Here is a 72,089-nt window from a genome sequence, read left to right on the forward strand (position 1 = left end):
AGTGAGGGCTCTCGGAAAGAAGTTTCAGAGCTGAAAAGGAAACTGGCATGGAAGTCAGATCTGTGTGTAATCAATGTTGATTAAAGCCCTGTTGGTGGACGAGCAGCTTCTGCCTCAGGGCGTTGTCTCTCAAAAATCACGTTTTCAGAACAAGACAGAATTGAGTAAATTAGGTTTAGAGGTATTTTGACACAGCAAGTGATTTGTTTTTCATTTCCTTAATGTTGGTTTTAGCCCTTTAAATAGTTGTATATGATAATCTGATGCCCTGAACTATCGCAGGCCATCTTATCCTCAAAGTCCCCTCTGAGCTTCGCCGGCAGCATCACCTCAGCGTTTCATCTGGATGAGTGTATTTTACGTCTCACCGCGCTCCTTGATCAATCCAGACGGACTTAAAGGCTTTGCCGCTACCTGTGATTGTGTTTGTCCTTGTCTGTGCAAAGGTCGCCGACTCACAGAAGGCCGCGCAGCGCTCTCAACGTGTTTGAAGTCATCTCCTGCTGATGCCGGGGAGCAAATCCATTCACACGTTTATGATTCTGAATCTGAGTAAAAACGGCCTTCAGATATTATGAGACATAACTGGTGAATCTTTTATTCACAATCGGCGAGCTGCAGTGCTTTCTGATTTCTCTGACCTTTGTCGGTCTCTTGTTCAATTTGTTCACACCAGCTGGAGGAAATTCTGACACTCTGTGTTCACACCGAGCCACTCTGAATCTCTCTGGCAAGGAAGAGAGACGAGGAGAGAGGAGTTGAGGCAACAGGCATTTAACAAAATGAGACATTTGTGCTTCGGAGCAGCTGTTTTAAAACGACGCCGATTAAATATGACGTGTGGCACAGCTGCATCATCTGTCCAGTGTTTTCTTATCGCCCATCGCTTTATAATATGATTCCTGTCTGATGAGCATAACAGTGTTCATGACAACGTAAATGTTTACTTTAAATTCAATTCACTACTCCATATAATCTGTCATGCCTCTTTTCTGTATCATGGGTGCCAAAAAAGACACACCGTGTATCCACGCTCATAGCTCAACCAGGCCTCCTCTCTCCTCGTCATTTTAGGAATTGGGACGTCCTTCATGGCACGCTGAGGTCGATTTCTGGGTAACTGACAGGAAGAGACGAGGAGGCACAAAATAGGGTAATGAAAAGAGTGGTTAGAGTGGTCAGTTATGTAGGTCTAAACACAAAGCTGTATCTGTTAAAGGTCCTCTTTTTTTGTGTGTTTCAATGCACTGTTTTCATAGGAAAGTTATTTCCAACCTGAAATATGTCACTTTTGGCACATTGTTGCCCTCTGGTGGTGATAAGGAAGATTGATTCCCATCCTGTTTGATTGAGCCACTCTACAGTCAGCATTGTGGAGGGGAATGTTGTACTTTTGACTTCATTACCATTATTTGCAGCTCTGGTTACTAGTTACTTTAAAAAATTAAGTTTGTTGCATACAAAATATACAAAGAGCTTGTAATAATTTTTTTTTTATGAATTCAAATACCCAACAGCTTATACCAGTACAGCTGAAACAATAAGTTGATAGCCAGTTGACACAACACTTTTTGTCATTTTTCATTGCAACATTTCATTGTTCCAGCTCCACCAATAGGAGGATTTGCAGTCTTTTCTCTATATTATTTTAATAATTGTAATTATCATAATGTTCAGTCATTTGATGTTTGTTCGATTGGTAGGACAAAAAAAAGCACTGTAAAGGTATCAATTGGGTTATGATAACTTTTTATTGGCATTTCTCACTCATTAGGAAATTTTATTATTTTATTAATAGATTATATGATAGTAAAAATGTCTGCATTGAACACTGTTTTAATACCGCATTTTCCTGATTAAACTTACATACTTTTGATTAAGTAACTATTCCAATGCAGGACTTTTCAAGGTAACAAAGTATTTCCATATTGTGGTATTAGTATATTTATTTAGATAAAGGATCTGGATACTCATTTTCTTCCTCCTCCACTGGAACTCAGTTATTTAGTCTGATTATCAGGATAAATCTTCTGGACTTTTACATTTAAATGTTTTCAAATTCAGACATGGTGTGAAACATGCACTCCCAGATTTGTGGGTTGGGGTTGGACAAACTTTATTGGATAAAAGCTTTGCAACAAACTGATCAATACTTCTTAATAGCAGAGTGTGGAGAATTGCTCCTTTATAGGGATGGATGGTTTGGTAACAGATTAAAGCCTGTGACTGAGAAAATAAAAGGAATAGCTAGAAGTTGTACTTCTGAAGTAGCTCTTTCACTTAAATCAAACCAGAAAATGACTCATGTTCACTTGATCTGTTGGTGTCTTAATCGTGAATACTGAGCAGCACTGTAAGCTGCTTTGGATGAGACTGTCTGCAAATCTAAAGTGAAATACTTAATATATGAATTTATATTCAACAATTTCAGATAGCAGAAGCTCTGTTTCATAAAGTTACATTTTTAACATTTTTATTTATAGAAATTGTCAAGTGTTTCTTGATAAAAAACTTTGTTATTTAGGGAGAGGGGGATGGTTTTATAAATGGAGTTGCTCAATATGTGGATAGGAATAATAAGTAGTATAGAAGTAGTAACAGTGAAATATGCTTGGATTAAGTATTGCTAAACTATACTCGATAAACTTTTAGGCTATTTAATATAAGTAGCCTTAAACTGTACCATAAAGCACTTGAAAGTATAAAAATGCATAACATGTCACAAGTAAAAGTGTCATAAAGTCTCAAAGTCAAAGCTCGGAAAGTATAAAATCTTCCAACCAGGTGAAAAAGCACCTCAGAACTGTGCTGACAGGAGGTGCAGCTCTTGAATAAAGACACTTTGGGACTATCCAGCTCGTGTTATCTTCAACTGCAGCAGAGGTCGTGCATGCATATGTGCTCATCGCCTCTAAATTTCTATCCCTCAGCAAGTTTTAATCCCAAACAATCACTTTACCAACTGGTTTTGCTGAGTAACATGCAATGTGTTTTAGAAGACAGATAAAAAAAATATGGGGCAGTGAAGTGATTTGACGCTCTTGGGCCACATGTGCAATATCTACATGGTGTCTACAGTGTGACCGGTATCCATCTCAGTCAACCATATCGGTGGCTTTATATTCCTCAAGTGACGATGGGAAGGCAGCTGCTCCTTATGACCCACCTGTTCACACACTGTGTCGACAGAACAGTCGGGTTTTAGTTAATTTACGAGGCTGCTAACACAGATTAGTCACCAACGTAAAACAAATGGCAAGATTTTTTTGTGTATTTTCATGAGGCGTTAGCTGCTATTCAAATGTATTGCTATTAAAAACAAGATGCAAAAATGCAGCACATTACTGAAAACATTATGCCAGATTTAAATACCTTTTTTTGATTTACTAGCACGCCACATTCATTTGGGATGTGAATCGGGAATGGAAAGCCTTGAAGTAATAGCAACAGTTGACTGAATAAATCTTGAGTTCAATTTTCAATTTATGAAAAATCATAGACTGTGCAAAACAGATATTGTAATATAATAATAATAATAATAATATAAGTGTAAAAATACTACATTCAGCATGAAGCATTGAAGTAGCATTGTGAGGTTGTAGGCAGTCAAGTTAAATACATACTAATACATCACATTCTATAAAGTTTATTTTGTTAAATAAAAGTTTAAAAGTCCCTGCACATCCATTGTCCATTCACACAGGTGTTTTCACTTGTGTTTCCTAATTATTACTATTATTTGGTGAAATAGCTCCACCCAATTTACAGCTAACTAGAGCTAATCAGGGTGATTAATTGAAAACACCTGTGGGCCTTGCAGGGCCTTTTAATTTGTGAAGTAGCTAACTACTAGTTAACATTGTTTGGCAGTAATTATTTTTCCAGTTAAGGAATAATTAGGTTAATTTATTTCTTATGTGTACTAAGCTGGCGTGTTACCTATTAGTGATCCTATATATTAAGGTATCTGCTGGTTTTGTTAAGAGTTATGAGAGTGTGAGCCCCGCTGCTGCTTCACTGTGAGGATGGGACTGATGCATGAAGCCACGGCGGCTAACGTTAAGCTAACTTGCTAATGGTCAGTAACCATAGTAACCTACAAAGTGTCAGCGGACTGCTCCTTAAAATACTATCTTCTATAACTATAGTCTGTCTGTCTTTTCATGCTCTGGACAATTAAGATTTTTTGGGCTATTTTGCTACCATAACAAAACATGTTACATACATACCAAGGTGTTTATTTTAAAACTTTGTCTGTTTCTCCTAAATTCACCAACATTTTGCATTAATTATGCCTCATTTGCATATTTAAGCTTAACATTTCGGAAAAATTATAATACAGAAAAACAATCAACTTATTTTCAATGGGATATCTAATAGTTAAAATGTTTTACCATATTCAATATACCATATGCAAAATGTATGGATTTTTAATATACATAATTTATCAAGGGCGTTTTCTTAAAATGAGTTTTTCCTCTGAGCCAGAGATCTCCACTTCAGTAGCACTTACACACACACACACACACACACACACACACACACACACACACACACACACACACACACACACACACACACACACAACTTTCCAGTTTAATTCCTATCTGTATTCTGAAGGTGATTCCAGGGAGGTTTGTTTATATATAATTCAAATCCTGATTTATTATATAACGTTTTATGTCTAAAAAACAAGGCTGTTAACAGTATCTATGGAGTGATAAAAACATCTCAAATTGCTCTGTAAAACCCTTGACTCTAATATGTCAACAAAATGAAACAAGTCTTTTGAATCTGGCTTCATCCAATGTTCAGATTGCTCTTCTGGAAGCCAATTAACACATTTTTAATAAGGCAATGCCTCATTTGCATATTTAAAAGTACAATTTCAGAAAAATTATGCAAAAAATAACTGTCTTACTGTAAGTAATTAACTGGGATGTTTCATGGTGTCATCTATTAGTTAAGATTTTAACCCTATTAACGTGAGGTGTCTTAATTTGGCTGTTGAGTGAAGATGCAATGTTGTTAATGTTTTTTCCAATAAGTTATTATTTACAGCTGTTAGATAAATGGAGTGGAGTAAAACAGTGAGCCAGTATCCTCTGAAATGCAGCAGCCTACTCTAATTTGAGAATGAACATATTTCCACTTCATTTGACTTAAAACTTATACAAGTTACTAGTTGCTTTAAAACTGAGATTTTAAATATTATCGTGAAAATCTTTTGCACTTTAAAAGTTTGAACTTCAAAACAGTATATAACTTACCTGCAGTAGGCCGTGTCCTATATGTATGGTGGCACTCGTGAATATAAAATAGTTAAAATTTGAGCTACAACTCAACCAGCTACACATGTAAAGCGCTGTACAGTACTTAAGTAAATACTGAGTTACTGTTCATCTTTGGAAAGCCAAACACACAAAAGCATGCAGAGTGGGAGTGCAGCTATAATCAAAAAATAATTTAAATATAATATTAGGGGCCGACACAAAAGGAAAAGCTTTTGTGAGGCTTGTAAATACTCTTAACTTAATTAACATAAATTAAGGGATCCTTGGACAACAGTGGAAGAGAATACTTCATTTAGAAGTTGTCTGATGTTTAAATCAGTTTGACACTGAAAGTCTAGTCCGCACAGACAAGCTGGTTCTTTGATGTGCAATTCTTTGTCATTTTTAAAGGCAGCACTTCTTACATATTTGACTTCACACCAGTGTTTTTAGGCCATTGAGATTCTCCTAAATCCCCCACTCTTCTGTTTACCACTGATTACTGTTTGTGGCAGCAAAATGACTAAAGTGATCCAATTCCCAGCTGTCCAATTTACCCATATCTCTTTGCTATTTCTTGTTGTTAGGGTAAAACATTTCTCTTACATGAGGAGAGTTTGTAATGGCGGTTGCAGAATGTAGGACATATTTATAAAAGGACGGAGGGTTGTGATGGTGAAGACTTCTGTTGGGTCGGGAGGCTGAACATCCACTGCAGAGGATTTTACTTGAGCTCCAGATTTTCTGGCTTATAAAAACAGTATTTATTTTACGGTTAGATAACGTGATGTATCTTGCAGAAACATTTTTTGTAGCTCTGTGTCTCCCAGACACCGAGGATTTCGGTATGTTGTTCTCTGTGGTTCACTGTCTGCTCTCATTTTGTTTGTCATTATGTTTTTCCCTGCAGCTCTGTGTAGTCCTGCGCTTTTTGAGAGTGTGCCGGGCACAGCTGAGTGACAGTAGTGATAACATGCAGAGAATGTTAAGCTTCCTCTTAGTCACACACACACACACACACACACACACACACACACACACACACACACACACACACACACACACACACACACACACACACACACACACACACACACACACACACAGCAAGGAAGTCAAATCCTAAACCTGCATCTTTGATGTACCCACTGGCACTAATGGGATTTGTCATCTTTTCTGACAGAATAACGGCAGTCCTTGTTGCATGTATCCCCACATGCACACACACACACACACACACACACACACACACACACACACACACACACACACACACACACACACACACACACACACACACACACACACACACACACACACACACACACACACACACAGTGGAGGTAAAGGTATGCTCCCTGGCTGCAGCCTGGGCGAATGTAACTTGTTTGATGACTTCCTATCAGTGATTCAGCACATTTCAATTATGAATTTCCCTCGTGGCTGCAGAGCAAACAATAGCCCATCCGCCTGTTTTCATGCACATTTTCAATTTGCACATACATTTTGTTTTCGCCTGGCTGAGGTGGAAAAGTTGGTGCACGGATAAAAGCACAATGCAACACAGTGCAAAGGAAACAGATTTTGCAAATATATGATGATGTACAAGGTCCACTCAAGCTTCTGCTCCAATGAAGAGAATAAAAACAAGATTAAAACAGTCTCTGCATCGCTCCAAACAGATCTGGTGTGACCTTCCTCACATAAGTACATCAAACAAACAGGAATGTCAAGTTTTCTTCATTGTCTGTTTGTTCTAATACCCATACTGACATATTATATAGTATGCAAGAAAAAGATTAGGAATGTCAAACACCAGGATGTTGTACTATATTCTGTTGCATTTTGCAACCACACACACCAGCATGCTTTTCTGGCCATTCTGACCCACAATGCTTCTGTGCAGCAGATATACGAGCAAGAGGGTCAAAGTTCAAGGTGCGATGCTTTGAGGAACAAGTTGTACGAAGCTTGATTTTCACTGTTTGATGTTAGACTGAAGCTCGTTTAATTACGTCATCTTGTTGCGTCCTATTCTTCTTCAGTCGTATAATGTTTTTCGGACTGGAGAATTGGCGCCACCTACTGCCTGCTTCGATGAACCAATACCTTATTATCGTATAAAGGTAGTGGATGGAAAGAAGCATTCATTTTCTTATGCAGATTTTCTTGAAATTCGATACATATTTGGATCAGGGATCAGGACAAAGACAGGCCGGCCTTGAGTCACATGGATAGATGGTGATGTAGATAGAAAGGTACCGGTGTGTGCACACCGTGTGTTATCGATTTAAGAGGTATATTAATGTTTCCCTCAGACCTCCTCAGGCTCGTGTCAGTGTTGATGATATCGGTGATTGTTGAGCCAACAGGAAATTAAACCATGGAGGTAACAACTCATAGCCTCAACAGCACTTCAAGGTTGAGACAACTCAAAAGGCTTTAGGCCTTTTAGAAAATAACATTTCCACACCAATGAGGTTTTTTATTGTGTGTGACATATTTCTTTGGAAACTATACTGTCAGGAGACCCCGTCGTTTAATAGGTTTTCATTTCTCCTCACCTTGGCTGTTGCCTACTGGATATTAGCAAGGATGATTTTATACCTCCATCCTTCAAAGGGTCTTTTCAGCTGTGTGAATGATTTGACTGTGAAAGGCCATGAAGGGCAATAGCCTGTTTGGCCTCTTCATTGCCTGTGCATGCACACTGATGGAGCTTTAGAAAAGAGCCTCAGCGGTTTGAATTAGAAATGAGTACAGAATTGAAGCTCGACACGCAAAAAAGACTAAAAGACTAAAGCATCCAGAGTGAGCAGAGACTTGTCAGGGGTGTGTGTGTGTGTGTGTGTGTGTGTGTGTGTGTGTGTGTGTGTGTCTGTGCGCTTTCAAAAACGGGCTCTTAAAAAAGAGAGAGAGAGAGAGAGAGGCAGCGATGGAGAGGGGCGTCAGAGTGTCTTTGTACCATTAGCAGCAGGAACAGAACCTGGCAACTAGATGTGCCACTTGGCTCCAGCCTCCTTACATAACATAAAAAAAACAGGAGGAGAGTATCGCCAGGGGCATGTGAGCGGACTGATGAACTGCCGGGCATGGAGCACTCCTCTGATACCTGGAGGCACCAAAAGCAGAGGCCACTTGACACTGGGAGATGTGAACAATGTGGTGACAGAGAGTGAGTGAGTGGGAGTTCAATAGAAACACCTTTTTTTTTTGGTCTGTTTTCTCATCTCTGTGAAGCGTTCTCGAGGGCCAAGAGTATCCTTTTGTGTGGCTTTGATAGTAGCTGTGAATAATCTCAAACAGTTAATTTATCGCAGTGCCCTGCTGTGATGCCCTATACTGGACCTTCAGTGATTGCATAACTTTTGATTTATAGGGGTGGACTTCCCATCTTTTTCCACTCAGTAATCTCCCTACACTCCTACCCCCCCCCCTCGCTTCCTGACATTTGTAGCAATGTTTTTGTGTGCATTGCAGTGCTCAGCTTAACTGTACTGGCCACCCATCCTAATCTGCTCTCCTGGCCTGAGCGCTAACAAGCTTAAAGCAAAAAAACAGAGCAGTGGTGAGCAAGAAAAAATCAGCCTGTCACAGATATTTCCACCCTGCAGTTACCCGTCTGTGCTGTAACATGTGCGTGTTATGCAAATGAGAAGGAGCATGTACGCCATTGTGTGTTTCTGAATACTTTTCCTATTGCACAAGACGTGCTGCATATAAATATAGCCAAACGTACATATCAAACGGCCAAAGGGAGAACATGATCTCTCCGCTCTCTTTAAAGTAATTTAAAAAATCCAATTTCTGAAATGTACACTAGCTGATAACATTTTATATTCACTCCGGCAAAGCCAGATCATGGAAAATATCTCCTTTTGTGTTCATCTAATTGGTTTTCATTGTATCCTCCATGGTTCGCCCCATGTATCATGTGCAGTGATTTGGATTCTTCTCGTCTGAGCTGTTAAAAGCGGCTGGAGACCACAGCAAAGAGAAACATAACCCCAGAGCTTTCTAATCCACCCACTATCCCCTGCTCTGCCTCGATCTGCATACGATGTGGGAGGAGGCTATTGTGTGAACTCACTGATCTGATGCCACATTAAATATGGGCAACGCACACACACACACCTCGCACAATGTAGCTACTTATCATTTAATAAAGGTACCAGAAGTGTGATCAAGGCCCCAGATGAAGTCAAGTAGGGAGATATTTCGACTGTAATACATGTTTTTGCAAAACATTATGTTTTTACGGCCTGCAGTTCATTGTTCTCTGGGTAGATCTCGGTTAAATGTTTCCTAACTAACAGGAAACAAAAAGGCTTTTCTTGTTATTGTTCATGTGGAGCAAATAGGGCCAGAGGCTGAAGATAGTACTCTGGGGATATGTGTGTACTGTTAATTTGGGGACAATATTTCTGCTAGCTTTTATTTTGATGCAGCATCGTGTTCTCAATAAGCTTAAATAGATGTGATAGCAAACTCGGGGGAGTCTTTATGAGCAATTGTTGCCTCCAGCTGCGTGCATACCCTGCGCTAATGTCTGATCTTTATATGTGCATTTCACTATCACGCTCGACCTCACTGATTCGAGTGTGAGCCACTGAAACGCTGAGAGGAAAGGCCAGAGTTGTGACCAAAAAAATTCTGCTTTCCTCTCCAACTTTCCAGATTTCCCCCCTCACTAAGCACTCTGGATGATTTCTAACTTACTGCTCAATATCACTACGACCAAGCTCCCATAATCCCCTCCGACACGTTCCACAGGCTGCATATTATTTCTGTCTTGGCTAAGAGGTTGCAGAGAGTGACATCACATCTGCAGCTGATTCTCTGAGAGAGGAAAAACAGATTCAAAAGCAGTGAAAGGATGCTTAATACTCCACATTTAGCTCGTGAGTTTCCACCATGATGCATGTAGAATTTTATTCAGCGGATCCATATATTTGTCTTGGCTTATCCTTCCTCCTGCTGGCATTAAGCAGTTTAAAGTCTCTCACTCGTTGGGTGTTTCTGTAGTAAAGGTGGAAATGAGCTGCAGCAGAGCGGGGCTCAGTTAATCCTGCCCTCTGTGCCTTCCAGCCACACACTCTTTATTTACTCCTGACAGCTTCAAATTGAAACTGTGATCACATTTTCCACACTGTTCCTCAGCCATGCTCACTTTTAGAGTCCACAAGCCTGAACCCCCCCCCTCCCCACTCTTGTTTCTCTCCCTCCTGATGTCTCTTTTCCTCCCCATCTCGCTGCAGCAGTCCAGGCTTGCTTGTTTCCTTCAGGGATTCATCAATAGCTGACCCTGACATCGTTTTTTGGGTTTTCTGTGAGTCCTGCAGCCTTTCTCTCTGTATTGGACAGTCCATTTGTTAAGACTGAAGAAAAAAAAAAGACAGATTGGATTTGAGATTGGATTAGGAGAACAGAGAAGAGAAAGAGGTGGATTAATCAAGGCCAGTGTGTTTCTCTGGGTGACAGCTACAGACAGTTCTGTCATTACCGTCTGATCAAACGGGAGCAAAGGCTCCTGTCTGGCGAGTAAATATAGGCTGTTAATCTGAACTCTCTCTCTTCTTGTTTGTACTTCAGCGTTTGTAAATGTATCTGAGGTTTGCCTGCAGGAAGAATCACATGCAGATTATTAAGAGTCATTGTAAAAGAGTTGGCTAAAACCTGAACATACACTCTCTCAGTTCAACCTTTTTAGATTTAATTCAGTTAGTTCTACTGGCAGGGTTGCACGTAATTCAACTTGTAGACTCCAGTGTTGACAATAAGAGTGGATAATACATTTAATCTATAGACTGGAACAGATGGCTCTGTCTGAACACACAACCACACACACAGACACACACCTTAAAGGGCACCGACATCTAAATCCCAAAATGAGCTAAAAAGCAATCAATATCTCCCTCCTGTTTACTCACTGCACTCCATCTTAAACACATACATTCAAGCAGTTTCTGCCTATAAAGGGAGGACAGAGATCCCACCTAAAGCCTGCAGACACAGCGTACATACACACACAGGGTGGCCGTGGCAGCCAGGCACTTTGTTTGAGTCTTGGCTCTGTGCCCAGACTTGCTCTACCATGATGTTGTGGGCAGCAGATCGAGCGCTTGGCTGGACTTCACATTGCTCATCAGCCACCACAGTGCCACACAGGCCAGCAAACAAAGAGGAACATGGGATGTCCTCAAATGGATTGCCGGACTCCTCGTCTGCATGCGTGTGGTTGCATTTAGTTACCCCCAAAAATAGAAAAAGAAATGTTTTTCAAAAGAATAGATTGAGAAATGTATCAGTGTTTTATCAGTTTGCTTTGAAAGATATCTAATTGGCATTATTTTGGCTGATCTTGCGATTACCGTCTAATTTGCAATATTAGAGGGAATTATCTTTATTTAAAAATGTTTAATTATCATTATCATTGAAAACATATTTAGGTGATTGTGGTGGGATTTTTGCAGGGATCTGTTTCAAACAACCTTGTTTTTTTTAAGTCTGCAGAATATGATGTGTAGGCCAGGATATCTCTGCAGCACAACAATATTTAATTTAAAATGGTTTTTTGACACACATTTCTCCGTTTAACCAATGATGCATTTTAAAAATAGCAGTATGCCACATATGCAATTTAGATTAATTGTGCAGACCTAATCCGTATCATCAATATCTCTTGACAGGTTGGATGGTAGCAGAGTCTGTTTTGGGGATATAAATGGCGAGTGTAACTATATAGCCTACCAGTTATACACCAACATTACCTTTCCCAATTCCAGTAGACGAGTAGCTTTTCTGTTTAAGTTTAATCCCGTGTGTCACGTTAGATGTAACAAAAACATGTCAGAAAACAAGGTTAGTTAAGATAAGATAAGATAAGATAATCCTTTATTAGTCCCGCAGCGGGGAAATTTGCAGGCTTACAGCAGCATAGGGTAAAGTGCACACAAGAGACATAGTAAAAGAAGACAAGATAAAAATAAAAGTATTATAAATAAGCAATAAAAAACAGTAGAAAATCAACAATAACTGAAATATTATATTTACAGACAGAAAAAACTATTATAGCTATAATTGCACCGTGTATTGTATTGCACGTGTCATGTGTCATGTGGTCTGCTGGGAGCAGAGTTGGTTGTGCAACCTGACAGCAGCTGGAATGAAGGACCTGCGGTACCTCTCCTTCACACACCGGGGGTGAAGCAGCCGGTGGCTGAAGCAGCTGCACAGAGCTGCCAGGGTGTCCTGCATGGGGTGGGAGGTGTAAAATGTTAAACATTTTTAACAGTGAAAATGTTACTGTGGCTACCTCTTTTTTTATGTGTGTCACTCATCAGTCTCTCTCTGGAGAACTACAGATTGTTGGAATAGTGGAAAGACTAACAAAGACGGTTTTGATGAGTTTTATTTTGTTACTGTGATTGAATGAATGTGTGTTATACAACGATGAGCAAGTTAAAATCAATGTTTCTGTCAATGGAGTCTGGCAGCTTTTGGGAGCACATATAATGGCTGTTTCTTTTCACATCTGTCTCTTAAGTTAAAGGTTTATTTAGGCCAAACTGGAGATTGCTGGAGCAGTGGAAAGACTAACCAAGACTGGTTGGTTGTTTTTCTTTAGAATTTGAATGAAGTGGGTTTCATGACGATTAGCGAATCCATTGGCGAGCATAGAAATTTGTATGTTTTGTACGTTGACAAATCAAAAATAACTGTCCAAGTCCCTGTTGAGCTGGAGCCAATACATACCCATGACTACTGAATGTGTGAATGCCGATTATAACCTTTCCCCCTAAAGACCAGAGCCAGATGTTAGAGAGTGTTAGTGTGGTTGTCCAGTGAAAAATGGGCCTTAGAGAGTGTGTTTAACTGTAGAGGTGGCTTGTAAATCTCGGTAAAAGGCCTTTACGTCTTATCAGTGAGAGCAGATGGTGGCAATAGTGCTGTGATGAATATGCGTTGGCAGAGGCCAAGCATCTCAATTTCACTTAATTTAAAAAAAACAAAAAAAACAAGCCATGTCATTAATCTAAAAGGTTGTTTTCTTTTGCAAACTCCAAAATTTTAAATTCAATTACTGTTGGCAGCACGAAACACAGACTGCACTGCTAAAGTCCCATGAAGCAGAATGTCAGGCTTGTTGCTTTAATAATGACACAGGCTTGTGTTGCCACGGGCAAAATAACCATTGTGTCATACTGACAATGCAAACGTGCATTTTAAATAAATAAAGAAGCAATTAAAGGCAACTCCACCGGACTATTCCTCATTTAAAACTAATAAGCGTTTTGTTGGGAATAAACAACATGCCATCCTCTCTCTATACAAACGTGCTTTTTGGCTCCAACAGCTCCAAACCTCTGAGATTAAAAATTAATGCTCCACCCTTTTTTTAATTTGACGTGATCCAAGAGTTCATGAGCCATTTTTAAAACTCATGAATGCAACAGCATTGAGAGAGGGAGAAAGAGAGAGAGAGAAAGATGATGATGACCTGGAGCTGCCAGTCAAGGCACTGGACAAATAGTTTTTGACGTGACATTGTGTAATTAAATATAATTTGGTTTGCTCTTTACTGGGGCTGTTTATTCTGTTGCTTACATCATCTTAAAACTCCTGCAGCTTACTATATGTTGCTTCCTCCTCCTCCTCCTCCTCCTTCGCAGCCGCTCGCCTCACTCACTTAATTTCTGCCAACCTCAGCTTCATTGAGGCACAAATCCGTGACTGATTTTGAACCTGCACCTTCGTTTGCTGCCTCAGCTCGTTAGGGGCTAAAAGCTTTATGTGACAGATAATCTCAGATGTTGTGTATTATTCTTGGGTTGCGGCCATGTTTTGTTTACCATTTTATTTATGTTTTTGTTCTTTCCTCAGTGTGAAAACACATTCTCAGCTCACTGTCTCCCTCCTTTTCTAACACTACACAGTACAGTTTTCCGTTGCCCTCTCTTTCATACATACACCCATCCCTACATTTGGTTTAAAATTAAACATTCATTTAACTTAACTAAGTCTGTGTTATAAATTATTGCTGTGATTTAATTAGCTAACAGAGCAAGGGGAATTTACTCATCTACAGGGTTTGGTGAAGTCCCGAAGCCTCGACTTAATTAATGAATTCATACTCTGAGTCATTCATATACTATGAACAGCATTCACACCTGCTACTTTCTTATTGCCAGGCAACAATCAATTATTTAACATTTCATTGAAGCTGCCTGCATGGCTTTGGATCCGTCAAGCTCGGCTCGCCGTCCCACCGTCAGCTACACAGACTTATGCACTCATGCTGAAAAAAAAAAAGAAATACTATTTGAACGTCTGTGTCTAATCAGAGATCTGTCACAAATGTGTCCTCGTGTCGCTCTTGGTTCCTCGCCCTGCTGTCGCTGTGGGTGTTTAAATGCCCCGTATGTGTCCCTGACAGCGGCAGGAAGCTGCTGGGGTTATTCATGTGATGCAGTGATGTGTGCAGAGCTGGAGAGATATTCCACATCCCTTTTGGGAGGCATTGACCCTCAACACTAGAGGCCAGGGGCCGTCTCTCAAGTGCAAAGCCGACCTCTCACTGTAACACGACTGATATTGACCCAGAAACATGCAGCTTGCAGTCAGCTTTATTTCACTATTGTTGTGTGTGTGTGTGTGTGTGTGTGTGTGTGTGTGTGTGTGTGTGTGTGTGTGTGTGTGTGTGTGTGTGTGTGTGTGTGTGTGTGTGTGTGTGTGTGTGTGTGTGTGTGTGTGTGTTTGTGTATGTGTGTGCAGCTCAGATCATTCTTGAGGAATTGAAAATGTTTGTATTCCATCCCTGCAGGCTTCACTCTAGCAATGGCAAGTGATGTGATAGAGAGACAATCTGAAAGTGTGTAATACTGGAATCTCTGCTCCCTCACTGTGTTATTGAATTTATTACTAAAATAGATTTATTACCAATTGAGTTTTGGTTGTTCATGGTTGACTAACTTCAGCAACAGCAAATCTAACTCAGAAGTTAATTTGCTCGACTTTTAGACAGGACTGAAATGTCTTATAAGGATATAAATGCTGTTATACAGGGTTTTTCCCAACAACTCATTACTTTAATATGTGAGGCAGAGGTGGAAAGAAACCAACTAGATAATTGAGTTGCATATTTATGTTGTTTTGTTTTTGTAAGTGCCATCGAAAATCTGTTATTCGATAAAGTTATGTATAGAACTGCTTTTGGAAAAACTGTTATTAGAGAGTAGCCCTACAGTTATATTGTACTGCTAGATCAGTTAATAAGATGTTCCATACAAATTTGCGTTGATTGTCTGTTATCTTAAATAAAGAAAATATTGATAGGTCCTGAAGGGCTAATTGTTCCATTCACAGTAACTATATAGAAGTGCTTACTGTTCTTCAGAAGACTAGTTTTTATTCATAGACAGCTGTTATTTTTTCAACCGTAAAAATCTCAAATCTACTCAGGGCAGAAATTCAGGGCATGTGAGTTTGTGTGTGTTGCGCCCCACTAGCTAGCTAATAGCACTCTTCACTGCGCTCATACAGTGGTTACCACTGATAACGCTATCCCACTGTTAGCTCTGTCAGCACTGTTGTTTGCAGTGTTAGCGCTTTTAGCACCTTTAGCGCTTTTAGCACCTTTAGCGCTGTTATAACCTTTAGCGCTGTTAGCACCGTTAGCTGGCAGGTCAGCTGTCGCCATTTTTTAAGAGCCGTATGGAGACAATCCCCTCAATTATACATGTTTTTTTTTTAACACCTTAAGACAAGTTAAGCTAGTTTTAGATATACTACTCCTTGTAACCAATGTAAATTGAATGGAGAATTTTCATTAAAAAAAAACACATTTTAATATTTTTATCTGTAACCAAAACACATTGTTCATATCTTCTTCTGTGCAAAACTACATACTGAAAATTCAGCTGAAGCTAATATATGGGTTCAGCAGGTGGCCAAATTAATTTTGTCACATTCTCCTGGCAAAGGTTTATTGCCAGTATTCTTTCCTATAAACAGACGTGCAACTACCTGGAAGTATCCCTCCTACCGAAACACAAAGATAAACTCAATAAGCTGTCTGGCAGCTTAGCAGCGGCTGAGCGGCGTCAAACTACAGTAGTGTGTGTGTAATGGTAGTTCTGTTAGCTATTAGCTAAACACGCATTGCATAACATAATGTTTTACTCCTTAATGAAACATTTGCAAAACCTGTTTTTAAGTGTTTTCATTCTTGACTTTGACCTCTGATCTTCCTTCTCCGTCTTATAAATTACAACCACCAACTGTTTATTTACAACTTTACATTTAAAGCACCGCTAGAGGTCAAAACGCCACAGGGGGCCTTTTAAGATGATGTTCAGACATTGCAGAAAGTAAAAAGTCTGTTTAATCAACATCATGGTTATCCCCAGTGGAAACAGTTAAGATGCGTAGCTTTCTAGTTCTGGTGCTGATTTTCAAAACAGACTGACATAATGTAAGAGGTCAGAAGCTGCTGGAGGCCCACGTAAACTGCAGTCTCTGGTTCCTGTTTATGTAAACACTGTTGTAAGAAAAGAAAGTGTGTAATTGTGCGCACACACACACACACACACACACACACACACACACACACACACACACACACACACACACACACACACACACACACACACACACACACACACACACACACACACACAGACTGTATTTACTCGAGCAAATATGCTCTCCTGCCCACATCCCAAATAACTTCTGTGTGTCTTTAGTCTCCAGAGTTCCTCCAAGCTGTCTCCTCTCTTCCTCCTTGCTGTTTTCCTCCGAGTCCCTCCGAGTGCTGCTAGCCTCCCCTTTTGGTCTCTTCCTCTCTTTATTCACTTCATCCTTCCCTCACTCCCTACAGATCAGTCCTCCGGTGGGAAGCAGACGTCGCGTCTTTGCCTCCTCCTTCAAATCTCTGCTCACACATTTCTACTCTCCCTTTGGGTCTTTGGGCTCCCTGCAGACCTCCATCCCTCCATCCTTTCCTCTCCTCTAAGAGTCACCACTAATCCAGTCCCTCTGCCTTCTCTATATCACTTTGTTTTTTTTTCCTTCTTTGGCGGAGCTCTGGTGAGTCACCAACCTTTGTCCAAGCTGACGAGTGTGGCACTGTCCAGCCCACCAGCACACACACACACACACACGCACACACACACACACACACACACACACACACACACACACACACACACACACACACACACACACACACACACACACACACACACACACACAATATGTCATGCAAACACTGGAGCACCAGCATATTACTCATCTTGCCTCTGCCTGGCTACAGCATGAAAATCCTTATTTTGAGTAAACACATCATTAAGAAGAAAGGTTAAAAAAAAAAAGCCTGTTCACAAACATATCCTGCGAAGAGAGACATTTGATGTAGGAGATATTGCGATGATCAGGACATTGAGTCACTGTCTGGAACTACATGACATAAAAATGACATTTAGCAGAGACCTTAAGGAAACATTAGTTTTTTTTAAGCCAGCATATTTGATTGTATTCAGATGAATCCTGTGTAATGCATTACACATGCAGCATTCTCATTTAATATCTGTCCTCACAATGCATGTTCTCCTAATCGCACCACAGATAGCACAGAGGAGAAATAGGCAGCTCACCACACCAGCAGAGACGGACATTTTTTGTGCCTACTTTGTGTGTGTTTGGTTACATGTTCATACTTGTGATGAGTGTTCCTGCTGCCTGAATATGTCTGCACTGTTAGTGAAGTACATGGGCCACCTCTGAGCTCGCCTCGGCCGCAGGAAGTCCAAAAGCAGGGAAACGAGCTGAGCAGCGGCGATTACTCATGCAGCCTTTTTTTTTTTTTTTTTTTTTACGACTGCAGTGAATATCTAACACTGTGCTTGCATGCCCACTCACACACACACACACACACACGCTTCTGAAAGTTGTGTGATTGCTATTCTCGTCAGTGGTTCTCATCTGCAACGGTCTGGCCGGGTCCATCAGCAGCTAAAGGCCAGATGGACTCAGCACGGCACAGTGTAAGGCTCCAGGACACTCTCCTGAACACACACACTGGTGTGCATGCAAAGCAGGTATGACACACATGGATGCTCAAAAATGAGATGCCTCATGCACACCCATTTACCGTTTATGTATTATAATATAGCAATTTGTTCCTGAATCTACATTTTTATGGTTTGTTGTGTTCTAGCAAATAAACTTTATTGTTGTTTTATTAAAATGTGCTGCAGCCAAACGACTGATATGATATCCACGGTAATTTGTAATGTGTGTCGTTACATTGTTACTGAGAACATGACTCCTTATATAGCTGGTGATTCTGTCCGATATACTGTCTTTGGGAGGCTGTAGGTGTTTTGAAGCTAGAGGGATAAAAATAGACAACCTGATGAATCAATTGGTACCAACCATGACATGCTTGCTTGTCGGGAAGGCTGGATAACAAGTTAAGACAGGGAAAACTGTCATGGCGACTTTTGGAGGGATACCTCGATCTCTCACCTTTTAGATATCTGAATGAAAATGGGTTTTATGGGAACCCATGACTCTCCCCTTTACGAACATGCAGTTCTTTCCATGCAATGGAAATGGTATCTTCACCAATTCTTAAATGGTGTATTTTAATATTTCTGCATACTAGGGTTCCCAAACATAAATTGGGTATAATTGGAAGGCTGAGACTCTTATATAGAACACAATCAACTTAATCAAGCACCTCCAGTCACATCATGCCGAAGGTCCTCCAATCAAAAAGATAGATGATTAGAAGTGGCAGATAACTTTGTTGGTGCAAAGAAACGCGAGAAACTTCCCAGTGATGAGTGCGAAAGCGATAAAAATAACACAAAATGTTCTCAAATTCATTGTTGATTATTTATTAAAAACACTGATATCAGATCAGTACTCTGTATCGGCAGATACCCAAAGCCCAGTTGGCGAGACTTAAAAAGTGTGATTGGTGCATCCTTAATATATAACTGCATGTACTGTCATTGCACAACTTAACAGAGACGCTACCAAGGTTGTACTCTTGGTTTTGTTTATTGGGAAATAAACGAAAAAAGCTGCAAATGAAACAATTTGAGAAGGGAACAGCACCCTTTACTTGAACTGCTTGCACCTCCATAAGTATATGAAAACTGTGAGAATTGTTTTCGTCAATCAAGAAAGAGTGTTTAGTGTGGTGGCTCTACACCTTTTTGGCTTGTGACCTTTTAAAGTAAAGCAATGTCTACTCACAAAGAAACATTAAGCCAAAAGTCTGTATGATCACAATTACTCTACAAGAGTCTGGCATTTCATAAATTCATATGCTGTTATTCCTCCCACAAATACTCTCAAAGTCTCCCACTCAGCCACTCCGAATTCTGTCAGAATGACTTTTTAGGAAATCTAAAGTAGGCGTGTGCCACATCCCACTGCTGTGCTTCTCTTTGTCCTCCATTCACTGAAATATTCTCCTTTCCTCATTGTTTTTGAGTTTTGTTTTGTGTGAGTGGGCGTGCATTAATGGTCAAATCTGCTTTAAGTTGCAGGAGGCCATTAGCTTGTTGTTTTTTTTCTGTATGAGTGGGTGAGTCTTAGAGATATAAAACATACAGAGGGGTTTGGTAAGTCTTTGCTAATGGCCTTTGGTCAAAGTGTGCTGTGGTTAGATATTTTAAAGTTAGAGCAGTAATGCTTTAGTAAAAACCTGTTTTGAGGAACTCATAATGTTTGTTTTTCTCTTCAGATTTTGTCGATAGTGTTAAAGTGTCGGTGGGCATTTTTTTATGCTGTGATTTTAAATGTCTTTCAGTCAGCGTTGATAAGGGTCTGCTGACACACACTGCTCTGCTGATTAGTATTCAACTTAACATGACTCACTTCTGTAGCTCCCTTTGTGATTGTGATTTACTGTAGTCGCTGCTTGAAGTGCTGGTGGACAAGCTGCAAACACTGCAAGATTAATGTTGTTAAGGGAAAATATTTTACAAACACTACAAACTGCCATAGACTCATAAATAACCATTTTATTGACATTTCTGCAAAGCTGACAGTTCATATAACCATCTATTCATATGTGTTTATGCACAGCAGACATCAACACCAGGTCAGAAGATCCAGTCAAATCACAATATATGAATATCATGATATATGAATATATCTAACAAAGTATTTTTGACTTTGAGTTTTACCGGATGATTGCGAAAATGAGTACAAGAGATCAAAAGTGTGCAGTATCTTTGTGGTCCTTCACAATGTTTCCCTCTGAAATGATGTGAACTAAACATAATAAATCTCACAAAGAACGTACCATTACTACACAGCTGTACTTAATGACTGTACTTAAATAAGTCAACTTGCATGCTTTATATCTACCACACTAGTTTAATCCCAGGACCATGAACTGATAGTGTTTTTTTCTCAGCCCCTCACACCCACACAGAGAGAACGCGATGGTAAGCAGTACTTTCAATTTGACAAATGACTATAGAGCCCTAGAGTTGATGTACAGTCTTTTCAACCTGCACAGTAGGCAGGTACATTGCCTTCATGTTTTATGTATAACATATTAATCAACACCCACCCCCTCAATACTTCTGCAGAAATCCTTGAAAATGGAACCCAGAGTGGACTTGGTTTCACTGCTTCTCCTCCATTATGAAGCTTGGATGGGGGCATGGTGATGATAACTGTGCTGTGGTATTATTGTAAAGCTGCTACAGAGATACTCAGCCAAGTAACATAGCATCCTCCACCTCACAGCAAAGCTTTAACCTGGAAATGGTAGGAGGGGAGAAAAATGACATTCATGAAGGTTATTGTTCAACGGGCTATTGCAGCACATCAGTTTGGGCTTAAAAATGCAGTAACCAGTGGCAACATTCAAATCCTGTACTCAAAAAAAATCACATGTGTATTTTCTCCGTTGGAGTGTGCCACTGTAGCGCTCAGAGACCACACATGCACAGAGACTGCAGCACAGGAAAAGCTCCATTGTGTCTTTTCAGGACGGCAGTGCAGACTGCAGATGGGAGGAAACATGGCACAGCCTCCATTTTCACCTGGATATGACACTCCTGCACCGCCTCGGGCTCCGATTTATGCTCTCTTAAAAAAAAGCAGCAGTAAAATGTTAAAGATGTGTGAGGACGCCTGAAGGAAGTCTGTGAGTCTTCCCATCCTTGTCGCCATCTGAGCCGACTAAAAGTCCTATGACTATAGTTAAGAATGATAAAACTGTACATATAACCAGAAACTGCAGGGATATCACTAAATTACCTGAATATTGACTGATTTATTTATCAACATCATTAGTGATTGCTCAATGAAAACAAAGGAAAAATTCACCTCTGCAATGCACTTTTATTATTTTATCAATGGATTTCTCATGCAACTTATACATACAGACATTTACAGTTGATATGGCAATATAAGAGGTGAATGAAGAGGAAGCATAGTTGGCTTTTTGAGTGTTTTTTCTATGGGAATGTGGATCTTTTAGATCAGTCTGAGGAGTGCCTCTGGTTTGCATGTTCCACATTTTGTCGTAAAGAAGCAGTGGTGGACTCCTACTGGTCTGGTCTTGGTCTTGACTTTGTCTCCCCCTACCACCGTCTTGGTCTTGACTTGGTCAAAATTCCTCAAAGTCTTGCTCTTGTCTCTGTTTCGATACACCGGGGTCTTGGTCATGACTCAGACTTGACCACAACACTGCGGAAGGTTAAAAACAACTTCTCTGAAGTGTTCGTCTGTACATTACGCCTTTAATGGCATTACAAATAGTTTTGGCTTCAGTCCCATATAGGGCGGGCTCCTTCCTACACTCACCATGACATGAAATACAATCCACCCTTCAACGGCCTATAACGGTTTCAACCACCTGGCACAGCTCTCCACCACCCTCTATCCACTTTCACTGCAGTAAGAGCAGCTGTTGTTCAGCTGGTGGAGAGGATCAGTGGTTGGCTGTAGAGTTGGTAGTTTGAATTGCTCCAATTTGTGGGTATATAGATTTAAAAAAGTCTCCAAAATGAACGTTATATAATGTATATCATTAAGTAATTTGTCAAGACATCCCTCTCTGATGGTTATGTAAAGGCATTTGGGGAAATATAGGAAACTGAACTGGACCAGGAAGGTTGAGGAGAAAGTTGGTTCAACATATCCCACTGCTATGTTAAGCTCATTGTCTTTGCTTTTACAGACTTTTACCACAACTTTACTCTTTTGGTTCTCTTACCACTGCAGTCAACTGCCTTCAGTTGAAAACAATTCTAAAAACCAACCGTTAGTTACTTGACAGACAATGTTAGTGACCAGCTGGCGGAAAAAAACGGGGCCTTTAGCAGCTAAATAGACAGATATTTCACTCAGGAAGATGTAGCATTTAGAAATGTTTCCCTGAAACACAACTAGCTGATGTTATCACTGTGTCTGTTATATTTATGATGCAACAGTTGGCCAACATTTACCACTGTGGTGTAATTTCAGGCAAAAAAATTAAAAAAATAGATTTTAAAAAGCCATATTTAGCAGGACAAAAAATAGATAAACCCAAGCCACATGGTTGAAGCCAATTTGACATAGTGGCCAAACCATGGAATTACAATTTCGGGGTCCGTCACATGATGTAATGGGGCCAAAAAAGACTTTTTAGCTGTGCAATTTAACAGTGCACGCTCAGTGAGTTCAGTTTTGTACAAATAAAGTAGGGTTCTACTTTTTCTTGGCACTTTTAATGTTCAAAATTGAAAAGTGAGCAAAAGAAATCAAATTGTTTAATGAAAATATAAAGAGCACATAGAGATAAAAATGTTCTATTAAACAATACAATAGATTAATAGATACAGAAAATGCAAATGTTTAATGATAATATATACCACATTGGTATATTTATACATTTCATTTCATATATTTCTTTTAGAATATCTTAATAAATCAATTTGGTCCCATATTGTCTCCATTACAGCGTGTCCCTGCAGAGTATTATATACCCACCACCTCAAAGCTTAAGTGAGCTGAATTTTTAAAAAGGGAACTCATCTTCCCCCCACAGGACGTGAATGCAGCACAAAACAACCAGAGAGGGAGAGAGAGAGAGAGAGAGAGAGAGAGAGAGAGAGAGAGAGAGAGAGAGAGAGAGAGAGAGAGAGAGAGAGAGAGAGAGAGAGAGAGAGAGAGGCAACAGTGCAGATGAGCCCCTATGAACAGCCAGGCAATCGGGTCCTCTTTCAAACCAAACACACACACACACACACACTCTGACACACACTACGCTCCACATCCCCCACACACACATACACACAAATGCCAGGACACTCATACACATGCAATCCAATAACGAGAGCACCGTCAGTCCGAGCTGCCTGCCGCTGCCGGTGGCAGCCCCTCAACGCCGGGAGTCTGCTGTGAGAGGAGCTCCTGCTGCCTCTCTAGCACAAAGAAGAGGGGAGTCAGAGGCTTCATTTGGGAGGCGGTAGATAATTCAGCAGCAGTGCTGGGAAGGAGAAGAGACAACAGAGGAGGTAAGGTGAGTGAATGCAGTCCGGTCCAGCTGCTGTAGCTGCCACTGCTGCTGGAGGAGGAAGGAGGAGGAGGAGGAGGAAGAGGAGGAGGAGGAGGAGGAGGAGGAAGCTCAGTGCCTGGAGGAGCAACATTATCCAACACAGACCCACAGACAGCAGACAGCCAGCAGTGATCAGAGCACCTCCAGGCTTGCAGATGTGGAAGGAGCGCGGTGCAAGTTCTAGTCCTGGGTGAGCAAACTTCACACACACACACACACACACACACACACACACACACACACACACACACACACACACACACACACACACACACACACACACACACTCATCTGGTGGTCCACTTGATGTGCTGTCTTGACACTTTGACACAACCAAAAGAGATCTGAGCAGAAAAGAGATCATGCACACATTTGGTTAATCTTTTGTGTTCCTCTCCCGTGCTGCCACTGTCTGTTTCTTCCCCTTTCATCCTGATCTCAGAGGTCGAGGATCTCTCAAGCCGATGACCTGATGAGCGTAACATTCACCCTGTGATCATCATTGTGACACTAGTTCGACCCCCCCTCCTCCCCTTCAGCCTCCTCTCACACTGTCATGGTGCAGTCCCGGCTGATCGATTTGCTCCCTAACTCAAATGGACATCAGCTCTCATTATCTCACCGCCGCCTGTGTGTTCTTTCTCTCTTGTCATCCATGAGATTTTTGCATCCATGCAGGCACACAGCCACACTGAGCGTGTGCATGTGTGTCTTCGGTTACCAGCTCTCAATTAGCTTTTAATGATGTTAACGGGGGGGCAGAAAGGGGGTGAAGGCAGCCTTTGATCGATCCCTGCAGTCGTCCCGGTGCGAGAGGCTCTGTGCCTGTCGTCGGCGTGACACATCTAAGCCCCTGCCTGTGTTTGCTCAGCCCTCTCCCAGCTCTGTTGTGGCTCTGTGCAGCTCTCAGTGCAGTTCTAGAAATAAGCTGTTTGTTATGAGGCAGGTCTGAAGACACTTTTTGCTCTAATCTTGTTCCTTGTTTGTCAGGTACTGTGGTTGAACCGTTTCCTGGCAATTCTTCAAAATCAAACATACGTTACAAAAACATGTATGTAAATTATAATTGTGATTGTGCAGCTGTCTTTTTGTGCAGCTGTCTTATCTAATATATTTGATAATATATTGCCATGGCCACATTCTTTTCTTTAAGTGATTTGGGGTTGGCAGTGTTAGAAAGTAGGAAGTAGGAAATGACAGGAAATTAGGGGGAGAGATTTATAGGGAGTGACCTGCAACAAAGGTCGCTGGCAGGATTTGACCCTGTGTCATTACAATTTTTGTTCAACGCCTTAAACCCTTCAACTACCAGTAAACCCTTTAATGGGTGTTTCTACCTTGATGTTCATGTCATGAGGTGCAGGCAGTACTTTTAAGTGTATCACAACATGGGGCATGGAACGATTTATGGCCAAAGTGATCGTCACAATTATTTTGATCAATATTGAGATCACGATTATTTATCACAAATGAATTTATTTTAGGTACAAAATATTTTTATTGCACTTTCACATTTAAATAAAACAAACTTTCACTAACATGTTGTGCTACGTTGCTGCTAATGTTCAAATCTTCGCATCAAAATAGGACTAGTTCTTATTTACAGTGCCACTGCTACTTCGATTATTATTATTAGTCACATTACTATCCCTATTTTCATGGCTATAATTCTACTGTAATAATTGCTGCTGTTATTATAAGTAGTCTTATTATATGAATCATTTATGTCATATACATTGAATGTGTTGTATCTCTGTTATGCTGTTCATTCTGTACACATGACATCTATTGCATTCTGTCCATCCTGGGAGAAGGATCCCTCCTCTGTCGTTCTCCCATAGGTTTCTTCCTTTTTTCTCCCTGTTAAAGGGTTTTTTTAGGGGAGTTTTTCCTGTGCCGATGTGAGGGAAGGACAGAGGATGTCGCATGTGCACAGATTGTAAAGCCCTCTGAGGCAAATTTGTAATTTGTGATTCTGGGCTATACAAAATAAACTGAATTGAATTGAATTCTTCTAGAAGCAAAATAAAATGTACCAAACCGTTTAACCCAAAATTAAACCAACCGAGCATCTTTGACTTTTTTCTAGGGTACATTCCTGCTAGTTAATACATTTTTGCACCAAAATTAGATTGGTTCTTATTGACAGTGCATATCTTAGAAGCTAAATAAAATGCACCAAAACTTTTTACCCAAAATTAAATCAGCAGACCTCTGCTTTCACTTTCCGGTTGTATTACATTCGTGCTAATTCAAAAAGTTTTGCATCAAAAATAAATTTAAAATAAGGTTCTTCTTCACCTGAATTAAGCACATTTTTTTATACAACAGAGCAGACGGGCACAACGAGTAATATAAAGTTTGTATATTACTCTTTCTCTAGAATGCAGCAGCAACATTGAGGAAACCCAGCAGCAAGGGTGCTCCACAAAAGGGAATCCAAGACATCTCGATCGCCCTCTGGTAGCTGTCTGCTAGCTTAGGCAGCGCTTGATGCAGCAGAGTTTTCTATGAGCTGGGCAAGCTTTTTGAATATCAATATTGCAGACGATCATGTTCATTTGATTGTGGAAAGCCAAAATAGGGTTAAATATTTGATTAATTGTGCAGCCCTCCCAGAGATATTAGTTATACTTATGGCACTTGCCTCTCAAATCAGTTGGAGTCTCCCTCCAACGGATTGGTCAGTGCTAAACCAATCACAGCAATGCAGAAAGCCACTCACCCGCTGAATCGTGCATCTTTTTTCACTGCCTTGTACATTGATGTAATTAAGACCCAAACACTTCAGCATCCTCACTGTGTTGCTCGCTTCTTGTGTGCAGTGACTGAGGCATTAGCTGGTTTTGTTTACCATCCAATTAAACATCTCAGACCTTAGTCCAAGGAGATGTTTGGGAAAAAAGTTGGTTTATGCAACTCACTGGGACTGGATCTAGATCTAGGTTTTGGACAGGTGTTGCTCAGGAGGTAGAGCAGGTCATCCTGTTTGCCCTATTAAAGTGTTCTTGAGAAACTAAATCCCAACGTGGCTGCCATTGTTGTATGAAATAATAGAATAATGAAAAGCACATTGTAAAGTGCTTTTTACCTAATTTACCTTTTGTTTTTTTTGTCTCATGAAATTTATATTACTCATGAACTTGTCGTTGTCGTCCCATGAATTCCCACCTGCTTGTCGAGAGCTACAGTAGCTGCTTCTGTCTAAAAATCAACTAAAGAAAAACAGCGTTGAAGTCAATGCAATTATACAAGAGCACTTAATGGCCCCTGAGGTGCCACTTAGCCTCTCAATCTGACAGATTTATGTGTCGGTAATGAAATGTCTGCTGATCTGTGTCTATGCGGCCCTCGGAGTGCGTTGTTCGATCAGCCCTGTTAGTCTTGTCCATTACCACTCCTACACTTACCTTCTCATTTCGGGTGCTTTCTGCTGCACATAAAGCTGTCAGCTGTGCTCAATGGTGACATTACCTCGGCTCAACACTGCCAATGCCAAGCCTTATTGTTTTCAACTCTGGAGTGTTTATGAGCGCAGTAAAGCGTAGAAGCAGCCGCTGTCAGCAGGAGGAGGGCATTGCTGCTCTTATGGAAAGGGCGGTGCGGAGCAACGAGAGAGGACAGGAAGGGGGGGGAGAAAGAGTGAGAGTCCGTGTGAGTGGCTGAGAAATAACTGCAGGTTAGCTGACATGTCAGCTGTCGCAGTTAAGACGTCCAGCTGGAACGTTCGCGGGGCTGTGTACGCTGGCCGTTCTCCCAACCACGGACTGTAATGCCATTATAGATGCTAAGATGAGGCTTTAACCTTAATGCAGAGCTTAGTGAATATTTGGGCCTTACAAGTATTTTTATTTCCAAACATGATTGCTTCATTTGACATTTTGTGACGACAGAGGCTGTCTGACCTGGTTACCTCAGAGTAGTGTTTTTAAACCAGTTGTTGTGTGCAAAATGTGGTCATGGATGAAGATTTTATTGAAATATGAATGTTTTTTTGCTTGTTTTTAAATGTGTATATGAAAGTGGATGTTACAATATATTTTTTATGCAATCGAACTGTTAATGTTTAGATCGATTCAAGTTTGCATTTGTATTACTACCACTTTTTTACCATACTTTTAGCTATTTCAACCTTTTTATCCCTTTACTTTCAGCTAACTGTTTCTCTGCTCGCTTGCTAACTACCTTTCTCGTACTCTGAATTGTAGCATGTGGTGTCCAGATGTTAAAGCTCACTCAAAATATGGATATATGCTTTTAAAATCACATCACCATTTATATTAAATCGAATTGGTTGAGCTACTCTACAATCTCACCACGTAACCCCTGGCAAATGGAGAAGTAGACCCTGCGGTATGAGAATCCCTCATCGGCGGTCACTGCCTCAGAGAACGATTAGCAGTGTGACATTAAAATCGGGTGTAAGAGACATTTAGGATTACTTAGTGAAATGAGACCGAAGTATGTTTTTCCAGGGCTTTAAAATTTGGAGTCAGCGATTCTGGAGAAATAATACAGATGTACCGTCCCTCTCGATCCCACTGCCTCTCTCTCTATACGTCCATGGCCTCTCCCCTGTCCTGTGCACGAGCATGTACTGTTGGTGATTGGCTTGAATAGTGTCGTGTGGCTCGGTCTTACTCACTTTGTATGTTTCCAATATCCAGAACAAGGCCTATGTATGACATTTTTTTTTCAAACCTCACACAGAACTTACAGCCGTGAGGAGATAATCGCTGAATTTGTCAAAAAGTTTTATCGAATATGAATCGCTGACTGCACATTTAAACAGAGCCTAATGTAAGAATGTATTCGAAATGACTCTGTTGTCATGTGAGAAATAGTCTGAGGCTTTAGACACATTAGTGAGGCACCGCAGTCATCATCTGCATGCTGTCATTGTAGTGCCATTTATTTACATGACACTAATGGAGCCTCCAGTAACTACAGAGCTTTCGTTATGTTTTTTGAAAAACCAACAGGATCAAAGCCAAAGCAATATGTCAACCCAGTACAATACAGCAGACTAATAAAAGTGCTCTGGTGTTGAGGAGGCCATTTATCTTCCTCTGAATGTGTTTTTTAAGAGGATGCACTTTATGCCAGTTCCCCCTCATAAAATGTACGTGTATAATTCAAAACTATACTAGCTTAAATGCATTTCTAGTTGCAGAACCTATTTATAGATTGTACGGCAGATAACATGCATAGTGCTACAGTATCATCCAGCACAAGCACTCATTCAAGCTCTGACTTTTTACCGAAACTAGGATGTCTGTCTTACACATTTTTGATCTAACTGAACGCTTTTCCCCGGTTCACTCTTCCTCGATGCTTCGTAGAAGTCTTATCTGAACTAGATTGGCTCATTTAAGCCGATGATCGGTCCCGTGTGACTTTACTGGACCGGCCTCCGGAGGATCAGAGCCGCGCCGAAGATGAGATACAGAGAGGAAGCAGAGTGGTGAGAAAGAGGAGTTTTTTGATCTTTGGATGCTGCATATTTTATGTTTTCTCTCTGGATGAAAGAGTCCCATGAGTGTAGGTGGGCGGTGGTTATACATGATACTACGCTACATCTTTTGCTTCTTACATTAAGTAATTTTGTTTACCCAATACTCCTCAGGACAGAGACAGTCCTGGTTATGCTCATTTACACTTAATCCTGCTGAAAGATCATTAATTACAGGCTTTGGTGTGAGTGAGCTGATATTTGAAGTCATGTAACACATAGCATCTTCAAAAACTGAGCTATAGGGATGAAGTGGGAGTTTATATACTTGTCGCTCTCTCCGGCTCATTTCATTTTATGTATTTCTATTGCTGCTGGCAGCTTAAAGAGCTGCGACCGTCCAGCCGTAAAACAATATTCTCAAGTATGGATCGACCATCTAGACTGAGAGAGAGCTGGAGAAAGATGGAGTTCAAGGCTCTTGTCTGTGCCCTCTTCAGGAAGGTACTAGCTTTACCTGTCCAAAGATGACACACTGCGTGGCTTTGTTAGTGCTGTCTCAAGAAGTGGATTGATTGATTTTTACTGAAGTGGGCTGCAATTTGTCATGAATAATCTCCTTCAATCAACACCCACACGGCAAGACAGCGAAATAACCAACGTCTCCTCTATGGAGGTTCACATCAGACTCATGACTCTACTGTTGCACATCGGCTCTTTTCATTTTATCTGTTCTGTGCCTCCTCGTCTCCTCTCTCCGGCCTGTGAGCCGTAAATCGATATCAGCGTTCTTTAAGGGTGTCTAAATTCCTAAAATGCCTCTATAGGAGAGGAGGCCTGTGACATGTAGAAGAGACGATGACGGCTTCGAAACTCGGATGTCTCATCTTTTGAGATGCCTGTTGTCTTGGACTCCTCTCTCCTTGTGACTCTTCCTTGCCTCCTCCGACCACATCTGGGAGGGACTGAGATCCGAGGATAGGAGGCAAGGAAAGGACTCAAGGATGTACAAACTGAAAAATAGTTATTGTTGCACTCATAACTGTCCCCATTAAAACAACGGAAGGTTGGAACAAAATTACTCTGAGACAAGGGGACATGACATTTTAGTAATGTTACATGTAAATAACAATAATACTTAAACTGCTCTATATGATAATATTAATAATAATTTAATTCTGCACAATCCAAATTTGAAGATAACTATACATTTAAATCAAACAACACGAATGAGGAAGATAAACTAAACCAAAGATGTAATTTGTATAGTAATAGGTTACAGAAACAGTTAGAAAATAGTAAGATTTAAAATAATTAATACTTTCTTTAGTTTGTTTATTGAAAGCTAGATGAATGTATCATTCCAAATACAGCAATTCATAGAGCAAATGGGAATTTATAAACATATGCCTTCTCCAATGCAGACATGGTCCTAAAATAAACACACAAATACAGTTTAAAAAAAACAGGTTCATGACTCAACAACCTACAGGGAAAGTTTCTACTTTGTCACAGCGATCCCCAACCCTAACCTTTCCCTTTTAGCTAGAGGAGGCAGATAACCAGAGGAAAGAATGTTTGTACTGCTGTATATTCGCTACATGCAGCCTCATTAGCTTCTGTGATCCCTGCAGCGTCCAGCATTACCCTCACCAACACACCTGAACCACAACAACACTTGATCCTTAACAAAGTCTTCCTCAGTCAAAAGCATTGCAGCCGCATCAGCGAATAAATATAGTTTGATTCAATTAGATATTACCTCACTGCCTCCTTTCAGAATAAACACTGAACAACTGAAAGGTTGTTTTCATCCTTTCAACACAATCCTTGGAGCTATTTGTCTCCTTCACCAGACAGTTTTGAAAAAAGGTTTTGCTGCTTCAAATAAACAGCTACCCAGATTGCGACAGCTGCTGAGCTCATTAAGATGTTAAGATGTGTTCACCCTTAACTCTCACACCATTAACTTTATTTATAATTTGTCAAAAATATAATATCCATATTTTCAAAGGCATATCACTTGTGGATACAGACGTAAATTTAGAGGAACTTTCAATCACTTACATTTTATTTTTCTACTTAATATAAACCAAGTGATGGATTCCAGAGATATTATTCTCACTATGCTTCCTTCCAGCTCTGTTATTTACCACATTTGTAGCCGCTGAGCCAGGCAGACATGGCTCATTGTATTATTATAATTTTTTTCAGCCACTGTAAAGGACCAGCTGTGTCCTGTGGGAGAACTCAAGTTACACACATCTTTCATGCCATCTCTCCATGGGCCCTGCACATGAGAAGGCCTTTTAATCAGCTCTCTTCAATTATGTAATTACAAGGTTGCATTAACACATGACATGGCGGTGTGTTTCTGTTGTAAGGCTGACTTCAATGTCTGAGCTATGGCACACACACATTCACCGCGGTTCATTTTTATTTTCCTCAACTCTGAAACGTCTCACACCTTTGGTGGCATTTGGACCAAAACCAACCTGTGATTGGAAATGTAATTAAATTCAGATGCCTGTAGCTGCATACAAACACACATATTTACACACTCATCAAGTCACCAGCCTCTCCCAATTTATTTGGCTTTGCTTGGTTGATCAAAAGTAACATTTTCCTTTTTCATAAAGTCCCCCCAGTCCCCAAACCTACTAATGACTCCTACTCAAAATTGAACTTTCCGTGTTGTGGTCAGATGCACTTAACACTGTGCAAGTGTATTAAGCATATGATTAATTAATCAATCCTCTAATGGCTCCTGTCGTCCTGAACAGTTAACAGCGTGTTTCGTATCAGCTGACGCGTGCTGTTGGACGTTTGTGGGGAGATGATGCATTTAGAGCAAGATTAATGTGATTGCTTGTGCAAAAAATAACCTGTTTTTTATGTTCATGGAGCTCTCTAAAGTATTGTCTGCTTCCCCTCTCTCTTCCCCATCAAGAAATTGGTCTTTGAACCCCAATGAACCTATTTTCAATATCCCAGTGAGCCGTCGGTATAAATGAAGATTAAAGAGTCACGCCTCTTTGCAATCTTCATATCAGCCCGTAACCCCCGATGCTCCTCTATCTCGCTGCTCGTTGGATCACACTGCCAGAACTAAAGCTGACTTTTATCTTCCTTTTCAGCCGCTGAACATAAATCAGATAATCAGTTGATCAAATCATTTTCCTGAAGTGGAGACTCGTAGAACTGAGGGATGAGAGTGAACTGCTCAGTCAGGCCGATCTTTCCCTTTGACTGCACTGGATATGCCCGCTCTGTTTGTAGCTTCATGTGCTGCTCGCATGTGTGTTTGGTCGCTTGCTTGCATCCTGGAAGAAGAGTTATGAAACTGGAGAGTTAAGAGCTGCGAATTAAACCCTGTCCACATGTCAGTCCAAGCCCATGAGCTATCCACGGTATATGAGTCGTTCACCACTGCGAAATACGATTATTTGTGATCTGGTGGAGAGTTAAATGAGAAGCTCAACACCACTCTCGTATAGTAAATATGTGGCTACAGCTAGCAGCTGGTTAGCTTAGCACAAAGACTTGAAATGTGAAAACAGATTGCTTGGGTCTGTTCAAAAGTAGCTAAATCCGCCCACCAGCACCTTTACAGCTCACTAATAAACACATTGTATCTTGTTTGTTTAAGACTCACAAAAAACTGAACTGTGAAAATCTGTTTTAGTGTTATATGCTGGACTATTTCTTGTATTAGTCAAACACAAAAAAAAACTAATTCTCTGCAAAACCTGCTGACATGTAGCTTCTTACTACTGAGAGCTAACTGCTACCCCCTAAATGCAGGCAAGAGATCACTTGCATCATAATTTAAAATGTTTAGGAGTTACATTTTATTCCCCATTAATGATGTGGAGGTCCCACTGAGGCTAGACATGTACTGTTATACTAACTGTGTTCATTAGTGCCTTTGAGCTCGTATCTTGAAGGCGTTACGACCGTCTGCCAGCTCAGGAAAGGTGTCACGCTTAACTTCATTATCGTGATGTTAATTTGATCTGGGTTGCCATTTTCAACTGACCTTTTAGTTTGATGAGAAACAAACGTGTTTTCTCTCTGAATATTTTGTGAAAATGTTGAACTTGGCAGTTGTGGATACTGAAAGATGATGCCTCTAATGATTTTAATTAGAGAGTGTGCTTAATCAATACCAGTCACCTTTGAAAAGAGTGTTTGAATGATAAGAGGACAAGCTAATCGGTTGGCATATGTTTGGTTTTATATTGCAGGACTTAAATCACTAGGCAATCTTATTGTGCATGCACCAGAGATCAAGACTTTTGATTCGGGACTTGGACTCAGGTCTTAAGTTGCACACTCAGGGACTTGAGACTTGACTTGGACTTGCAAGAAATTGCTTGTCAGCGTCTCTGGGTTTGAGAGGTTAGAGGGATTTCATAAATTATGGTTGATTTTGTGCTGTAATTAGTTGGACACCCAGTATAAGTATACAATACAGTTATTAATGCATGCGGAACAATATAACATATTCCCTGATTAACGTTAGCTTATATTCCATTTTATATCCATTTTTCAGGGGCAAAATACCGTTTTCTACTTCATAGGAGAGTTTTAATATTGTTCTTTTTTCAGATTGAATTTCAATAGCCTGTTTAATCAATGCTGATACTGTATGCTAATAGATACAGTACATGCTTTGAATTCCTTAGATATAGCTCTGCTGTTTTCTAAGCAGACTGGATGGCACACAGCGGATGATAGAACACTAGGCACAACCATAAGAGACTTGAGTCTTGTCTTGGACTGCAAAAAAAAAAAAAAAAAAAATCACTTTTGAAAAATCTCTGGCATGCACCATGTGAGAAGTGAGTGAATCTCTTCATGCAGCCCCAGAGAGAGGGAGACGTATTTTAAGACAAAAGGCTTTGTTCCGGCTTCTCTTTTGTAAACTAGTAGTTCTCTTGAATACCTATGTTGAATACACTTCCTGTAAGTCGCTTTGGATAAAAGCGTCTGCTAAATGACTGTAATGTAATGTAATGTAATGTAAAGGATGTCGAAGCCTGGAAAAAAATCTCTCCCCTGCCTTGTTTCTCGCTCATTTGAACTAATAAATCTTCAGCTCTGTGTGTGTCCATGTGCAACTGTGACAGATGGGTGTGGTGAGATTGAGTTCAACAGACCCCTTCCTCCTTCGCCTTCTTCCTCTCATATTCCTCTCTCTCTGCGTAGAAACATATGGATTTGCTTTGCCTGTCTGAGGTGTTTCATCAGAGCTAGTCTGCTCTGCTGAGTATCTTGTCTTTGAACTGACTCCCAGCTGTGACCAGTTTTTATTCTGTTGTTTGGGTGCCTTATAGTGGCTGCGCTCCTCTCGTGAAATAACTGTGCTCACTCTGTGTGCTTTGCCCATTTTTATCTGTGTAGGCGGGTTGCATACTGTTTTTTCTGAGACGTATAGGGGTTATCCTTCTCTGCGTAGATCACCATCTGTGGATCTTCAGTTTGTGTCTATGAATACCTCTTTGCACATGTGCATAAATAAGTCTGTGCCTTTTTATAATGCCCTCCTTTCACATTCCCTCAGTTTGACTGGTCTACTTATTGATCTCTGCTGTTCGCCACTCTGAGGTGAAGAAAACAAGCTGCTCCTTGACATCAGGGTTAGGAATTTCTCATTGGAGCCGGTAGAGACGCAGTGAGATGGTGTTGCATGGGGCTGACACCCCTCTCGTCTTCACTAGCCTGATTTTGGTTGGGGATGAATTATTCATCTTTTTTTTTATTTTTTTCTTAGAAAAACATTGATCACTCCGCCTGCATGACAGTCGGCCTGCAGTGCGCTGTCAGAACCTACTTCGCCTCTTTTCAAAGGCAACTCTGCCTGCTTTCCTTTCCCTTCTGTCCCGTAGTGTACAGCCATAGTTTTCTTTCAAAGAATCTTCTTTTTGCTCTCCCACTGCCTCTCTCGCTTTTTGTCTCCCGTTGAAACGTCTCATCATCAGAAACACTTTCAATGGATCTCTCGACTGTCTCGGTTGTTGGAAGGCTGCGTGCGCGTCAGAGTAAACAGTTCCAAAAGACGGCTGTGAATAATTTGTATGTCAGGATGGAGCTGCGGTTGTGTCTGTTTGCATGGACGAGGCTTTTGCTTTTTCCTTTTTCTTTTTTTTTGGTGCGGTGCAGTGTGTGTTTCTGACTCTATCCAGCATGCCGTTTCATCCCAGTACATCAGATGCAGAGTTCCTGTGTGATGTCAGAACAGATCTATGTTTAATGCGCAGGCTGGGCCCAATTACTCCGTGCCCATAGCTGTACCTAGAGACTTTAAAGAGGACCCTTTGCACGCCACATAACCATGATGTCGTAATCCTCCTCAGACTTGGTGAGATGGCGTGGCACGGCGATCGCCCTTTAAGGACACAGATTGCTCATCCCTTACTCTGGGATCGTGGACATTTGCAGTTTGCTTTGCGGGTAAATTTCCCTCTGAAAAGTTATTTAAGGTCCCTGTCGTAGGTTTTTAATTTTTAATTTCATAGAATTTGAGGTTATGTGTGAAGAGCAGAGTGCAGCATCAACTTCCTCTCCTCTTTGGTGCCTCTTCATCCCTCTCGTCCTCCTGGAGTCCTTTAGGGAGAGCAGCTGAGTCACTCTCTCCTCCCTCTCTTCATCCTCAATCTGCTCTTGCTCCTCCTCCTTCCTTCTGTTTTTCCTCTCACTAAGCCTTCATCAAAGGAGCTGACAACCTGTGTCATTTGCCAAGGTTCTCTTTTAACTCCCTGCAGAGCCTCAGCCGAGAGGGCGTATGTCAAATCTATCATTTAGCAGATTTTATGTGTGCATATTTTTGATTTTTTACTGTCAGCTTCCCTGTCCCCTATTAGGAGCTCCTGTTAGTCAGAGTTGTAGCATGGACAGCAGCTCACTCGTTGATTGAATCTATCTTGAGTTGAGATTTATTCCAGAGAGATAAGAGAGTACGGCTGTCAACCACCCATCCAATGACACACACACACACACACACACACACACACACACACACACACACACACACACACACACACACACACACACACACACACACACACACACACACACACACACACACACACACACACATACACGGTTACAGTCTATGTTCCTCTGAAGTGCTTCACTTTTGACAAATCCATTTCTAAGGCTCTCCTCCTTCCATGGCTCTGTCAGGATGTATAATCCCTCATCACCTTCCCTAAACCATCTCACATCTCTGCTTTCTGTTTTCATCTGTCATCCTGTTAAAAAACAATCTCTCTGTTCTTCCCTATTTTCAATTCCATTTTGCGTTGCCGTCTGATTTCATGTGTCTCATAAATGTTTGAAGGCATTCAGCTTTTCTTCCGTCTCATTTTTTTTCCCTCCATGGTCAGCACCTCCCTGCATGCTGCTCTTCTCTGCCACCTCTTCCTCTCTTCAGACTCTTGACTTCTTCCAAGAACAAGCTCGTTGTTGCATTAGCTAATCTCTCAAAAGACCTGGCACAGATACAGGACTACGTCTCCTACTTCAGCTACACAGCTATAAGCAGACATTATTCATCTGCCACAAAAAGGAAAATAGGGAAGAGCGGGTACATTTGTGATTTAACAAATGATTGATTATCCCCGCAGATTTTGAGCCGCCCATTTCTGTGAATGCAGAGAGCGCTGAATGTGATATTGATGTTTGATGATAAATCAACAATTAGCTGCTGCGATGTGCCACAAGACTCTTTTCTGTGTCTCTGTCTGTGCCGTGAGAGCAGATCCAGTGCCAGCCTTGTTGCTTGAGATCCTATAATTGCTTCAGAATTCTTCCCGTAATTAACACTCTTGGATAATTACGCTCAGAATCCCAGACATCGCTGTTCTCCCCCATTCTCAGGCTCAGCGCTGCAAAAGGGAAAACATGCACATACACTTGAGTATGCAGACACACAGCATGTATCGCCGGGATTTATTATTTACTGCTCTTTTCATTCATGTGAAAGCTGTTCAAAAGAAAGAGATTTTCACTTCAGTTTTTTCATTTGTTTTTCTAAAACATGGTCACATTTTAACGACAGTCGGCCGTCCACGATTCCAGAGCTCGCCGTCTTGGCTGCAGCGAGCTTAAAGCCCGAGCGGAGGAGAGACGGGAAGTGGACCGGGCAGTGTGGCAGTTCCCAAAGGCAACAGGATTAGAGGGTGGGACAGTGAAGTAGTCCATACAAACAGGCTGAGCTGAAATATGGACAACAGAACATAACATTGACAGAGCTGGACGGCCCAGTACATTTCATCAGCATGTCATTAGGCTGTAATCCCAGGCCAGCCATTGTAAGCGCTGTGTGTCAGACAGGGAGAGTTATCGGTCAGGGACACTTGTGGATATTGCTTTTTTCACCTTGATGCAGGATCACAAGATGTTGAGCAAGATTGCTTTTTGGCAAAGATGAAGAATCCAATTTTTCTGTTTGATGGCATTTTAGGAAACAAAGATTTAGGCCATGCATCTAGATTTACTCTTACTTTTTTTTAAAACAGTTTGACTGTCTACATTTTATTTTCTTACTTTGATTCAAGTCTTTGTACTCATTATAAAAATGCAAGAGAGACTGGAGTGACGCATCACTTTCATGCTAGTGTGGGTGTTGTTTAAAGGTGCCAGGTGTTAATTGTGGAAAAAAGTTTGTCTTTGAAGTAGTTAAAAACTTCAGCTAGTGATGACCCGTGCTTTCCAAATTTAATGAGAGATTCTGAGGAGTGAGAACGGAAAACAAATACTCAAAACCACCTCTTTGTTTTTGGCTTTTTTGCAATTTAAATAAGGATGTTCCCATTGTCTTGTCCTGTAAGAGAGAACAAAATATATTTCAAACTGATAGTGCTCACTTATTTTGATGCAGATATTAGGTTTCAGAAGACGAGAAATGGATTTTCACATCCCTCCCGGCCCTTTTCAGATGCAGAGGGAATTTAATGAGACGAAATACATGAGGTGACATGATGCACACCAGCTGCACAGCATTACTGTTCCTTGCTTTGCAGTGAAAATGATGAGCCTGTGCTGCTCGGAGTCACTGAAGACTGATGAAAATGAGAGGGGCGAAGGAGAGGTCAAGAAAGCCAGTTAGCATCATGTTACAGTTAGAAAGGCACAAAAAAAACCGGCTTTAAATTACTGCTCATGATGGGCTATGATGCTTTATTACACATTAGAGAACATACTGTATCTGTATATTTATGTTGTTATGGTATGTCTACCAGCCTGTCTCTCACCACAGCGAACCTCTCACAGCCTTAACGGACTCTTTTACATCATATTCTTGATCTTGTTATAAAACAGTTGTCTTTTTATCTCGGTTCTTAAATAGAAATAGAATAATCAAACATGCTTATTCTTTATTGTTTTGGCCGATAGTTAGATGAGAAGCTTGATACTATTTTTTGGTCTGTTCAATAAAAATGAAGCTAACACCAGCAGCTGTTAGCGAAGCAAAAGGACTGAAAGCAGGAAAATAATACAAAAACCAAACTGTGGTTTACAAGAATAAATTAGTTCATTAGTACATTAAACAATCAATATATAACATATTAATAAGGTAGCTTTAGAGTTACTGGAAGGCAGTTTTTGTAACCCTTTTAGACAGAGCCAAGCTAATTGTTTCCAGTCTTTGTGCTAAGCTAACCGGCTGCAGACTTAAGCTTCGTATTTACCAGACAATGTCATACTATGTCATAGAAGACATAAGAGTGGTCTTAATCTTGTCAGTCAAGCAAGCAAGCAAATAAATGTATTTCCCAAAAATATCAAAATATTCCTTTAAATCTTAATGACAGATGTAGGATTGCTGGCGTTTGTGCTGCTTCAGCTTTCTCTGCTTTGACCTTCTTCACCTCCACTGTTTGACGCTCACCTTCAGGTCTCTCTGGTGTCATAACTACAGGCGTTCACCATCCCCGACGAACAAAGGCACCTCCACAGAGTACAGGATGTGTTGTCACTAGACAAGCTGTGCGTGTTTCAGCATTTCAGTGAGCTTGGGTCGGCTACCTGTGAACATGTGCGTTGAAGGTGAAAAGAGTGCAGAGGCTTTTTCAAACACTTTTTTTTTATGTGTGAAGTTTTGTCTTTCATTGACCCATTGTAACTTTCATTATGTTTTCTGTTTCATTTAAGCTTAGTGAGTGTGATCCGTGAGCTATCATCTTGTCTTATCATCATCAGTCATCTCTTATGACCGCAGCTGTTATCCCAAACTGTCATTATCGATCTACTAAAGGGCTTCCTGTGTCCCATTTTCAGCTGCAGTTATGCTAATGCTTCAGATCTGCTTTGAAATACGATGAGTGAATTGGTTCGTTTCTTTGAATATTTCATAGATGTAGCTACAACCGGAGTGAAATTTCTTGGATATTATAGAGTTAAACTGTCACAAAGATGCAAGTGATAAAGCTGCTCTACTCTGCACTTCCTCTGACCTTGATGGAGCATTTTAGCTTATTTTAGTTCATTGTTTTGTTTTTTGGGCCCAAAATTTACTGTTTAGGTTAACTTTCATAGCATTGTGTCCAAATGCCCTAAAAACACACTGTATACTAATAATGCTATCTACTAAATACCAAACAGCATTCAGACAAATGGTATGTTCGTTAATGATCACTGATTGACGAGCTGTTGCAAAAGAGGCACTAGGTTGTATCTATATATTGAAGGGAAAGATTTTCTTAATTCATATCGACATAAAACGCTCTGTTTCTTCAAACAGCGACACTCTTATTTTAGTGTAAAGCGTCATTTAAGATCGCACTAAACGTGAATGACTTGCTGGTGGAGATAATTTAACATTTCCAGTGGCAAATACTACTTAGCAGAGCTAACATGAAAGTGAATATTGGACTTAAAGGTGGAAACAAACTCGACTCCAAATGAATGATAATGTTGCTTCGTGTCTGCCTGATGTGTAATAAGGCAAATGACTGCTTACAAGTTTGCTGTATCAACTTTAAAGGTGATGATATGTCAGTGTTGTAGTCACAACTTGTTTCCTCTTCCTCAAATGGCGTTCAAGCTGTCGTAGTTGTCCCAGTTTCTACCATTTGGTTTGGTGAATGCCCTCACTAGAGGACTGAGTAATCTGATTCCTTGTGGTCATGCGGGTAAAAGCTTAAATTCCTCCAACTGGAGGAAATGTGGTGCCTCAGTCATAAAAAAACGTTCCCAGAGAGGCTTGGACTTTGTCTTATTAGGAGTTTGACAGTTCATCTTCGACTGACAGTAGCTCAGCCAGCTAATCTCTTGAACGTCGTTGATGGACAGCTGTAGGATCTAGTACGATGTGAAATACGCAAACGCCCAGCTCTCTGCTCTATCTGTCTCGCTGCTTTATAACAAGTGCTGTTCTCACCTGGGACCTTCAGCAGAGGCTGATCTGCCTGATTCCATCAGTGCCTTTCAAAGACGTCTCTTCCCGGTTTATTACATGGACAGAACTTTCTCCACCTCACTGCTGTCGAGTGATGAATTATGAATAGATGCGAATCCAGCAGCAGCACCGCCAGCCAGGCCTGAGGATTACTTTCAATTTGCACAGTGCTCCCCCCCTGCTGCCCTGCTGGCTCGCCTCGCTAGTCAGACTTCTTTCTCAAGGGACCTCAAGGGCAGTATTAGATTGCCGCCTGCAACTCTAACCCCCGCCAATCATGTAAAAAGTTGGAGAAATTAATCTCTATGGACCCTCGATGCACTGTATATAGTTACACAATGACCGCTCCGGTTGCTGCCCTCGTACTGAATGTGAGTGGCATCCTTCTTATACGTAGATAACATTTCTCACTTCCCCTCTGGAAGGAAGAGGGAGGAGCAGTGCACATGTGCCCCCTCTCAGACACTCGTTGACTCCAGATAACCGGGTTGTAATTGGCCTGGTTTGAATAGCAGGCAGCAGGCAGTGAAAAGGGTAGCAGAAAGGACAGGGATCATTTTAATGAAGCCAATGAGAAGGACACGGAGAGCCTGCAGGCCTCAAGAAGGATTAGAGCAGGCTCCAGCAGATTTAGGCTTATGATGCTTCCACAAGTCTCTCAACCTTGAGGGGCTGAAAAAAGGACAAGAAAAGTGTTGGAGTCAGAATATAAAACGGGAGTTTACACCTTTTACGGTGTACGTGATATGCAATACTCAATTTTGGGGGCGGCTGTGGTGTAGTGGAGAGCAAGGTAGTTCTCCAATCAGAGGGTCGGTGGTTTTGGCAGTCGATGTGTCCTTGGGCAAGACACTTAACCTCAACTTGCTCCCGAAGGCTTGCCATCGGTGTGGACTGGATGTTGCATGAATGTTAGTTAGAGTCTGATGGTGACACCTTGCATGGTAGCCTGTCATCAGTGTGTGAATGGGTGAATGATATGTAATATACTACTGATTGTAAGTCGCTTTGGATAAAAGCGTCTGCTAAATGACTGTAATGTAATGTATCTCCCCCTCTGTTAAACCCAGATCTTTAGCTGCTCTCCATGCTGAGATGTTGGCAAACATAAGGATTTTTTCTAAAGGTCAATGTCCCCAAGACACGAATGTTTTAATACACAACTCACACACATTCCTCTGCAGATTGAGGACAGTGTGTGTTTGTGTGTGTGTGTGTGTGTGTTTGCATTTGCATGCCTGTCCGTCTGTTTTTTGTATCTCTGTGCATTCATCCATTGTCATGTGCAAATTAGAACACGTAAATCTGTGTGTGTGTGTGGGTTGATGCGATGTGTGAAGGAATAAAGGCGTGTGATGTGTGATTCTGGGGCCTAATATGTCTCATCTCTGCCTCTCTGGATGTGGCCGGGAGTGTGCGAGAGTGACGGGGAGTCGAGCCAGTTGGCACGGAAAGAGCCGTGGCTGAAGTGATGGCTGGTGACACGGCAGACTGGCCAGCCAGGCAGGAAATGGATGCCAGCAGAGATACTGATCACACTCACCTCCACCTCTTGATGACTCTGTCTCTCTGGTTCTTTGTTTCTGTGCCATACATCTAAGTGAAAACTGCAAAGTGCTTCTGTGATACCGATAAACAGCTGTAGGTGTGTATTTACAAGACGAATGAGGTCACATTCAGGACTCCTCTTTTTTTTATAGGTTAAAGTTGGCTGTTAAAGAAGTAGCTGGTCATTTGAGCTCTTATTAACCCTTGACACGAGGTTGTGTTTATATTGAAAATCCCTTCTCCAGTTTCATTTTGTTTTGGACTGGAAATTGCTTTATGATTTATTACCTCTGACTTGCTTTTATATGGGATAACTGTGCTGAAATTACACAGTTTATTTTTCCATAAATATTGATGCCACACGATGAATTGTAATTTTTGGGGTCTGCTGTGTCTGAACTAATTGGGAAGGAGGTGAAAACAACAGAAGTATTCTTTTGTGTTAAATTGCCTCTCTATTTCACCAGACGGCATAATGGAAATAAAACTGAGTATATACAGTAATTGGTTGAACAGGTGCCATGCATACTGAAGCAGTCAAGGCAGAGGGGTTGACAACCAGCCATTTACTCCAAAGTTATGAGAGTCACAACGTAATGGCTCTGCTTTACAAGTCATTACATTCAGCATTTGATCACCGTGCTTTCAAGGACACAAATCTCATTGTTAAATGGCCCCTGACGCCTTCAAAAAGGATTGTGTTATTCTATCAATTTATCAGTAACTGCCAGACACAATCAGGCCAGAGACCTAATAACAAATTCTGTTTCATTTCCCTTCTGAAAAAAAAAAAGAAAAAGCCCCAAAAGATTTTGACAAGGACAAATGAACATTTTCTGGTGGTCTGTCACTTCTCATCCCTGCTGAAGTCAAGTAAGCAGCCTGGCTGACTGACACTCTCTGATCACGGGGGCTTAAAGACAGGATGGACATTTAATGCGCTAGATGCCAGTGGCAGCCTGTCCATATGGCAAGCTTGCTGTCAAACGGGTGGCTGACTGGTGTCGTCGCTCCACCGTGACACCCCTATCTTCCTGTCCAAAAGAACGTGTTCCATAAAATGGCTTGATGTTTAAAAAGGAACATAGAAAACTTTAAAGAATAGTTTTGAACATTTTGGGAAATACGCTTACCCCAATTAGAGCCCCTATTAGATGCAGCATCACTGTTAGTTACTGGGTTTGGCTACAGGTTTTGACAAATAAACGCATGTCTCAATTAGACACCAGGTTACTTTTGTCTGTATGTACATGCTACACATTGTTAGATTCGTTACAGTAGATTCTCCACAATTATAACAATTATAGCTCAGTTCATTTTGCCAAGAGCATGAAAGTATAATTCATTCACATTTACCGGCATGGAAAGTCCAAATATGGGTCCATTCCTCTATTATTTATATTCCTTTAGTCTCTGAGGTTCCACCGATCAAAGAATCTAAAAAATGTTTAAATTCTGAACCATGTTGTTTGGCATGGTTTTTTCGGTACCTTGCTGGCTTCAAATTAAGCGTCCCCACATTTCTTTGTTTAGTATTCCAGCTTGTCGCTGACAGGCGGGTGGGTTTTAAGAGGATAAAAAGAGGTGTTGTGTCGGGATGCTAAGGGCCGTAAATTCTTATGGAACCGCAAAAAGAATATGGTGATAAGTAATGATTCGTAAGTGATATTTTTATACGATAGTCTAATATTTATACAAGTAATATTCATACTGATTCAAATATACAATTTGATAGTATTTCCCATCTTTGCTGAGCAAGAGTTTTGTGCAAAAGCAATTAAATGCCTGTTTTAAATATAAATCTGTTGAGTTTAATGGTTGAAATAAATAGAAGCCCAGGCTATTAATTACAGTTTTATGGTATTTAGCTTAGCTTAGCATTAATACTGGAAACATTGACAAACAGCTAACCGTGCTTTGTACAAAGTCTTAAGAAAACTTCACACCAGATCTAAAGTGTGGTTTTATATTCTAGACTATCATGTAATGTGTGTTGAGACGGAATGAAAAAACATCTTTACCCTGGGTCATTTGTGTGAATTTGACTGACCTTTTTTCGCCCCAAACAGCCCATACTATACAGTCGTTAGCTATAAGCTAGCTTTACGTATAGACCTGATGTATTCAAGATTAAATGCTAAACATTACTCTTGGACACATATTATAAGAAACATGGCTGGTGACTTAATGGAAAGCATTTAGTGCCAAAATATCAAATCTTTAATCCGGACCATTAATTACAATAATTGGATTTTTTTAATCATCATTAGTCTCCTCACTGTGAGCTCTCAACTCTCATGACACCTTGAAATAAACAAGCGCAGGATAAATAAGTCTGCCACCCATTTAATAGGCCTAAACTGATGGAGCACAGGAATGAATTACTGTAACATAACGTTGCTAATGAAAGTGTGTTAGGTTGTGTGTCGATACGATAACAAAGCTCAGGGTTCTATAAGCCTCTACTGGCGTCACTGAGACTGTATTCGTGACCGGAGGAAGATGTGTCACCCCGCATTACAGTGACGGCCGGTGGCATCGAACTTAATGTTCTTTTGAGCCTCGGATCCCTTTGTGTTAACTCAAACTGACTGCCCCTTGGAGGGTTTAGATTGTGTGGGTGTGTTTGTGGAGGAACCCTAATATTTGTTTTAACCTTCTGCTGGGAACATGCCTCAGTACAAAATGAAAAAAAAAAAGAAACTAGGTCAGACCCTGTCGTTATAGTGACATTACAACCCCATCTGCCCTCTCGCATCCCTCCTGTTCCATCTAGTTTTATTTTTAAGTTTTTTATTCAGAATATGTGGACAGATGTAATAAAGCCAGAGCAGTATTTTGTCGAAGTTCAATCGACTGTATATTTGCATCGTAAGGAGACGTGATTATTTTAGGGACAAGATGGAAAAATAAAGTCACTTTTTAATTGAAGGATTTTAATTTGCTTTTGATTGTTCCCATTTCAGTCTCAGCCATGTGCTGTGAAAATAATATACCTTGTTTTCCACCAAAATTAGTTTTTTTAATGCCCGAAAAACCCTGCTAAAAATAGACAATCGTCTCTTTTCCCTTTTGCAAGTAGCCAAGTATGCCTCTCAGGTTTTTTCTGGTGTGTTGTTTAGTGAATAACAAGAACTTTTCCCTTCACAGCTGGAAAAAAAGGCATTATGGTAAACTGCATGCCGTTGAACATGCAGAGAGGGATAGTAAACAGCGAATAGCAGCAGGGAGGCCAGTGAAAGTGTTACAGTGGTTACTTCTTTTTTTATATCCGTTAAACTCGGTGAAGACTAATTTGGAACGATGTTCAAGCACTTGGACGGATAGAATTTGTGGCAGAAATGATGCAGAAAGCACCGGAAATGTCCATGTTTCAATCACAGCCGATCAGAGCTTGAGCCGATAAACACCTGTGACTTCTGCCGAGTGATTTATCTTGAGAAAGAATGCTGATTGTAACCGAGTAAAGACAAAAGCCAGATGTTAGTGTTTTTCTAGTGAGAAATTGGCTTTACTTAGTTTATTGATCTCTTGTACTCTCCAGCATTCTGGTCTATTGTGGGTACAGTTATTGACAATTCTGGTATCTTCTTTAATGAATTAGCCTCTGTATGATCAATACGTGTCGATACTGGAAAGTGGGTCAAACACCTTGTTCTCCTATTAACCTGAAAATGTAGTGGTGTATTTCAATTAAGGACCATTCTAATGGGATGAGGTTTATTATTGATCTGTGGAGATCCTGGTATCTAACTCTGCAGATCTGGATCAGTCTCAAGCTGATGTTAAATGAAACTGTGAATACTTAGCACCTTTAACTACTTAAACAAGGCAATTCAAACACACATATTTGCAGTATAATAAGCATGGCCCATATCTAAAGACTCCAAGGCAGCTTGGAGAAACAGCATACCTTTAAGTGAAGGTTAATACTTGACACTTTATTTGAAAAGTTTTCAAAAGAGAAAGAAACGAAGAAATCCTCTACAGACTCTTCTGGGATGTTGCAGAATTATTTGATTGTGAACACAAAAAACTATTCATCCCTGAGTTCCCCCGTGATGAGACCTTGCAGCATAAAAAAACATGTTGATTTCTCTTTAAAGGAGCTATATTTAACAATGTAATCATTAAAACTGCAGCAAAAGAACTATTTGCTCTGTAAAGATAAAGTGGCGTAACGTCTACCTGAGCAGAGAATGAAGTCACTCTTCTTCTTTGTGTGTTGTTATCGAGCTTCTCCGCTCTTTATCCTCCGGTTCTCACTCAGCCCTTTAAGCTCTGTGTCTACATGTTGAGAGCTATTGAGAGGCAATTCCCCAATCACGGATCTTGCACCTTGGAATAGTTTTTAATAATGACATATTAAAAGCTATATGTCTAAAAAGATGGAGGATGTGAAACACAAAGGTCTGTGAAGTCGCTTGAATAATTGGACCGAGAGAGGCAGCCTGTGTCACATATATCTTTATTTTTTGGACCTTGGTTGAAGCTAAAATGTTGCACAAAAGTTTTGTTTATATGCAAAACAGATGGAGAATGAGTATCTGCATCATAAGACTGAGGGGTTTTATCCACCATCAGTCTTGTAGGTCCATGATGTTTTAGAGTATCATGTGTTTTACGCTCTATGTCTTTATGTATGGGTCCGTTGCTGCTCCAGGTAAGGTCTAAGTCTCCATGTCAGTGGAACATGACCATGCAGCTCTGCATCTTCAATTATTTAGCTCCTGTTCATAGAAACCTTTATGTTCATAAGCCCCGAAACAGTTCTCTCTCATTAAAGATTCACGGCACATGGCCAGACACATTCTTAATCACCTCTTTGTGTCCTTTGGTTTCACTGCTCCTGCTTTGCATCGGACAGAAGTGCAATTTAAGAATCTCACTGTAACCCGTTACTATAATTAAAATCCCATTTGGCAGCTTTTTAAAATAGTGTTTATGAATCTGCAGCACTATGGTGTAATGGAAATAAATGGAAAAACTGACATTTCTGATCAGATAACTGCGTGAGTTTAATCATGCAGGGCCCAGAGGACAAAAACATTAAATAAGTGGACTGTTTGCACAAGATGCCCCTCATCCATCTTCTTCTGACTTCTCCTGTCACCTCAGTGTCCGCAACCCTTTTTTTTTTTTTTTTTTTTTTTCAAACTTAGCTTGTTTGCTGACGCACGGAGCAGGTAAGGACATCGTCTTTGGGAAGAACTAAAACAATCTGATGTTCGCTCGTTTGCATCGAGTCCTGTTGGGATGAGGTGTCGCACATCTGGCTGGTCTCATCCAGCATTCGTACCTATACCTACGAAAAGTATGCGTCGTAATTTGTTGGTATCCCACAAATCATTCTGTATGTTGTGCATGTCATCATGAACTAGGAAGTATAAAGACAGAAAAACCCACACAGGGTGAGGCCATATGTTTGCATTTACATATATATGCTCATGTAAATGCAAACTTATATGCATCTCCACGCAGTGACTGGGTGCCCTGGCCCCTGGTGGGTTGCATGGCCCTGCCAGCACTAACGATCCATCACCAGACTGCAAGGTGGAAGGTACAGGGAACATCAAGGGAACAAGCAACTCAGTGTTTTTCTCTCTCTCTCTCTCTCTCTCTTTGTGCCTTTCTCTCTCATCAGGTGAGCGTGAGTGTGTGTAATGGCGTGTGTGAGGATGTGTGTGTGTTCCCTGGACCATGCACTGCCGGGGGCTTCAGAGTCTCCCTACACCGATTGATGGACACTGACAATGGCTTCCCTCGGTTTACATGAGTAATGTGTTGTTTTTTCTCTCTAGTGGGAACACACACGCACACACACACACGCACACACACACATACAGTTTGTGCTTACGTAAGGTGCAGTGAGTGGGCATGGTTGGAATCAGAGTGAGCAGCCATTTGAGGATGTTATGCCTCGGCCTGTGTGCCTTTTTTGGAGAGCGCTTGGCTACACCTACACACTCTCAAACACGCCTGCTGCTGTCAGCTGGGTCCTACACCTGCAGTATGATTATGGGTCTGGCAGTCTCATCCTCTGTTCTGCTGCTGCTGTTGATTCTTCTGGGCCCTTTCTTTCTATAGATACACACACACACACACACACACACACACACACACACACACACACACACACACACACACACACACACACACACACACACACACACACAGTAGAGAGCTATATATAAGCTTGTATTTGGAAGCTCTTGAATAGAACCGCACAGGGATTGAGATGCTTGTGAACGAGGCGGTACATCATGGGGAATTTTTTAGAAGATGTCTCATTCAATATCTCTTTTATTCTTTTCTTTTTGTCAACAAATCCCATGAAGTTAACAAAATCCAACAACCAAGAAAAGCCAGATATAGCTCATTCCATTGTGCCATAGTGCACTGTAGTTTCATTTTGGAAACACTCACTAAAGCACCAAATGGGTATAATTCAGCAGATGAAAATAGCCCCCAATAAATGCACTACTTCCTCCTGTTTGAGGGCTGTTTGTTGAAACTACAGTGGCCAGCTGGGTTTCCTATTTAATAATACAATTATATATCACGGTGGTGTTTTTTAAGACTGACTTGTACATTTTGGTCTTAATATGTGAGTCTGCAATTGCACACACATGCCCATTGTACTAGCTGCTGGGCTGCATTTAAATCTCTTGTCTCTTCACTCACACACACACACACACACACACACACACACACACACACACACACACACACACACACACACACACACACACACACACACACACACACACAAAAGCACTTCTCGGCTTATGCGTCATGCATACGTTAATAGGGTGCATACGTGTTTAATGTGCACAATTTGGCCGAGCATCAGCAGTGCCCTCTGTCTGATCCCAGCCTAATGTCCCCATGTTGAAACATGTGGGGTCTTCACTATCTATTACTTTGAAAAGCTCAGAAGGACAGCGTTTGCATAAGGCCCATTAGTGCAATTTGCTGTCTTTCAAGCCCTTAATAGCTTCTGTTTAAACAAAAAGAGTGCAGAGAGGAGACAAGTCTGGAGTAAGGGTTGTGTCAAAGATAAATTATTTAGCGGGGTTGTGAAGGGAGACGTGGTTCGGGGGAAAGGGGGTAGAGAGATGGCAGAAAATGTCACTGTGCCACTTGTCCCAGCAGCTTCACAGCCCACTTTACTGTCAAAATCTGGCTCTGTTGCTGGACTTGGGTTGCCGGTAGAGGGCTTGAACCACCAACCTTGTGGTTACGGGACAAGCGCTCTACCTCATGTGCCACAGCCGCTCTGTTGCTGGACTTGGGTTTTTTTTTAAGCTCAAAGGCCACACTTCTTTGGCTCCCTCTCTCACTCACTGGGTCTCCACAGCTTTTTGCATGCTAATTGGGCTGAGGTCAGAGAACATGTAAAAACCAAGTCATCCTCTTCACCATCTGTACTTTACAGTCTCTGATCTCTTTTCTCTGAGCTCAGGACGACCCACCTGGCAACCTGAGGAGAAATGGATGACTGTAATTTTGAAATGGTTACATAACACTTAAGCAATTACATGAGTTGGCTACAACTGTAATCAAGGAGACATCAATCGATTATCATTTACTTTAATTTTGTTGCACAAAAAAAAAACGGGACTAATTCTACAGCCATGAACAGCAGTGCTCTGAGCTAAATGCTAACATCAGCATGCTAACATTCTCACAATGACAATGCTAATATATTTGTGTTTAGCACATAAAGCCATGTTCATCATCTTGCCAAAAAACACCCTTGATGTAAATTTATGTCATTACTTCTGCAGGTAATTAGTAATAAACAAATAATTAATGTTTTGGCCTGATGATGGTACTATAAAAAATGTATATATATCAAAATTACTACAATTCATCCTGAGGGAGAAAAATATTACAGCAATCCATCCAGTATTTGTTGAGGCAAACAAATGTCAACTTCATGGTGTTGCTAGAGGAAAAGTAATTAGGATCCAAATCATGAATATCTGTACAAAATTTCATGCCTCATGGTTTTTGAGACATTTTAGTCGGAACCAAAGTTGTGGAACCTAAATGATCCTCAATATCCATCAGTTTGTTCCGTAAAAGTGACCATTCAAATCACATGATCAATCCTGAAATTAGTGTTTGATAATAAAGATTAAATGTGAGTTGAATACAGAAATGGCTTAGGTTGAAGATAGAGTCAGGAGTGCACTTTTGGCTTTACTAAACGTTTAATGTAGAAGAGACTAGGCATTCAGGATAGTGGCATGAACAACTAATCATCCCCTCTGTTTGCATCAACAGCTGCTATTTACTGTGTGACATCATGAAAAAAGGGGGCATCAACAATAGCTCCTCTCTTTAATGAAATTTTAATAACTTCATATTCCCAGTTGTTTCCATCAGCTCCTGAGTAAAGAGCTGCTGACTGTTCATACCACGGCAATCACCGAACACCACTGCCATCACCCAGACGTGTACGGAATATTCTAATCTGACTGATTTATGACACTCTGGTTTATTCATGTGGGCATGAATGATTGAAAAAATAAAACAATGTTAAGCTGTTCTTCAATTAAATTGTAATATACTCGCTGTTACTTAAGAGTTTATAAACGATAAATGGAAATCATAGATAGCTTCAACTCCACAACTTAAAGCCACAAGGACAGGAGAGGATTCTGGTACTATGGCTTTTATTAAAAATAGATGGCCTTAACAAATAGGGGAAAGCATTTCACTTCTACTACTGCGTCCATAACATCTACATTTACAGTCATCAGTTATATAGAAAGTATAAAAAAAAGGCTACAGTACTTACTTAAGCAGGCAAGAAAACACAAAAATCGGTCAATCTGCTGAAACTCTAAAATAGAACTACTATCTTGAAATCTTCAAGTGTTTCAACCTGGGGTTGTTTGGTCCGTGTACGTTCTGATAGTTTGTTTATTAGATTAAATTCAAAGTGGCAGAAACAAGAAAATTACTATTTACATTTTGTCCTCCAGGAGGAGAGCAGGGGCAGCTCCAGGAGACGGACTTTCCTTTAGCTCAGACTGATCCAGCGCAAATCCCCAGCACTGTGGGTCTGATCCTGAAGGCTGCCCAGACTTCTCTGCAAGATCACTAAACTTTCTGTCTGAGCCGTTACACAGGTTGGATCCATTGCTGCCGGCTGTGACCCTAGCACCAGTTGGTCTGGTAGTCAGGTCTGTGGCGGGGAGGATGAAGCTAAAATTTTTTTTTTTCTTGTTTCTTTTGTTGAATTTAATCCAATTAACAAACTGTCACAATGTACATGGACCCTGTAACTTCAACGTGATTGACAAGCCCCTCAGACAGCTCTACTTCTACGTCCCTCACGATGGACTGAGACACTTTTGTGACTCACTATCGCCTCTTGCAGAACAGTCAGTTAGCATTCTCGTCTCAGTAGATATCTCTACAACACATTAGATAAGCATCTTTGACTAACCTCAACACTGTAACGTTCTGTTGATAACGTCAGCTCCTTTTTTTAATGTTTCAAACTGAAAACCAGATCTTACACGTTGCACCTTAAAGCCAGAAACATATCCTTTTAAGTATTTGAATGCTTCAGGCTACAAGAATTTCTTCCTTGTTGCAAACATGTCACCTAAAATTTGTATCACAATGCAAGCGTGAGCTGCAGCTTCAAGCATCTCAAGAGCAGACAACACTAGTATGAAGCCATCTTCTTTGATCGGTGCTCTGTCGTTCACTGTCACGGCAGCCCGATGTTTGTCTCTTTTCTGGAGGACGTCCCATGAGTTGGCAACGTGTAGGCAGGCTGTTGTGTTTTTACGGAGGGTAGTTTCTGGCTCTAACATATCCATGCAATTTATATATATCACAACTAACAGATCACACTTACATTGGGCCTCTTTTCTTTTGGTGATATCCTTCTGAGAAATTATAAGTGTTAGATTTAGAGAGTTTAGTTTTTTTGCCATTTTGACATGTTACTGTAGCACAGGTTTGAATTATGAAATGAATCATAGCTAAACTCCATTCAGCTGCTTCCGTATCTGGGTCCTGGTATTGTGCATGTTCGCTCACTGTAACACTCTTTTTGCTTACTTGGAAATGTGAATAGAACGGAGCCATCTTTAATGTTTGTCCTATATTGACAAGTCAAAATGTCTGCTGTGAAAATGGCCTATTAGCCTATTAGCTGTTTATGATCGGATTCTGTAACTTCTTTAAATAAAACAATCGGTTAAACTTTAATGCACTTGAAGGCCACAGCAAACTACCTGATGATGCTGGCAGTGTCTCTTTTAAGCCTATTGGCCTCACTGAGTCATAACATATACGATTTTATAAACAACATCTGCGATGCCGGGCATATAAAAATGTTAAGACAAAATTCAACTATTGTGTATAAATATTGGGGCATTTCAGGAATAGAACATGACTTCAGGCACTTGTTCTATTAGAAAGTACTGGATGAGTAAATGTTGCCTGGCAACCAAATGATGAGATAAAAAAAACTGACCTCTTGCCTAATGCTACTGGATGTGTGCACAGTACACTGAGAATAACGATTTCATATATAATGCATCTGGTGATTATTACAGACACCAGCCAGCTGTCTTTTGTCACAGTTATTTTGCCGCAGGTGACAACAGACAGGACCTAAATTCAGACATGGAGACCCAGCAGATAGAGTTCAGTTACAGAAAACAGGTACTACAGAATCTAGGGAATATTAAATAATTGTAATATGTATGAAAATACCAACCTAGATATTTTCCTGAAGAGCTGATAAACAAATGAACAGCAGCTGTGCCGGCAGGTGGCTGATGACTGAGACATTCAGGAAAGTCTAGTGGCCACGTGTGTTTCAGGCTGGTATAGAAAGTAAGAGACTATGAGGAGAGTTTGAAGCAGGAAAAGGGGTAGGGGGGTGTTAAGGGAGATGGTGCAGGCGTCTCCATGACAACATCAGACACCTAGGGTATTGTCCTTTCGAATCCGATAAGAGCATTGCAGTTTATGTCAAAGCTTCATATTGATTCTGCCTGCCAGTTATAACTTGTGCAGTTCGACCCGATGAACATCCGGTGACTTCACGGACGAGCTTTTACATAACGAACCACCAATGTTCCCTTTGCTGCACAATATCAATGTTCAGTTAAGTAGAAATGCAGCAGGAGAACTAAGTGAAGGTGGCGTTCAGTCACTCTCTCCTCAGGAGAAAAAGCAGCTTCCTCCCCGTCAGCAGCCCCTCTGCTCTCTGTCACCTGCAGCAGCTGGAGGTTGTTCTTCTGCTGAGTAATCAGAGATTACAGCGATTATTTTTGACTTCAGCTTACTACCAGGTAACAGTAGCCTCTCGGACAGCAGCAGCTCTGTGTGTGTGTGTGTGTGTGTGTGTGTGTGTGTGGGGGGGGGGGTACAGTACAGTGCACACTGCTCTATCCACCTGCTGTTGACCTGTGGTGCATTAGATTGCCTGGGGCCTCTGGGATTATTAGTGAGAGACTGCCACCAGATATGGGTTGGGAAAAGACGCCCATGTGACTGACATTTTTTTAAAGGTTGGGTGGAGGCGGTGGTTGGGGCTCGGAGGAGGGGGAAGTTTGTTGTTACTGTTTCAGTCGCTGCCCACCTGCTGTTTATGGAGGAAAAAAAAGTTTTAGACATTTTATATTAAGAAATATCTCAGACGTCACTGGATCTTAGAGTGCATGTGCAGTTCTATGACATTGGTAACAAACATCATAGAGGTAAATGATTTACAGTCACACACACATGCTGCATTAGAAATGTTATGCTATGTACTACAAACACAATATGTGTACTCTGGTTCAACATACTTTTGTTCAGATAAACAGTAGTATGTATCTTTTTGAAGACACAGCTATAATTATCACGTCACTTCCTGAGAGCCTCCTTGCCCGTTACAGAGGTGTAACCATGGAAAGTTGTGCCAACCTCATGTGACCAAAGGATTATTTTTTTGTGAGCTGAACTTAATTAAAAAAATATATTACACACAGCAAAGTGGAATCTTACACTTACATTGAAACGTCATTGACATTAAAGAGCTGTCAGCTATTATCTGTTATGATCACTACTCCAGTGTTTGCATACTACATAATATTTCATTACTGTATTGTTGTATAAAGCCTTGGTTGGCTTCCAGACGGAGCTTGGCAAAGTCTGATCAATTTCCTCAGGCGATGTCACTTGAGTCAGCGTCCGTTGGGGCTGAAAACTTCATGTTTGAAAATAAAAATAAAAGAAAGAAGTGGGCCCTCCAGGCCTTTGTAGCCAGCCCTTCATCTCTGGTTGAAGCTAGCAGCTCAAAGTTGTGTTACTGAGATATCAACAGACACGGGCAATGTGGGCGCCTGGTTTTGACAGAGAAGAAGAATGTGTGAAATTTAAAAAAAAACTGCAGTCGCTATTTTGATTCTTGAAAAAATAAAAGAGCTTCCACTTTTAAGGGTATAGAAATGCAGAGATATATTGTCAAAGCACAAACTTAAGCCTTGCCTGAGCTGCCATGTTTTTACCATTTATAAAGCACAAGCCAAATCCCAAGTACTGCCTTTGGATGCAGAAATACTTTTTTTTTCTATTTCTAGTGGGCCTTATTAGACCATAGTGAGTGACACAAGATATCTGTGAAGGGTTTCGTGTCAGGTTGCTATGTCTGACAGTTATATGCATGTGTGGGCTGTTGATGGGTGCATGCATTGCTGTCTACCACTGTTCCTTTTTTTTTTTTTTTTTTTTATACGACTATAGGAAAAAACTGAAATGTTCATATTTTTGTGTCTTCAACAAAGCTCTGCTTATTTTAAGTCTGCCATCGGACAGTTCTGCTCGCATTTCAGACAGTTCATTTCATTCAGTGGCAGATTGGCTAATGGGAATATTCATCTCTGAGCCAGGGTGAATGTAAAATTGAACATGTGTAGAGGTTTGGGGCATTAAATGAGTTATGAAGTCATCTGTTACCGTAGCAGGTGGGAATGAGAAAAAAAAAACACTGTTTCCTTATTTTAAACAGTGATATATATATGGATCAGAAAAGGAAGAAAACAGGAAACAGTTCCTTGTGATGTGTGTGTCCAGTGTTTCTACGAGTTTTAGAGGCCAAATGTACAACCCAGCTCATTTCTCATGTAATTTTAGTGACATAATCGGCACATAATAATATGTTGGGCACTACTTGCTGTGCACTTATAGTCACAGTGCACAGCAGTTTCAATATGTTTTTAACACACTGTCATCCTCACCAGTCAACAATGACGATGTTATGGAATATGTTTTCTGGAGTTACTTTCAATCCTGCTAGTTGGAATTTCACAACGGGTTTACAAAGGGATTACCACTGCTGCCAACATCCACCAGCAGACGGAGGGGTGGAATTGTGTGTGTGTGGATGTGTGTGTGTGTGTGTGTGTGTGTGTGTGTGTGTGTGTGTGTGTGTGTGTGTGTGTGTGTGCGTCCGTATGTGTCATATGAAACCCATAGGCAGGTCAGGCTCCTCTCATGATAAGCCTCATGCCTCAGAGACTCATGCAGATGATGTGATGGACTGAGCTATTGTGATGCACTGAGTCGTAGCCTCCCGCTGTGGCGAGTGACCTTGTCAGGCAGCTACTCAAAGACATAGCGGCTGCATATACTGCGCTATATGATCCGATCTGTTTTTGAGTTGTCCTGTGACACTTTCATATTTTATTCAGCCTGTTTACATCCTGGTATTTTCCCCCCTACAGAGAGTTTATTTGTTAATATTCTGCTTCCTCAGTATGAGTGCCTTTTGCAGTGCTGTATTATGCTTTTGAGAGGCTGCAATTGTTTTCCCTTTTTCATGCATTTTAAGATGGCTCACATGAGGTCTTATGAATACAATAGATTTTCAATTCCCCTGTTTCCCTGTTTTCATTTACAGTGCATGAAACAACTAGAGAGCAAAACAACCACCAGATATATAAAATTGACACTTAGCTATTAGGGCATTTCTTTGTGTGCACCGGCATATGATTTTAAAACCTGAGTGCTTGCAAAGGCACAGTCGCCCATTGTAAATGAAATTGTTTCAAGTGAATACAGGCTCCTTTGAGGATTATCTTTGAGCTCTAGCTTTAATTTTGCTGCTGTGTCGGGTCAATTAGAGTTTCTAATAGTAATTCCACTCATTTAGAGTGTTTGATGGCTGCTTGATTGTAGCACTTACTATATTCGGATTAGTCTGTTGCAATTATTGTTTTCGTAGTAACTTGCCTCTGCACTATACTTTTGCTCTGGCTTATGCTTTAAGATGCTTGTTTAAGAAAGGAGATGCACTTATGACTTCTGGTGACTAGTAGTTCTCTTGAATACCTATGTTGAATACACTTCCTGTAAGTCGCTTTGGATAAAAGCGTCTGCTAAATGACTGTAATGTAATGTAATGTAATGCTCTTGGAGGGGAATTGAGTTCAATTGATTTGTCTCACTGTCTATCTCTTTGTCTCTCCCTCTCATTCTTTTTGGCCCTACTGTCTGCCCTCCCCCTTTTCCTTTTCCTCTTCCCATTCTTTCTCTTTCCTCAGGTGTCTGGCCCAGTGATTCTGGACCAGGAGGAAGCAGTGGAAAGGAGGGCCATGGCGCTGAGCCTGGGCCAGGATGTAGTCTGGCTCTTGCCTTTCCTGTTCTTGCTACTGATGATCACGGTGTCACCCGCCCAGGGTCAAGGATGTCCCCAGCGTTGTGACTGCATCGCAAAACTCAAGACTGTGTCCTGTTACGGTAAACGCCTGTCCGCGCTGCCAGACGGCATCCCGCTGGACACCAAGATCCTGGACCTCAGTGGGAATAAACTTCGCTGGGTAGAGCACGGCGACCTGCTTCCGTATTCACGTCTCGAAAAGCTGGACCTGAGTGAAAACATGATCAGTGTCCTGGAACCCAATTCTTTTTCTAGTCTCCAGAACCTGCAGTCGCTGTCGCTGAGGGGTAACCAGTTGAAACTGGTCCCAATGGGGGCTTTCTCACGTCTCTCCAACCTAACGTCACTGGACCTCAGTGGGAATAAGATTGTTATTCTTTTGGACTTTACTTTCCAAGACCTGAAAAGTCTGAAAAACCTGGAAGTTGGAGACAATGATTTAGTTTATATTTCCAACAAGGCCTTTCTGGGTCTGGTGGGGCTGAGGGAGCTGACCATTGAGAGGTGCAACCTGACCTCTGTGTCCAGCCAGTCTTTGTCTTACCTGCACAACCTGGTGGCTCTGCGGCTCCGCTACCTCAGTATCTCCACCTTAGAGGACCAGAACTTCCGTAAGCTGGGAAACCTGAGGGGCCTCGAGATCGACCACTGGCCCTTTCTGGAGCACATTTCCCCTCACAGCCTGCAGGGGCTTAACTTATCGTGGCTGTCTATCACTCACACTAACATCACCTCTGTGCCCACCTCTGCCCTCCGCAGTCTGCCTCACCTCACCAGCCTCAACCTCTCCTACAACCCCATCTCCGTGTTGGAGTCCTGGGCGCTTCGGGACCTCATCAGGCTGAAGGAGCTGCATCTGGTCAACACAAATCTGGTGGTAGTTCAGCCGTACGCGCTGGGTGGTCTGAGGCAAATCCGCCTTCTTAACCTCTCCACTAACGGCCTGGTGTCCCTGGAAGAGGGGGCCTTTCAGTCCGTCAACACTCTGGAGACTCTGCGTTTGGATGGGAACCCTCTGGCCTGCGACTGCCGCTTGCTTTGGATCCTCCAGCGCCGGAAGACCCTCAATTTCGACAGCGCCTCCCCGATGTGCATGACGCCCGTGGAGGTGCAGGGACGGGCCCTCAACGCTTTCTCCGACTCGGCTCTCTTTGATCACTTTACCTGCCAGAAGCCCAAAATCCGCAACAGGAAACTGCAGCAGGTCACGGCCCGCGAGGGGCAGGTCGTGTCGTTCATTTGCAGAGCAGAAGGCGAGCCGACGCCATCGATATTCTGGATCTCGCCTCAGCGCCGCCGCATCACCACAAAGAGCAGCGGCCGCCTGACTGTGTTACCAGAGGGCACGTTAGAAATACGGTACGCCCAGGTAACAGACAGTGGAACCTACATCTGCATAGCCAGCAACGCCGGTGGGAATGACACCTATTTCGCCACACTGACAGTTAGTGGGCTGCCACTCGATGCGGCCCTCATGGCCAACCGCACGTACTATGCCGGGGACCTCAATGACACAAATCTGAATGACACCAGAGTCTTCTTGAAGTTCACTCTGGACCTCAAGACCATCCTCATATCCACAGCTATGGGCTGTATCATGTTCCTGGGGGTGGTTCTCTTCTGTTTCATTCTGCTGTTTGTGTGGAGTCGAGGGAGAGGGCAGCACAAGAACAATTTCTCAGTGGAGTATTCCTTCAGGAAGGTGGATGGCCCCGCTGCCAGTGGAGGACAGGGTGGGGCACGCAAGTTCAACATGAAAATGATTTGATTTTATGGGGGATCTGTTTCTCTCACTAGCATTCTTAACCTGATACTGTTTACAAGCTCAAGGGACAGGACGCTGAGGTGGACCTTTGTGCTTGCAAAACATGAAAGGCAGTTATTTATAGGACATTTTATTGAGACCATGTTTTGTTATTAAAACTGCTGTATATACAAGAAAAGGGGAAATCTGCATGGATTTGATAATATTTATAATGCTTTTGTTGTGTGTTCACGTTATCGTGCAGAGCAAGCATAGATTTTGAAAGTGTAAAGATGTCTCTAATAGACTGTTAAAAGACCAAGCAACAAAGTCACTCAGAGTCCCGGCAGTCTTTAACCTCGACAATTCCCTCGCCAATTCCATCCTTCTTCTCTACAAGGAACTCGTCTTTAAAGGACTTCGCCTGTCTGCTCCATCGGAGGTTGTTTAAGCTGTTCTATCCCCAAACCCATGAATACATTATAACCCGGTGGTGCTCAACGAATGCCAAGGACTTGCCAATATGTATTTGAATAGTTCCAGCTATATACTGCATATTTAGACTTATTTACAGTCAGGACTTTAGAGCACTATAGAGGCTCTGCTTTTTTTTTGCTCATGGTGGGTTTGTACAGAGTACAATAAGACACCAAGAGACTCTGCAACACTGCCAATCTGACCGTAAAGCACCATGTTACGTGGTTAAAGAGAAGTTACTTCTCATTGGGTACCATTAAAAGTAAAAAACTAAAGAAGACTCCACAGATTAAGCTAACATTAAAAGGACCCAATGCACATTCGTGTGGTGACAAATCAGTTCACGCTCTTAGGTTTTCCATTGTTTATTAAGTACAAATTGTACAGGACTCCATATATACTCTTGATCTGAAAAAGGACTGTGTGTAAAAGATGAACGCATGTACAGAGTCGACTTGTTACTTTGAATAACGTGTATCATTTGTAAATGTGTAGGGGTGCCTTCATCCCACAGTTGAATAGCTCATACTGTATAGGTAGGATTTATGCTGTATAAGATGTATTATATATTTTGTAGTCAATACTTTGTGGTCGTTTATAGTACTGTTGAGTGATCAATCCAATTTTTCTGTTTACTGTTATTCTACGGTTAATGTCTCTTCTTCAAATCACTGATATGAAGTCCACCTCATCATGTCGTCAGATCCCAGAGCTCACAAAACAAATCATGAAGGGCGTTTACATCAGTTGTCATCTCACTTTCCTATTTTTGGCTGTAAGTTTCAGTGTGAGGCTTGGCTGACCCGCCGGGGGGGAGGAGTTAAACAGGTTCACCGCAGGGAAAAAAATGCAAATGTGATAACAAAACTTGCAGAGTGGAACAAGGTCATGAGGAGAGGGAGACGGCTGAGGTATTTAAGGAAGACATCACTGCTATAATACAAAGGTCCGGATTCTAACTACAATAAACGCTGCCTAGGAAAACTGTATAGCATTTTGTAAAGGTTTAATTAGAAGTAGGTAGAAAGGTTAATTAAAGCTGTTTATATGCAGTACCTAAATCTATATATGAATGTAATTCAATGTTTTGGTTTCTTAACATTGATCTGTAGTCACGGCACGTGCTGTTAATGCAAATGTGTCATTGTTGGGCCTTGCAAAGCAATCTGGGGTAGTATGAATACTATAAAAAGATTTCTACATAACTTCAAACATAATTTGGAGAGAGTGAGAACACAGGTGACATGATGATACCATTCTAACCTAATCTCTTGATCTGTGGGTTAAGACTCAGGAACCAATACACTCTTCCTGTCCACTCAACTGCTGCAGTTCTAACTGTGTTACTCTGCTGCCCTCTGCTGGCTAGAGATGGTACTGAAATATTTACTATTAATAAGAGCACGATAAGATTTGACCTTTCCCAGCCTTTATGCTAAATAGCAAGCAATTTCCTTCAAAAGGCAAATGTGAAGTTGACGGGTGGCTGACAGTGTTCCAGTTGTGTTGGAGATGAAAATTAATTTTGAGTTATGACTTAAATGACAAGATATGAGGGATAAAGAGGAGTCCTATATTACTTAATTTAGTGTTTGTGTTCATCCACATTGACACTGCATTTTACAGATTAAACCCACAATATGGAATGATTAATTATGAACTGTGAATATGTTAGGCGACTGATTTGTCATTCCTGTCTGCATTTATTTACAACTGGAGATCATTTTTAATTGTCCTTAACTGAATTCATCCTGTAAATATGGAAACCATTGTGTCTGGAAATTGTGCTAGACGTTTTTTGTATTTGTATTGTTTTATAAAAAATGAAGCACACTGTATATAAAGCATGCTATGTTCTCTGCTATGATGATGTCTTTGCCCTGTTCTTTTTTTGTTTTTTAAAGCAGTCATCCGGTCACTTAACCCTTACGGTGGTAGTCTGAGAAGTTAATTGAGAGTCGACATTACACCTGTGAACCCGTCACTGTGAAATTTTGTGTTGCAAATGTTTGATTTTGATCAGTATTTTCCAAGGTTTTGTCATATTTGAACTTTTAGCGGATGTCCCATCAGCACTACACATTAAGATGTCACAATTCACTCAAGCTAATGACATACGTAGGTACTGCTTCTACTGTATGAGGAGAGTGATTATTGTTCATTCTTTTGCATTCATCCCATCACAAGTTACATAAATAAATGACATTTGTTAGCAGATTCGAATAGCGTTGCGTTCACGCTTTGATGTGTTTCTTGATCCTGACTGTCGAATAATTACTCTGTAATGACTGAATTTAATGTGATCAGTGTAAGTTATATACAGTGGGTACGGAAAGTATTCAGACCCCTTTAAATTTTTCACCCTTTGTTTCATTGCAGCCATTTGCTAAAATCGAAAAAGTTCATTTTTTTGCACATTAATGTACACTCAGCAACCCATCTTGACAGAAAAAAACCAGAAATGTAGAAATTTTTGCAAATTTATTAAAAAAGAAAAACTGAAATATCACATGGTCATAAGTATTCAGACCCTTTGCTCAGTATTGAGTAGAAGCACCCTTTTGAGCTAGTACAGCCATGAGTCTTCTTGGGAATGATGCAACAAGTTTCTCACACCTGGATTTGGGGATCCCCTGCCATTCTTCCTTGCAGATCCTCTCCAGTTCTGTCAGGTTGGATGGTGAACGTTGGTGGACAGCCATTTTCAGGTCTCTCCAGAGATGCTCAATTGGGTTTAGGTCAGGGCTCTGGCTGGGCCAGTCAAGAATGGTCACAGACTTGTTCCGAAGCCACTCCTTTGTTATTTTAGCTGTGTGCTTCGGGTCATTGTCTTGTTGGAAGGTGAACCTTCGGCCCAGTCTGAGGTCCTGAGCACTCTGGAGGAGGTTTTCTTCCAGGATATCTCTGTACTTGGCCGCATTCATCTTTCCTTCAATTGCAACCAGTCGTCCTGTCCCTGCAGCTGAAAAACACCCCCATAGCATGATGCTGCCACCACCATGTTTCACTGTTGGGATTGTATTGGGCAGGTGATGAGCAGTGCCTGGTTTTCTCCACACATACCGCTTAGAATTAACGCCAAAAAGTTCAATCTTGGTCTCATCAGACCAGAGAATCTTATTTCTCATAGTTTGGGAGTCCTCCATGTGTTTTTTGGCAAACTCTATGCGGGCTTTCATATGTCTTGCACTGAGGAGAGGCTTCCGTCGGGCCACTCTGCCATAAAGCCCCGACTGGTGGAGGGCTGCAGTGATAGTTGACTTTGTGGAACTTTCTCCCATCTCCCTACTGCATCTCTGGAGCTCAGCCACAGTGATCTTTGGGTTCTTCTTTACCTCTCTCACCAAGGCTCTTCTCCCACGATTGCTCAGTTTGGCTGGACAGCCAGGTCTAGGAAGAGTTCTGGTCATCCCATACTTCTTCCATTTAAGGATTATGGAGGCCACTGTGCTCTTAGGAACCTTGAGTGCTGCAGAAATTCTTTTGTAACCTTGGCCAGATCTGTGCCTTGCCACAATTCTGTCTCTGAGCTCCTTGGGCAGTTCCTTCGACCTCATGATTCTCATTTGTTCTGACATGCACTGTGAGCTGTAAGGTCTTATATAGACAGGTGTGTGCCTTTCCTAATCAAGTCCAATCAGTTTAATTAAACACAGCTGGACTCCAATGAAGGAGTAGAACCATCTCAAGGAGGATCAGAAGAAATGGACAGCATGTGAGTTAAATATGAGTGTCACAGCAAAGGGTCTGAATACTTATGACCATGTGATATTTCAGTTTTTCTTTTTTAATAAATTTGCAAAAATTTCTACATTTCTGTTTTTTTCTGTCAAGATGGGTTGCTGAGTGTACATGAATGCGAAAAAAAATGAACTTTTTCGATTTTAGCAAATGGCTGCAATGAAACAAAGAGTGAAAAATTTAAAGGGGTCTGAATACTTTCCGTACCCACTGTAACTGAGCTGAGCCACGTTGTCATTCCGTGGATGAAGAGAGTTCATCTAGTACTAATCTGACTGGTAGCAGGTCAGGTGAAAAGACAAAAACAAACAAGCATGCACTTCAGGAACACCTCAAGGAGGAAGTAGAGAGGAACAGGAAGCACCCAGTGCTCTTAAATCTATCTTAATCTGTTACGATTACAAACTTTTTAAAAGTCCCCCTCCATAAAAAAATGTGTTTTGCTTATTGTTACTTCACTTGGATGTTTCACCTTCACTGTGCAGAATGATGTATCGCATCTTACTTCCACACACGTGGTGTGGAAACCTTAAACCTACAGTGTATAAACAGAGAAAGGAGTTTCGGGGAAGTTTCACGGTCTAGTAGTTAAACTTTAAATTTAACATTAATTTGTATATTAATATAATTTATTGAGGTAGACGTAAAAAAAAAAAAAAACATATTAGAGACATCTATTATTGCAAGCAGGGTACTTTTAATGAGTATTAAAACACGAATAGAGATCTCTAAAGTACTTTCTTTTGTACAAAGTTGAGTTGAACAGGCCATGAGGTTCTGCGTTTACAAAAGTATCTTTGAAAGCTGCAAAGCTTCAATAATCCTTGGCACACATCAGGAACTCTGCCCGACGGATGAATACCTTTCTTCCAAAAGATTTTCCTTAATTTAAAGAAAAAATGGTCCAACACGTCGATACCCAAATTCTCCAGTACTGATTGAGTTATCTACCATGAAGGCCAGAGCGTGTGATTCACTCATCACGCTCATCAGACCCCCTGACAGCGACAGCTCGTGTCCTGTGGGTGGTGGTGTTGCCATCTTGGATCAGACTAACTGTGTATCGATCTGCAGTGACTCTTCTCTCTATTTCTGACCCCCTCGCTGTGGGGTGGGGGTGGGGGGGCATTCAGATCTGAAACGCTCTTTTGGTGTTGTTCACGCTTGCACCAAACCCACACCTAATAATGATCGTAACTCTTTTCTTTTTTAAGTCCAACACCTCTGCAGACCAGCATGGTTTTTACACCTCTGATCTCTTGAATTAGCATTTGACTTTGCGATGAGTCACTTAGATCTTTGCCTTCCAGAAGATCTGAGAGGAGCAGAAAACATTGATATATTCAATCTATTTAGACTGGCTTTTATGTAGTGATTTGCAAATCTTATCTTTCTTATTTCTTAATCATTAAATCTTTTACCGTGTCTTATGTGTTTTTAGTATTATACACATTTTATTTCTTATTTTATTATACATTAATTTAACTTTATTAATGTTTTACTGTTTTACCAAGGTCAATTTATTCAGTCTTACATTTATATTTTTCCTTAACTTATTTGGTGTGCATTAGTCTCTTCAACTTCTCTCCATTTTCATCTAGTTTTGGTCTTGTCAACCATTTGTAAAGCACTTTGAATTGCATTTGATTGAAAGGTGATGTGTATAAAAAAAACTTGATTGATTGATTGATTTAACTTCTTGTGCCTGCTCAACACTTTTATAAATATCATGATAGGACGTTAGTGTCTTAATTGTATCATGCACTAGACCTGTATGGAAGCATTTGTTATGATTCTCCACTCATTTATTCAGGTTTCTCCTATTATTCTGTACGCTGACTGCAAAAGATTGCAGCTCTTCTCCTTTACCACTTACAAAATGTCTGAAATATTTTGTAATCAATATTTAAAAAATGTGTGTCTCATATGAACAAGAATCTCCTGAAAACTGAGTGACTGAGAGGGTGAGTTGGTGCTTACAGCTATGTTTTGCTCACAACTTAGAAGAAACCCCTCTTTCCATGATTGACTCAAGTTAATGATGTACATGAATATATTGTATTGTATGGCAATGTGCATTATGCTGTTGCTGTTCCTAAATGTTACTTCCTTGTGAGGACTGAAATGGACCCCGGTTCCACCGTCCACGTTAAACCTGTTAGCAAAACTCTGTTGAAATGGAATTTGATCGGCACATGATTTATTTTTTACTAGAAATCACTGTGAATAATTTAGTCCCCCAGCTCGTAAGTAGTCTTGAAAGTTATACACCTGAAACTCCCTCACAGTTCAGACTTGACTGTGGTCATCCGTGCAGAGGAGGTGATCTCTCTGAAGAGGAATTAGCATGTGTCACCAGCATGTGTCATCGACTGAGAATCTGACACCAACATCCCACTGTGAGATTGCAACTTTACAAGCAGCAATCGGATGAGTCCAGGCTGTATTACATTTGTTTTATAATTTAGCTTGTGTACTTGGAGTAAACAGCAGTGGTAAACTGCAAGTTCTGAAACCCTCCCTTCAAGTATCTCTTTCATTTGGCTAAGAGAGGAAATGAAGTCAGAATGCACTTTAACACAAAGACACCCTTCTTCTGCAGCACCACAACTATTTCCAGCTATGTGATGGGACATTGATGTGTGACTGAAATGATGTAACTCTGTGTGTATGCGTATAAAGTTCAAGTTAGTGAGTAGTAATCACACATGTTACCATGGTGATGAAAGGTTGTAGTCTAAATGTGATTATAGTGGACAAACAATTCACCGGCAAAGAACACATCTCATTTCATCAAGATGTAATGGTCATCATTCAAAGGCAGTGTCTGTTTTGTTTTTTAATCCATGATAATTCATTCAAATCAGCTGAAACCGTGTGACATACCTAAGTTTCTATGTGCCAGGAGAAGTTCAACGACTTGAATGTCATGTAAATCATCTCTTGAATTTGGAAGTCAGAACCATAAACCAAAGTTTAGTTTTGGTTTCTGAACTTTGTGAGTCATAAGTTTTGACTCAGAAGGTTCAGTAGGTGACTTGTGAGGGACACCCTGTCAGCTGCCATGGTTGGTGATGTTGCAAAAGAATGAAAGAGATTAAACAATGTTTAAAACCATGTTTGTAGGACATATAAAAAATAGTCAGAATAAACAGGAACAAAGAAGCATTTCGGTTGATAATTGCTTAAAACCTGGAGCAGCCAATTAACAGCAAAGACCAGCCAACTGAAGATTAGAAAACCATTTGGATATTTACTATTCAAGAACAACACTGGATCACTGCCATGGCTTCTCATTATGATTCTGTTTCAGTGGTACCATAATGCTAAGGGTTCATAGGGAGTCTGACTGAACTGAGGTGCCAAATGAGATTTCAAGTGTGTTTAAATCAACTTGGAGCAAATGGTATTTTATCATGCTGGTTATTTTAATATTAAGAAATCAATAGAAGAAAAGGTGGGGTCAAAATAAACATATTTTTAGGGCTTAGTTTGCATATACAATTAGGATAAGATATAACCATGTCTGCGCAGGGATATGGAAATAGTGTGTTATTGTATTGTTCATTTTTTTTTTAATTCTTCAAAATCAATAATTTTAGCCTACCTTCATCCGCTGCAGAGTAAATTTTAATGCCAAGTGAAGGAAAAAGTCCTGATAAGCAAAATAAAAAGGAGACAAATCAGCAGCTGTAGCAGAGAAGAAGCTGCAGGTGTGTCCGCGGCCTCAGATGGGAAAAGCTTGCGAGAGGAGACAACCCGGAAGTGATTTGACGTTAATCAGTATATCAGAAATATGACCAACAACGCAACCAAATAAAGGCTCACACATGGGCTTTGGTTATAATTCGTGTTATTGTAGCTCGACATAGTTAAGGAAAACGTTTCATCTTCTTTAATAACCAATTTAATGAACCAAGCTAGCACCCAAAGTGACACACCCACGAAGTTCGTGACCTGAACCGTAGCGGGACGTTGATTCTGGCTAACATGCTAAATGCTAACATGACTATTGCCTTCTGCAAGGAAACATTTACCTTCAGTGAGGTGTGTGAGGACTTTCTGCAGTTTGAGACTGTTAATCCCTAGTGTGACGGTAGAGCTTGTATTTGGCTGAAAACGTTTTGAATTTTAGGTGTAAAAAAGGACCAGAGAGCCGGTATGGACTGGTTATACTGGGACGGAGAGGCCGAGGACTGGTCCTGTCATGCTTAGAGACGTTTATATTGGTATAAATGTCCCATGTTGTCTGCTTTTGGTGAAGATTCAAGCTCAGGTTATTAAATGTTGGCCTGTGCTGCTAATACTTGTTGCAACCGCAGATTATTTGTGCTTAATTTTCACAGCAAGAAAGCTAAAAAAGAAAAGGTGTTATTGACAGAGTCTAAAGCAGAGTGAATGCAAATCAATTTTAAGAGTAAAAAAAAAAAAGGGTTGTCTGTAAGTTGCCAGACCGATTGTGATTTTGCCACATATGGTAAATTTGAAGGAGACTTTAGGAAAGAACCACTGTCTCCTTTTGCAAAGGGAATCGTGCAGCGTTGAAGTAGGGGTTGGTAATATGGCCAAAATCTTCCATACCTATATTGGTCATTTTATCTCAATAACAATATATATATAACGATATAGCATGTTTTCTGGTAGTTGAATAAATAAGTAGTTTATATGAAATGACCACATGGTAAAGCCTGTTTTTGCAACAACAAAAATAAAACAAAAGGTTGTTTCCTTCTTATTATGTGCACAGATTGTAAAGCCCTCTGAGGCAAATTTGTAATTTGTGATTCTGGGCTATACAAAATAAACTGAATTGAATTGAATTGAATTATTACGTATAGTGTTAATCAGACATCAGGAGTGTGTCATAATGTACATATGACTGTGGTCAATCGCGCATCTCTACGTTCAAAAGTTAAGGGTTGCTAAATGCTTTAAATTGGCCAAGAAAATATATTTCTGTCACTTTTTTGTGGTCGTTTATTTTTAATTAAGAATGGACTTTTGGTAACATGATTTTTACTTCTTGTAAATTATATTCCAAATAATTGTATTCATTTAACTATGTTTTTTGTGATGCCCTTTGTGAACAGTTTCACATCTTCAACCCTCGCTCACTTCGCCAAGTCTTTCGCCAGCTGTCAGCTACATAGACTGTATATAGACTTTAAATATACATACTTTTTATATTATACCTAAATATACAGACTTAAGATAAGATAAAATAAGATAATCCTTTATTAGTCCCGCAGCGGGGAAATTTACAGGAATTCTTCTTCACAGTCTGTGGTCTGCTCAATCTGGGCCGATGAATGCAGTGTGTAAGTGGACTACAACTTTACATTATAAGTAATGACAGGAAACAACCTTTTTGTTTTCTCAATGAAGAGTTTATTATCTGATTATCTGAGATTTTTTTTTTCTCAAGCACAGCTTTATTGAACAGTTTGATTATTATCTATTGAAAGAAGTCAAATTCTTTTTAGATGTTTAAAGGTAAACTATGGAGAATCTTCCTTTAAAAAAACAATGTATAGACAGAGACCCAGTGGTAAACTACAATTCCTGCATAGTAATTACATTTACCTATACATTTACTCGTGTATGCTTGCATGTACATTTTTTTCATTTATAAGCAAATATGCAAACTTTACTCAAGTTTGCATATTGTGAACAAAATGTTATTGCCAAGAATGCATATTTTTTGACATTTTGTTTGAGTTTGTCTTTGAGTCAACTGTTTGCTTGGCCAGCAGCAATGTTTCCATCAGGGCTGTTAGGCAAAGAGCCAGCAAACCTTCCGTAGCCTGAGGTGTTGCTGTCACACAAATACACTGAAAGAAGCAACAGATGGAAGAAGAGCGAAGTAAGATACTGTGTCTTAAGCACAAGCCTTCAGTCTGCCCAAGGCTACCAAGCATTGTAGCAGTTAGTCTGTATCGAGACACACCCTTTAGCTCTTACTCTTTTAGGAAAGCAAAGAACAAGGTTATTTAAATATCAGTTTCTGGGATATGGATATACTTTTTTTGACTTGCCTTTTCAGGTATGTAAAAAATAAAAAAGAATAGTAAACTTAAAGATTTAATTGTTTTAATCTTTTTTAATGTGATATATGTGTTCTACACAATGTTGACCCCAAGCTTATTGGAACATTCAAACACACTGTGGCCACAGTATGGAGGAAGGTGACTACTTCTGCCTACACGGGAAAACCAAACAAATACATCATCACACTATTCTGTTTCCATTTGGAGGGACGCTTGTAGCCAGTCAGGGGTGAAACACTGTGTTGTCTTTTTTTATTGTCCACAGGTTTAGCTCTTTAGATTGAAAAAAAAAGATTTAATCTGGAGAAATACATATTTTCAACTGCATTTCAGGTATGAAAAAGGGAGGGTAATACGTGATTCTTTATTCATTTAGTCCAGACTGCAACTGATGTACATAAGCACCAAGTACTTTGACATAAAGGCACACACAGAGGAGAACTGAAGTAGCTTCAGAGCTCTATTTTTGTGACGCACACAGCAGAAGGTGCCATTAACTTGCACATTAATAGAATGTGCATTTTCATCCTTAGCGTCTGCAAAAATATACTATTCTTCTATTCTGGACTGCAGCACTAACATTCAGAAAAGTGGTTGACAGGTTTGCCGCTGTAGGTCGAGCGCACAGCAACATGGTAGCACCCCAAAACAGAACGCCCCTCTGGTGGCTGGCTGTTTGTTTAGGAAGCGCTTGATTTGCGGCATTTTAAGCAGTCGATCATGTTCTTTTAATAATGCGAAGCCCCTCGTCAATATGTGTTGTGACACAAAGATGTGAAGTGTGTACACTTTGAAATACTGCTTCTTTGAATGCAACATGCAAGCATTATTAATTCACAAATATAGAGCTCTTAAAGTAACAGTTTCAGCAGGGATATTTGACAGTACGTGAAGAGAAATTAAGAATTTGTTCCTAAGTCAATCAGTCTGTACAGTAGATACACCCTTCAGTCAGTCGGACATGTATTGTCTCGGTGGAGAGTAATTTCTGTGCTCTCTTGAGGCGATTTTGCGAGGTGGAGCAGGGACAGGGCCGGGACAACAGGCCCGGGACCTGCTGCTCCCCCTCCTCATCCGAGGCAGCTCTGGTAGGAATGGGCTTCAGTAGGGGAGCTCCAGGATGCGATGAGTAGGTGGGCAGATTTCCAGGGAGGATAAGGGGAGCGAGGAGACCAGACCCGGCAGTACCGGACGTGTTCAAATATGAATAGCCTCTCATGGTGTGGAGGGCATATGCAGGGATGAAGACGGGGTGAGGAGGAGGGTGTCTTGGCATGAGGGCAGAGTCTCTGCCTCCCCAGTAGTAGTCCCTCTGCAGGGACTGGTGGTGTGCGGTAGTGATAGGCTGGGTGCTGCTGTGGACATGGTGCTGCAGCTGGCTACTCTGGTGAGCAGCGTAGGCCGCAGAGTGGACCAGGCCGAAGCGCAGCTTGATGGCCATTAATTCAGCACTGAGCCTGTTGTTTTCATCTTTCAGGGCCGTGAGATGAGATTCCAGAACGTAGTCGTTCATCCTCCTCTTCTCCCGGGACCGCTTGGCCGCCTCGTTGTTCTTGCGGCGTTTCTCCCAATAGAGGTCGTCCTTCTTCTCATCAGGTATGAACTCTCTTTTGCGACGGGATCCCTTACGCACCAGTTCCTCTTCCATTTCTAAAATGTGGCTGTCTTGGCTTCCATGGAAAGGTGACGACAAGGACTCCATGGTAGACGAATAATGACACCGAACTGAGACCTGAAATCAAAAGTCATAGAGGAGAGTTTTAGTCCTGTGTGGGAGGTTGAGTAATACAGGTACTTCATTATTGAATAACGGCTTATCTGATTTGAGTTTCACCACGTCTTATCTTGGTTGGTCTTCGGTTAAAGCACTGTAGTATTTCTGAAAGCAGTGACGGCTCGACTCTGTGAGACCGCTTACAATCATTTTACACCTGATATCCAACCTTGTCTGCTTTGGGTCACATTGAAGGTTATTCTGTATAACCGCAACCATACAAACACTGCAACTGAGTTGGTTTTGTTGTAAAATTGAGATGATGAATAGAGATCTATTTTAGGGGGTGTTTTTTTTACAATATGTATCACACAAAACCAGTATCGGGTATAAGGCTCTGTTGTTGTGACTTGTCTCTGAAAAGCTGTCTAGCACCTCCAGGGCTCCAAGCCCCGTTCTCCCCCCTGACCTCAGCTCACCTTCTACCTGTCTAGACCACATGAGAAAATGTGAACGGAAACTAGCAGACATAGAAGAATGTGTTTCATAATCTATACGCCGTTATATACAGTTGTTTAGTGAATGCATGCCGCAATAACCATTCCTATTTCGTCTATGTGTCAAAAGATAGCTACTGTACTGATCTGCACCACAGGGTGCTGGGAGCTCACTGTGGACGGGTTAGTCACATCAAAACTAAACCTAAACATAAACTTTCAATAACACAGAGGATTCTCTGTCCCTGTTTTTGCAAAGTATATCAAAAATGATTTGTGAAAATGAATACATTTCTTGATATTGCAGAATTTTTTGGCTTTTTTGGGTGGAAATAATCTACTGTAGCTATTCACCATCAAGCCCATTCTTCTTTGTCTTTGTGTTTCTCACTTTATCGCCCCCATATTCCTCTCTTATGATATTGTTCACCCAGTCACCACCTTCTTCATCTCTTTTATCTACCTGCATCACATAACTCTTCTACATTGCGGGGGGGAAAGTGGCAGTCAGTAAAGGTCTTGTCCATTTTGTTGCATGAGGCCGAAGGTAAAATCGAACAGGAAGATATTTTGAATAACCAGCCTGAGAGGAATGTTAGCAGCTTTCAATATATCTCTTTCAGTCACAAGTGTTTGTGGGTGGTTTTAATGGGAAGCTTTGCGAGAAAGATGTATGTTGAAACCACAACCACCCACCTGTGCGTGCCATTATACACACACACACACACACACACACACACACACACACACACACACACACACACACACACACACACACACACACACACACACACACAAACTGGCGCACACACATTGCGATGACACACACACGCCTTTTTATCTCATTGATGTTTCCCTCGAACCTTATTCTTGCAAACACTGTAGCAGACATGTCCATTTCTAATCGGACATCAAACACGCTTGAAGCT

At 41.0% G+C, this 72,089-nt stretch overlaps 2 protein-coding genes across 2 annotated transcripts in view; one reads left to right on the forward strand and one right to left on the reverse strand.

Moving 5' to 3' along the window:
• Positions 1–23,958: 23,958 nt before the first annotated feature.
• On the forward strand, positions 23,959–58,834 carry lingo3a (leucine rich repeat and Ig domain containing 3a). Its single transcript, XM_054603313.1, has 2 exons — positions 23,959–24,040; positions 56,825–58,834. Exon 2 carries the CDS (start codon positions 56,876–56,878, stop codon positions 58,706–58,708), a length of 1,833 nt encoding a protein of 610 aa, XP_054459288.1. The 5' UTR covers positions 23,959–24,040; positions 56,825–56,875; the 3' UTR covers positions 58,709–58,834.
• A 10,865-nt stretch (positions 58,835–69,699) lies between these two features.
• Positions 69,700–72,089, reverse strand: part of LOC129095115 (uncharacterized) — a 5,740-nt gene continuing 3,350 nt past the window's right edge. The window contains exon 2 of the mRNA XM_054603493.1: positions 69,700–70,681. Coding sequence (XP_054459468.1) covers positions 69,872–70,651 — 780 coding nt within the window. The 5' untranslated portion in view covers positions 70,652–70,681 and the 3' untranslated portion in view covers positions 69,700–69,871. The remainder of the gene's footprint in view (positions 70,682–72,089) is intronic.

This window comes from Anoplopoma fimbria, chromosome 8 (genome assembly GCF_027596085.1).
Source record: "Anoplopoma fimbria isolate UVic2021 breed Golden Eagle Sablefish chromosome 8, Afim_UVic_2022, whole genome shotgun sequence".
Taxonomy (NCBI): Eukaryota; Metazoa; Chordata; class Actinopteri; order Perciformes; family Anoplopomatidae; genus Anoplopoma; species Anoplopoma fimbria.

What these genes read in the sequence shown, in the direction of transcription:
- lingo3a (XM_054603313.1), top strand. Translation starts at nt 56,876, where the DNA reads ATGGCGCTGAGCCTGGGCCAGGATGTAGTCTGGCTCTTGCCTTTCCTG.